This window comes from Salmo salar, chromosome ssa28 (assembly GCF_905237065.1).
Source record: "Salmo salar chromosome ssa28, Ssal_v3.1, whole genome shotgun sequence".
Taxonomy (NCBI): domain Eukaryota; kingdom Metazoa; phylum Chordata; class Actinopteri; order Salmoniformes; family Salmonidae; genus Salmo; species Salmo salar.
Window position 1 is genome coordinate 7,143,348 of NC_059469.1, and position 61,598 is coordinate 7,204,945.

General features: G+C 42.0%; 3 protein-coding genes and 1 pseudogene across 6 annotated transcripts; 1 reads left to right on the plus strand and 3 right to left on the minus strand.

The window, feature by feature from the left end:
• Positions 1–435: 435 nt before the first annotated feature.
• Positions 436–18,583, minus strand: LOC106589390 (phosphatidylinositol 3,4,5-trisphosphate 3-phosphatase and dual-specificity protein phosphatase PTEN). 4 transcript variants are annotated; one of them, XM_014179297.2, is made up of 10 exons: positions 17,641–18,582; positions 14,606–14,690; positions 10,051–10,095; positions 8,670–8,713; positions 8,301–8,539; positions 7,795–7,936; positions 6,302–6,370; positions 5,728–5,894; positions 5,272–5,496; positions 436–5,057 (listed from the first exon to the last, which is right to left on the minus strand). In XM_014179297.2, the coding sequence occupies exons 1-10, from the start codon at positions 17,717–17,719 to the stop codon at positions 4,872–4,874; spliced, it is 1,281 nt and encodes a 426-aa protein (XP_014034772.1). In that variant the 5' UTR covers positions 17,720–18,582; the 3' UTR covers positions 436–4,871. The 4 variants fall into 4 exon arrangements, with proteins under 4 accessions (XP_014034772.1, XP_014034773.1, XP_014034774.1 ...); XM_014179298.2 differs by having other exon boundaries at positions 5,281–5,496; positions 17,641–18,576; XM_014179299.2 differs by lacking the exon at positions 6,302–6,370 and having other exon boundaries at positions 17,641–18,583.
• A 905-nt stretch (positions 18,584–19,488) lies between these two features.
• LOC106589392 (outer mitochondrial transmembrane helix translocase) lies at positions 19,489–27,278 on the plus strand. The gene is made up of 10 exons (XM_014179301.2): positions 19,489–19,575; positions 23,151–23,336; positions 23,468–23,566; positions 24,158–24,278; positions 24,405–24,605; positions 24,734–24,840; positions 24,932–25,021; positions 25,148–25,198; positions 25,284–25,420; positions 25,597–27,278. The coding sequence occupies exons 2-10, from the start codon at positions 23,163–23,165 to the stop codon at positions 25,715–25,717; spliced, it is 1,101 nt and encodes a 366-aa protein (XP_014034776.1). The 5' UTR covers positions 19,489–19,575; positions 23,151–23,162; the 3' UTR covers positions 25,718–27,278.
• Positions 27,279–28,465: 1,187 nt separating this feature from the next.
• LOC106589189 (bifunctional 3'-phosphoadenosine 5'-phosphosulfate synthase 2-like) lies at positions 28,466–32,125 on the minus strand (annotated as a pseudogene).
• An 11,801-nt stretch (positions 32,126–43,926) lies between these two features.
• On the minus strand, positions 43,927–50,173 carry LOC106589393 (multiple inositol polyphosphate phosphatase 1). Its single transcript, XM_014179302.2, has 5 exons — positions 49,260–50,173; positions 46,157–46,351; positions 45,666–45,763; positions 45,414–45,544; positions 43,927–45,045 (listed from the first exon to the last, which is right to left on the minus strand). Exons 1-5 carry the CDS (start codon positions 49,849–49,851, stop codon positions 44,670–44,672), a joined length of 1,392 nt encoding a protein of 463 aa, XP_014034777.1. The 5' UTR covers positions 49,852–50,173; the 3' UTR covers positions 43,927–44,669.
• Positions 50,174–61,598: the final 11,425 nt, after the last annotated feature.

Genomic DNA, 61,598 nt, shown 5'->3' on the forward strand with positions numbered 1-61,598 from the left:
ATCTGTCCAGTCTCCGTACGGAGGGTGTGATGCAATTGCGCGGACCCTCCGTTGGCATGCAGAGACCAAATTGAGTTCTGTACCGCGTCGCCATGCACATCCCAAATTTTCCAACAATGCGGAAGGCTACGTTTAGCTCCGCATTGACATGATTGGTTGATTGTAGGTGGGGGGGGCGGGAGGTCCTGTATAAACACAAACTCTCTTCCTTGACAACTTCCTTCATAACAGCTCTGCTCAACTCCACGAAGCATAAATGTAATGTAAATGTAATGAATGCCCTGCTATCTGCTGAGGCCGTATCACCGTAAACACTGTCAACGCAGATGTCGGATTGACCATGCAGCACCTTTTAATAATGGAGATGAATAATTCTCATCTTACTGGTCAGCATAAGATAACAGTGGATCACAAATCAGGTATCTCACACAAACAGACAAGAATGAGACTTTATTGGACTTACGTGAAGTTTATAACACTAAGATAATGGGCAGTTTACACATACAATAACAAACAGACATCTGATTTGTATGAGCATAATTATAACCTGTACAAGTCTTTCCATACATTGTTGGTTGTGTATTCTCAGTGCATAGCATTACACACAGAGCAACTGTTGCACAGCACAATAGTATCCGAACAGGCTGAAATGGAATAAGGCTGTTTTTTTTTTGTTTTTTTTTAAAGACTGAAAATAGAGTGAGTTAACATACCTTTGCACAAAATTAAACCCAGGGAGAAAAAAAATCCTAAACAAAAAAAAATGGCAAGTGGCAGGAGCCAGGCGGCTAGCCCTTGCCCACTTTTGCAGGTAAAGCCTATTTTGATTTATTGCACCCCTTCCATCTGCATGCATGACATGTCCTACAACAGTATTTAACAAGCACTTTTTTTTATTTTTTATTTATTTTTCTCAATAGTAAACAAGAGGCACTTTGTGGCAACCACAGACAGGCATCATAACATATTGCACAAATCAGCTAAAAACTAGTGACATGAATCTTACACACTGGTACCTTTAAGATGATTTTAATTCTTTTTAGAGCTGAAACTAAATTTTTGATGCCGCCCGTGAACTCCACACAGGTTTTAGCCCGTGCCATATAAAAAAGGTTCCCGTAGGTTTCCCCTTTACTATATTTGTACTTTATGTTAAGGTACTGTGGCAAAATGTTTTTCAAGTGGGGCTACAGATGTCTAGGGGATGGCTTATGGCCTTAACTTGAAGTAACTGTCCAGTGTTTCCACATTTCTATGAATGATGTCCTATAATTAAATTACAATGAATGAAATACTTTTCCTTACAAAAATTGGTAATTAAGCATGTTAAAATGTAGCTTTTCTGTGTTGGAATGGTGTGGGCATGTACCGGTCATTAAAAATATCAAAACGCAAGTAGACAGCTGATTGGCCAGCTCAGCCAATAAGGCAGGATGACATTCTCTGAGGAAATGGCAAGCATTTTTTAAACAGTCCGAGACAAGTTTTAGGTGTTGAGTATTTTTTTCCCTCCAATGTATGCTTTTGCCACAAATGAGTATAAGACGAGTCAACATTTTACGGATAGGAGTTAACTTTTTTTTTTAAAGTTAGAATTTCACTGGACAGTTACTTTAAAATAAGCTCGTTAACAGGGATGCCCTTGAATAGATTCATACATTTAAGCTGCTGAACATCCAGAATAGTAGCACATGATCCAGATCTAGTAACCGGGCTAATAATAAATACTACCTGCAGACTGTCTTTAACAGAATACTGTCAGAAATAGTTTATTCATTTTTTTACTCCAGATTTTTTTTTCATTTTTTAAAAATGTTTTATATAATAAAAAGGGTCAGGACGTTTTTCATTCAAAGTAACACCTTTTGGTTTCTATGGGGGGATGCATGGATACAAGATTGAGGTACAACTAGCCATATTATTCCACCTTCTTTCACTGATTGCAAGGCATTTGTTTTACTGAGGGGAACAACGGAGGGGGGGGGTGAAATACTGTGGACCACTGACTGAAACCCTGCAAAAACCTGTAACAGTGCAAAAGTCTAGTACAATATGTTGCTCTAATAATAGTAGCTTTAAATACGTACTTGAACTATCAAGTCAGTGCTTGGGCAGAATGGTAGATTTCAAAGCAGTAGCAGAGTAAGCATTGTCAACTTCAAGTAAGGCAAAGAATACCTCCATAGGCCCCGCCTCCAAGAACAAAGAAAACGTTGAATAAAATAAGCTTACTTTTGGCAGGTTTTCAGTGAAGTAATAAAATGTAAACAAAAATATAACATCTAGATTAAGTGTTCCTGGGTTAGCTAGTGTACATTTAGCAATGAAGAAGTGTCTCTTTTCGACACCTTCGGGAAAGTATTCTTTCGAAAAACAAGTGGAGATAAAACAGAATGTGTGATGGGGTTGTGAAAAGAGGGAAGCCTTAATGTCAAAAGTACAAGAAAAGGCAGCTTACGTCACCACCCACTGAAGATTCTGGCCCGTGGCATGCCACAGGTCAGGTGTTACATTTTTTTTTTTGGCATGCTTAAAAAGAAATGATGCATAATTAAATATGCTCATACAGTTTTAGGGATTTTTTTATATATTTCTGAAGCAAGCACAAGACTTTCTGTAAAATCTGTAGCTGCGCTATTCTCATACCTCCACGAAATGAAACCTGTTTGTAAAAAGGAAAAGAACAGAACAAAAAAATAAACTGAAAAAGAACCCCAGCCAGTTAGGGACAGCAACTGCAGAAGTGTGCACGTGGGCGTGCACGTTAACAGTTCTCACACACAGAAGTAGTGTGCGCCACTGAAGTTACTTGCACCATATGATTGGAACAGATTCTTGGCTCTGTTGGTATTATTGATCTTAAGTATGCAGTTTGGCAGTTTGTAAGCACCTTTTGTTGGATATACAAGTGCAATTCCACGGTAACAGAATGATGCAGAGTCTAAGAGTTTTCACTTAGAATGTCCAACAAAAACCAATGATTGCAAAGTTAAACAGACAATACAAGTCTATGGACAAGGACAACTTAATTTCCACTGAATTTTACAAAAACATATTTACTTGAAGGAAAGGCTTGGTAACAGAATGATTTGTGATGTTGGCGCAATCATTCTGTTAACAAACTTTACACCTGCACTTCAAGTAAATGTGTTTTTGTAACATTTTCTGTGGAAATCGTTAAGTAGTCCTTGTGCATAGAGTTGTATGGTTTGTTGAACTTTGCAATCATTGGTTTTTGTATGACATATTTTAAAGTGAACAATTTGAGTCTCAGCATCCCTCGGTTTCCGTGGAATTGCCAACAAGTGATCCGGATCTCATTGGACCAAGTACGATAAGGCTGCAAACAAGTCAGTCAAGGAGCCAAAGATTTCACAAGAGAAAGATACCTAGAGAGCCTAAGTTCACATATTATCCACTCCTGGGTTGATCAAAACCTGCATTAACACCCTTGGATCGGTTCAGAGACAACGCTTTACATTCAATACCTCTGCTCCCACGGTCTCTGACCAAGCATCAGCTCTAAGCCTATGGGCCTTACAGAACTCAGAATAGGTCAACATCACCACCACTTCTGGTGTGTCCAGACACATACTAAGATGACAAAAGTGCAGATTGTCAACAACAACAAAAAAGACACTTTCTAGAGACTGGGGAGAAACCGACACAATCACTAATGCAGGTTTTGATACATGTTCTAGTACGGCATGTTAAAAAAGGTACACATTTGGAACAGCTTACCTCTCTATAAGCACATGACACACTGAAGTAGTCACCAATTCAAAACATGAACCATCAAGTCAGTCAGCACTCTATACTATTGTCTTCTGTGATGATCCCAAAACTATCTGGTTACCATTAAAATGAGGGGAAACGCCATGTACTGTATCATAAAAACAAGGCCCTTCTAAATGGCTTGCCAAAAGACTGAAATCATGCCTGCAGATACCATGAGAATAAAGTATGTCATTTTTTACCTCCTGGCTAAATACAATCAGATCTTAAATGACTTTAGAAATCTTCGTTTTTTTGTTGTTGAAAAACATTGTATACAATTTATTAAACAAGATGGACATTGATTCCAATAACATGCACACTGTTTGTCGTTTAACTATAGTGTTAACGTTATTGCAACACTGGCTTCCCTGCAGTTCTCTGTTATATTATTTATCTTAACATAAAAACATCAACAATACACGGGATACTGCTTTTCTGCATACCTTGAACAGAAATGGTAGAAGGAATGGACATTGGTTAGATGTCATGTAGCTTAATAATAATGACAATAACAATAATCAAAATTCAACTGGAGAAATTCTAACATGCAGTTTATACTGCACAAACTCATGTGAGACAGCCTGCAAAAAGCACAAGAAGCATTCACAGTAGGTAGGATGAAAGGGGTGGTAAGGGTGTGGTGGAGGACAATGGATGAAGGGGGAGAAAGTGACAGAAGCACTGGCCTTGGTTTCCACAGGAGATGGAGCAGCCAAATGTAGATTTCCAATAAGCCTCTCCCATACCAGATCTCCCATCTCCTGATCGTGGAAATCTTCTCTAGTCTTTGACAACAAAAAAGGTATATTACATTACAGCTACTGAACCTTTTTCCACTCAACAACGGTGTCAATACTTTTCGGATGAAAGAGTGGGGGCGGGGCAAAAAAGTAAAAAAATAAAATAAAATTGGTCAGCATTATTGTTCTTAAATTGGTGGCATTTTCCATGACGCAAATGTCTTGCTGCCATAGGTTGGTGAGGAAAAAAAGTACTTGCTTTTCAGTTTATATTCAAGTTCTCTTTTTTCCCCCCTCTTGAAAGCAGTATTTTTTTTCTCTCTTTTTTTCTTTTTCACTTCCCATAGAAATCTCTCACACTTTTGTTATTTGTGTGAGTTGCTCCTCGTCAAATGGTTCATTCTCTGGGTCAGAGTCTGTGGTGTCAGAGTATCGGTAATGGTCAGGCTCGTTGTCACTAACGTCTGGCGTTACCGAGGTGGAAGTGCTGGCCTCAGAGTTGAAGGGGTCCTCCACAGTCTTGGTAAAGTACAGCTTCACCTGTAATACCAGAGAAAACAATGTCATTATCCACATTCTGAAACATGGTAACAGAGCTATCCCAAGCGGAAACATTTTAATCTAATTACAATTTTTTGCTCTTATGAACTGCGGCAAAAGTTCATGAGAGCAATTATCTTGGCACAGTCAAATTCTTTCCCAATTATTAATCAAAAGGGTATTCCCCCCCCCAATGAAATTAAGTCTTAATCACCTGACTGACCTTGAAGTTGGGGGAGAAGTATCTGTTTGCTTTATCCTTGTTGGCCTTATCCAGGTCGTTCTTCGTCAGTGAGAGGATCAGGCATTCCTTGTCGTTGTCTCCCGTTCCTCCTGTGGTTTGGATTCCTTCCTGCTCCTTCGGTAACGTCCCGTTCTCCACCTTCTCGTCTGGTCCAGGGATGAAGAAGGTGTTCACCCAGAAGTGAAACATCTTGTCCTGATAGAAAAATACATGGGGGAGGGATGAATACAGGTAAGACATGACTCCAAAAAGCAGTTAGATAATCTCAACCGCAAAACAAATGTAGGCTATACTCCAAATCCAAAACCAGAACGTGTTTTTCAGTTAAACCCTGACATTCCTCATAGTGAATCGGAATAGGCTGCTAAAACACCTCGTTTAATATGCACATAGAAATCAAAATCATACAAAAATCAGGAACCACACCTTTTTCATCATTTTGTTCTGTTTGTGGAAGAACTCCACCTTGATGTCTCCACACACGGGCAGCGGCTGGGGCAACTCGAAGAACACGTACTTCTCCTCCCGCCGCGTGTTCACCGGGTTGGACGTGTGGATCTTTACCTTGAGCTGGAACACCACAAACTGAGGATCTGTGGGGGAGCACAGCAAGTTAACGCCAGTCACTCTCCTGGTGGGTGGAGAGACCACATCACAGCAGCTATAACCAGGTATCTATTATTTACATCTAGGCAAATGATGTTAAGAGGACAGCAGAGAAAGGGACAGAATTACATAGTACCACTGCCAGGAATATTAAATATAGAAAAGACTTACAGTAACATGCGATAAGGGCCCTACTCTGAGAAGAGTGGAACAAAACCAAGCTCATTTAAGGGAGCACTTCTAGTCTAGAATCAGTCCACTGAGTTGTGCGGGATGCAGAGTTGATTGTTACCATATTAAAAAGTTCCACCTAGTCCAACAAACACTGACTTCTAAATCTACAACAACCTCCTAGTGAACATGTAAACATTGGATGAAAGCTGCTTATTATTACCCCAGTGCCAATTCCCTTTTCTGAAACCATGTGGAATCTGCTCACTCTTGTTTTTAACGGAAGTGTCCCCTTAGAGAGAGAGAGAAAAAAAAATAATAAGAGATTAAACACAGAGTTCTGCTGCCCTGCCTGGGGAGGGAGTCGGTTGTTATCACCAGGGCTCTGTACCAACATACTGTATACAGGCTTACAACCACCCATAAACCGATCCTGACTCACCATTTCAACATGCGAACAGCAACTTCCTGTTGTCAAGTTATTAGGAGCTTAACCAGTAGAATAATAATTACATAATGGCCCTTAAAAACAAATCCTAATATTCAGATTAATGCATCTCCTAACATATAGGCCTAAATAAGCATCAGCTAACATTCTTCTAAGAAACGGACAGAAAACACAACTTTTACATCGCTCCTACTCACTAAGATTTTATAAAAAGGAGAGGGGCGGGTGCTTGGCCGTTGATTAAATGAAACCACTTCAATATTTTGTGTGTTGTGTCATGGGACCTGACCACGTCATGCTGTGTGTGTTCAGAATTGGGCCAGGGATTGACAAAGTCTGAAAGGCACTTGCCAATCGAGCAAAGTCAGGAGTGTGTTTTGATTTGCCCGAAAATGTCAATTCATTATTTACAGGAAGAAGTGTCATATATTGCTTGCCTATCACCTACACACAGTGGGGAGGAATCAGAAATATTATAACTGGAATTCTTTGTATTTTGGTTGTTATCAGTCAAATAAATCTCAGAGCTGGCTCAACTTGCCAGACTGATGTAAGTTGTCCGTATTTCGCTTAAACAATGGAGAGGAACCAGAATGCTCAGTTTCAGGCTACTGGAATTCTTTGTTGCTTAGTCGTTTTCTCTTTTTGAAAAAATATCACCTGCCCAAAGGTGCAACCTCAGAGCAGGCTCAACTTGAGCGACTGCTCAGTTCACTTGCCCAAGGCATTAGGTCATCCCTGTAGGGCCCGCTAAAGGGACAGGTGAAGTGTCAGAAAAATGTGGATAAAGGAAGTGAAGAGGTGAAATGCCAGACACAGCTGACAAGAGCAGCCACTGACGACAGACTCACGCAAAGGGAGTTATATCATAGGTCCTTATAGGTCTGTAGTCGTCTTCTGGCTATCCAGCAAGGTATAAAACCCCTTATCTGATGATGCATGCAGCCAAGTCAAATGACCAGTGAGCCAAGCAAATAATAGCAGTGAAAATAGACCATGCTGTTTTGACTAGCATAACCATAATTGCAAAACGATACACTCCACTGTGATTAATGTCAGTGTTGCATGGAGAAAATGGTTCAAAAATAAAAAGAGAAAAGAATATGCAACATTGAGAACCAAAGCTGTGCAGAGCAAAGGAGATAGGAGCAGGACAATCAACTGAAGATCCCATTGTGAAAGTGTGTGAAAGCCAGTAGCACACAAGCCCAAGGTAAGACAGGATACAGAAACAGGATTGAGACCAATGACAAGGGGAAAGCTCTTACTACACGTTCCACCACTGAACATGGGCACCGTCTCGAACACCATCTTGTGGAACAGCAGAGCCACTGGTTTGTACTCCAGCTGGTTCTTCAGAAGGTGGCTGTAGTAGTAGACATACCGCCTCTGACTGGGGATTGTTACTCCCTGTGGAATGGGAAAGAGAAACACTTAGTGAAACTGAAGATTTTCACTGGCAGTAAAGGGGATGACGACAAGCCTTTATGTGATCCTAAGAAATGTTTAAAGCCTGCAACTATTCATCATGTAGCCTACAATTAAAACAAAGATTAGCGATACTAGCAACACCCATGATGAACAGATCTATGGTGTTGATATTATCATCATTTTATCGGTTTAACCCTTATCTTACCAGCGAGGTAAGTTGAAAATGGCCTTGGGGACGAGTTTGAGTGTAGATGAGAGGGGTTGAATGAGCCAACTAGAAAATGGGGATGATCAGTTTCCATGACAGTAGGATGGCCAGACTGGAACAATAAAAATGTTTTACCTTCTTATCTCTGGTCCTGACTTCGCCGTAGAAGTCGAGAGCATCTTGTGCTTTGAGGAACTTGCCCCGGTGTAACAGGTAAGCACAGATCATGACACCCGTACGTCCCTTTCCAGCTTTACAGTGAATCGCCGCCACATGATTGTCGTTTTCACTTAACCACTGGTCAAGATCTTCGCAGAACGGTTTGATCAGCTCCAGCTGGGGCGGATTGTGATCCTCAAACGGATATTGTGCAACTGGAGAGAGACGGACAGAGACCGGGCTCAGTTAGTTATTGTCACACGTGGGTTTTTAGTGAAAGATTGATTCATTCACTGACTGCCTGAAAGACAGTGATAATGGTTTCACTCTGATGTAATATCTAACCTCTGCAATTGAATTTGGTTGCGTCATAATGTCGCTCAGCGCACCTATAAAAAGGGACAAACAAAATACGTTGTTATAGTACTGGAATTCAAACGGCAGCCTTCTTTCTTTTGTACAATCTGTCAGCATATTACATGTTGATGTAAGATCCCTCTGATGTATGCTAGAGTGTTACAGCAACCTCAACTTCCACACAGATTCATGGAAAACTTCAATATATATTTTGTGTCTACTGCACTTCCCCTCTGATTCTCATGACCACTAATAAGATAAATGTGTTAACCAGTAGATATGTTTCCATCCAATTGCCAACAGATTTTCAGGATTATTTTTTTTTTTTTATTATTTTTAATCTGTATAAAAACAATGACAATTTTTTCATCAGAATTTAAATTGTTGCAGATAAAATGATGATGTAGTGCACGTAAAAATAACTTGTGGTTAAATTCCCATGTACCAAACAAAAAATACAAGTTAAATGGGGTTCAAATCGTATTTTCAACGCTACTGATGGTTTTGTCCCCCCCAAAAAATTGGTCTTGGCACGTGCATTTTAGCCAACAGCTCAGTGCGAGTATAGCATACAAGATGAGATTGTTATAGACAAAAATAGCAAGATTTGTATTTGTCAAACAGCAACCCAGCATTGATAATCATGTCACCAGAATAAGACCTTCAATATTTATTGAAAAGGAGCATCAAGCTCATCAACGTTCACTTTTACCGCCCTGTGAAGTTCATCTTAACTTATCTGTAGCATAATAAGCTGCAAGCTTGTAGTGGGAGGACCACAATATATCATTGTGTGACTCCAAGTTTACTTCAATATGGTTATTTTATCAATATTTGTGCATTAAAAAAAAATCCCACCATGTCTAGCGTGTTTTGTTTTGTCGACATTTGGAAAGCTCACGATAGATTTGCTGTTTCTTTTTTATCCGGCATATACTTTACTACGGACATAAAAAAGTTGGATGGAAACCTGGTTAATGAGAAACCTGTGGTCTTTAGTATCTTTGTAGCGCGCAGTGAGTCATTCAGTTAATGCCAGTCTACTAACTAAACGACTTTATACTGAGTGAGGAAGACATTGTCGTAAATTCCCTTTCCAGGGTAAAACTATGGCAAAGGTTACCATGATATGATTGTTCTACCCCTTCATCACAATGCCTAGGCCTATCCATCAAGAACCACTGATGACTAAAGGCAAATAAGTGGCTACTGCGGTTTGCATTCTCAAAAACATGAGGACTTTTCTTCCTCCAGGCCTATACTCCACAGACATTTTCTGCATGCATCAGACATAACTTTGCAGCACAGCAACCGCCGCTGACCATACTGCATATGCACAAGCAAAATAGTCAGATACCAGGGTACTCACAGATTATATATCTTGTAATGATGTTTGTGTTTAGAGTCCAGAAACCTGAGGAGAGAAAGGGAGGAGAATTACTTTTCCATCAGGCACAACAAAAAAAAAATCACAGATTCTGGTCCGATCTAAACCTTTCAACACTAACTAACTGCCGTCTAAATCACTAACTTACACAGAATGTAATGACAGCATGTCATAGGAGCAGACTGACAGGCTCTCAGAAGAGCTAAATAATAGTGTTACAACACTGACTATCCAGGGTTCTACATTAACTTTTTCCAATGGCGACAATGGTGCTACCAACTTTTTCAGTTTGTGGCACCAGCACATGATTTGGTCTCACAAGTTTTTTTAATATACACTGCTCAAAAAAATAAAGGGAACACTAAAATAACACATCCTAGATCTGAATGAATGAAATAATCTTATTAAATACTTTTTTCTTTAAATAGTTGAATGTGCTGACAACAAAATCACAAAAATAATCAATGGAAATCCAATTTATCAACCCATGGAGGTCTGGATTTGGAGTCACACTCAAAATTAAAGTGGAAAACCACACTACAGGCTGATCCAACTTTGATGTAATGTCCTTAAAACAAGTCAAAATGAGGCTCAGTAGTGTGTGGCCGCCACATGCCTGTATGACCTCCCTACAACGCCTGGGCATGCTCCTGATGAGGTGGCGGATGGTCTCCTGAGGGATCTCCTCCCAGACCTGGACTAAAGCATCCGCCAACTCCTGGACAGTCTGTGGTGCAACGTGGCGTTGGTGGATGGAGCGAGACATGATGTCCCAGATGTGCTCAACTGGATTCAGGTATGGGGAACGGGCGGGCCAGTCCATAGCATCAATGCCTTCCTCTTGCAGGAACTGCTGACACACTCCAGCCACATGAGGTCTAGCATTGTCTTGCATTAGGAGGAACCCAGGGCCAACCGCACCAGCATATGGTCTCACAAGGGGTCTGAGGATCTCATCTCGGTACCTAATGGCAGTCAGGCTACCTCTGGCGAGCACATGGAGGGCTGTGCGGCCCCCCAAAGAAATGCCACCCCACACCATGACTGACCCACCGCCAAACCGGTCATGCTGGAGGATGTTGCAGGCATCAGAACATTCCCCACGGCGTCTCCAGACTGTCACATGTGCTCAGTGTGAACCTGCTTTCATCTGTGAAGAGCACAGGGCGCCAGTGGCGAATTTGCCAATCTTGGTGTTCTCTGGCAAATGCCAAACGTCCTACACGGTGTTGGGCTGTAAGCACAACCCCCACCTGTGGACGTCGGGCCCTCATACCACCCTCATGGAGTCTGTTTCTGACCGTTTGAGCAGACACATGCACATTTCTGGCCTGCTGGAGGTCATTTTGCAGGGCTCTGGCAGTGCTCCTCCTGCTCCTCCTTGCACAAAGGCGGAGGTAGCGGTCCTGCTGCTGGGTTGTTGCCCTCCTACGGCCTCCTCCACATCTCCTGATGTACTGGCCTGTCTCCTGGTAGCACCTCCATGCTCTGGACACTACGCTGACAGACACAGCAAACCTTCTTGCCACAGCTCGCATTGATGTGCCATCCTGGATGAGCTGCACTACCTGAGCCACTTGTGTGGGTTGTAGACTCCGTCTCATGCTACCACTAGAGTGAAAGCACCGCCAGCATTCAAAAGTGACCAAAACATCAGCCAGGAAGCATAGGAACTGAGAAGTGGCCTGTGGTTACCACCTGCAGAACCACTCCTTTATTGGGGGTGTCTTGCTAATTGCCTATAATTTCCACCTGTTGTCTATTCCATTTGCACAACAGCATGTGAAATTTATTGTCAATCAGTGTTCCTTCCTAAGTTGACAGTTTGATTTCACAGAAGTGTGATTGACTTGGAGTTACATTGTGTTGTTTAAGTGTTCCCTTTATTTTTTGGAGCAATATATATATATATATATAGATAAAAGCCTGGCCTGTCCCCCATAATGTGCCTGCATTCCTTCCAGAACCTGGCTAACAATGACTAGATCTTTTAACTTGGCATGCCCTTGTGTTCTTACATTGATTCGGATAGATTTACTGTAACAGCAAAGAAGAGACTTCAAATAAAGTGCAAAATTAATTTATAGAAGATTTCAAAGTGCCATGTGTTCTTTACTGCTAAATCCTCTAAGGGCAGAATTTGACAAAACGATACTTAACGACTGCAAAAATAAAATAAAAGCGGGGAGGACTGATTTCCCTGTTTTGGGGCGCCAGTGTTTGGCACCAGTTGAGCGCCAGTGTTTGGCTAGCAGTATTTCTTATAGCGCACTTGTGCTACATAAATGGATACTGGATTGATGCAAATAATCATGATTCTGCCAGGTAGGCATAAAGGCTATTTTGTAGTTACATTTGAATTGCCTTTTCATCTATCTGAAAACGGTTAGGCCATCATTAGCATCACTAACAGCTACACAAAGTGGTAATGTATAGGCCCAACATGCACCACACACAGCAGGGCTTGACATTCAGGTAAATTTGCCGGTGGCACACCGGGCCAGTGTCAACTTAAAGCTACTGGTCCAAATGAAAAAAGAAAACTGGCCTGGGTCAAGACCTGACAGGAAAGCGAATGATGTGTGTATAATTTCAAAAGCAGGTGATTTTCATATTTCATTTGCAGGCTGAGAAAGAAGCCTATACAGGGTTCATACAGACATTGGTAAGTCAAATTCAAGGATTTTCAAGGACTTTTCCAAGCACTTAATTGAAATCTTCAAGGACCTACATTTATTTCATTGTTGTAATAGCCTAAAGAGAAAAAAAAAGCTCCCTCCAATGTATGCAAACAAAAGTATGCATTGCCACTAAGAATAATGCATTTTTAATAGGCCTATCCCAATGGCATTATGCATTGACATTTTTACATTCTAAAATATGCCAGAATAATGTGGGCATTGCCTGACGAAATGGACAGCATGCTCCCAACACACTAATTATATCTCCATGTGGTAGCTAGTCAGTCTCGCCATTTGAAATGTTTAAGAGTTATTGAGGGGTTACTGTATCATGTTTTAAAATGAGAAGGCAACAACAACAAAAATCTGGGTATCCTTTGTAATGGAACACTTTGTATGGAAAACCAAGTTGAAGCCAACATTTGTTGTGATGCTCATAACTGCACATGGATTTACCACAACAGACTAGTGCAACACTCTTCAATTGAAACGGCGGGAAAACAAATGAAAGTGCTTACTACTCTCAGAAAAACTGATTTGTAATGAAATCACGGAATAAGTATATTGTAGCAGTAGAACTTCTAAAATCAGCTACCATAAATGACTTTTCAAGGACCAAAGAGCCTAGAGGAAATGTCTTATTTTGAAGGTGGGCTATTCTATGATGACTAAATTGCACTTGGCAAATATTCTACCAAGACTTCAAACTTTTTAAATACCTTTGTTTGCATACCCATTCTTGCCTTAGCATTTACTGGTAGATATAACTTGGAACATATTTCCTACCACTACCGCTGTTGGTCTGCTCCACGCAACAGCCAGCTGTTGGAGAGCTGCGCGCTCTCTTTGCCTGACAGATTATCTATAGGCTGTGTGTGCGCAGCAAGCGTGTGATAAATAAACAGACATAACGAACGCTTCGGGAATCCATCTGTTTTCTTAGCAATTATAGCCTAGATTAAAAATAGCATTATTACAATATTTTTCCTCACTGGCCCAAGCGGGCCTCTGACGGGGATGATCGACTGGCCCGTAGGGTTTCCAAAACCGCCCCTGTATGTTGAGCCCTGACACACATACAGACAGACAGGGGCATTCCCGTGCCGTTGTTGGTTTATTATTGGTCAATTGAACATCACTGTTTGAATAAATCATGATAAAAAAAAGCTAATCGTGAACCAAAGACTAAACGTGACCAGGTAAAAAAATAAAAATACTGGCACCCTTGCAACCAATTAAAAATGTGTGTCGCTCGGCCAAGTCAAACGGTTACAAATGCGACTGTTTTGGTCGCAGTATTGAACCCTGCTATCAGTAGGGCATGTTCGTTATGTCGGTTTATTTATTTAACAGATTGGTTAACACATCTAAAAACTACAGCGTCGGGGAAATGACGAAGGCTGCTTTTTTCTGTTCAGATTTCCAAAAGCCCACAACTTTCTGTGTCTACTACAGTCTGCGTAAATCGAAGGAAATTGTTTGGACAATACAACAAGAAGGGGCAGGTTAAGTTCACAGGTGGCTTGCAGGTCACGCTTTGGTTTTAGTTGACTAATCAGGTAAACCTCTGCAGCTGGGATGACAGAATGCATTTCAAACATCCTATTCTGACCACTGTCGCCCATATAATGATAATCCGTGAGAAACAAGATGAGACCAAAGATAGGCCTAGTTTACCAAAGGTTGTGCAAATTCTGTTATAGAATGGGTTTGGTTAAGGTAGTTAGGACATGTTAACTACCTGCTGTTTTCATTTACATGTAGCCCTTCTCATTGCTTTACATTCTAAGAAACCCCTTCATTATTTTGACTGGGACATCCACATCTTTTTTTTTTCTTTTTTTTTAAGTACTTACCGTACTACGTCATCGATGTTGTTTCTGTAGACACCCTCAAGTCTTTCAGCAGGAAAGCCCATAGCAATTATGTTTGGATAAATATCTGAACGCAGGAGTCAAAGAAACCAGGAGTTTGGCTGCTGAGGTCAGAGACTAAAGGGAAGAATCACACCTAGGCCAATATTAATCACCAACATACACATACAATTATGATTGTCTAGCAATCGTCGTTCAATTCGCATATCTCGACAACCGTCGCACACAAAATCAAATCACATTTATTTATATAGCCCTTCGTACATCAGCTGATATCTCAAAGTGCTGTACAGAAACCCAGCCTAAAACCCCAAACAGCAAGCAATGCATGTACACACAAACAACTCCTTGATTTGCCCAAACATAGATATCGTATATATCACATCTTACACCATACTGTACATGCATTGCTTATTATGCCAGACCAATCATGACAGAGCTGTATGGAGAACAGGACAGAGCATGTGTAATATGGAACAGATGGTGCTCTCTCTACGAGACCCAGTGACGGACATCTAACCTACCAGGCCCCACAAGGGCACCAAATAAATCACATTGTGCCACAGCCAACGGCCCCCGCCCTTCCCCATCATCTCTCCGAAAGAGCATTACATCACTCACATCATCACTTAGATATATGTATAATATAAAACGCTCACGTCGGTCTAATTTCCTCATGTCACTTGGGAAATATATCCATGCACAAAATAATTGAATTCTTCATACTAAAAAAAATGACCTATTTTGTCAAACAATTCATCAGAAATAGGCTACTACTATATGAAATACAAAACGTGATCTCTAAAATGATTATTCTATTAATGTTAATTTACTGAGACCCGGGCCGTCTCGTCACGCACTCAACTCCTCCGATAGCGTACTTTACATTTGAACTGGCATAACATCACAATGACATCATGCTCAAAAAGTACCCGAGACTACTGCAATGACAAATGCAACGTCAGCATGAGCCTCACATCTAACTGTTCCTATCAAATAAATAGTCAAATGGACTGAATGGGATCAATTAAATTGTTCCAGAACATAGGTCGTTTATAGGCCTACTGCCATTTTCCAGCAACACCATTTAGGAAATTAATGTTGAATTTTCATATTCTTAAATAGCATAGACGTAGGCCTATAAAAAAATATTTAAAAAAAACCTAACATATCATTACAAAAACCTCTTCGAGTCCCATGAAGACGAGGAGTTTCAAATGGCAGTTAAGGCCTAAAGGCTAATCTTTAAACCTCTGCTACTAGTGTGGTGGGAAGGCATTGCTGCTGATGCGAAATCGCATCACAATTTTAAGGCCAATCCCTAGAACTGAATTCATTACATAACCATGGCTACATTGCCTTCCCAAACACTGACCAACAATGCCTAGCACTATAGATATATCACATCAAAACAAAGTGATTTAGCTATAATACCACGTTTCACTCATAAAATATCTAACTCACACATTATCATAGTTGCTTAGTTAGGAAAATCCTAATCCCTTGGTTCCAAAATTTGGGGTCCACTTAAGAAATCTGTACTCTTATCAAACAAATTAATAACTTTCTCTTCAAAATGGGTATAGAATACAACCTTTTAGTGTCAACCAATGGCGTTTTACAATATGTTGGGATGGCCTACAGGAACAACAATTTTGTGAATATGAACACAGGGCGTTTACTAGGGAATATAATGTTTCCAAATGGGGTCCCCTGCATTTTCTTACATCAATTTGTGTTCGAGTGCAAAAAATATGGGAATCCCTGCCCTAAACCCAATTCCAGTTCTGGTTTTTGTACAGAGCTTTCTGAGACCACTGAACCAAGGGGCCACAGGCACAACAAAATGGCTTTGACCATTTCAAGTGCAAGACAAGAAGACATGACAACTGAACATGCCAATATTGCACTACAGTAGTACAAGGCACTTCCTCCAATCACGCTCATAACCTTTACCTGGCTTTTATTTGTGCATTCTACATGCACCTATACTTTCACCATTTGATTGCATACCTTGGTTAGGTGACCCATTTCAGACAAATCTAACATCTGAACACTTGTCTTTTAGAGAATGCTCTTCTCCGGTCATTCGTAACTAAACACTTTATCCCTAACACTGCTCAAATCAATACAAACAAGCTGACCTCATTAAGACGTCAAGACAAGCAAACCAACGGTCTACTGATTACGTTCATTCTAGCACCATGAAATTAGTACATCCCACTAATGAGCAAGTACTATTACCATTTCCCCTCACGCTGATAATGATTCAATGCTTTTGGTCTTTATCTGGCTAGCAGCAGCAACACTGATTGTGAATATAACGTTAATCCATTAGCTATAGTTTGCTAGATTATTTTGTAGGCCAGAGAACTGCAATAATGCGTCGCAAAGGTTGATCTCTTTGTTCCCCATCCAGGAGTTAGCTGGCTATATTAGCTAACTAACCAGTTGACCAATTTACAGTTGACAACTAAATAATTAATCAAGACTTCACATTATCAACATCAATTAACTAGACAACATTAGCTACCACGGGATTAGCTAGCCTAGCTACATTTTCCTTATGTTATGATGTTGAATCTCCCATTCAATCATGATGATGTGCAAACTACTAGCTAGCTAGCTAACGTTATGCAAGTTATGGGATATATTTAGCTATCAAGACGGCATTTAATTTAACAGGACAGACACCTTTATCAAATAGCAATTTAGCAAAGAGTAGGTTAGTGTCATTAGCTCCCTAACGTTAACTAGCTAGTTATTATTTCACATATAACGTTAGCTAGCTAACGTTTTAAATAATATATATATAAGAAGTAATGTTCACCGACTACTAGTACGTTAGCTAGCTAATCATCTTATGGATAAAGGTTAAGTTATCAATATAGGCATTCATGTGTTAGCTACAGTAGCTAGCTAACTGGATACAGTAGCTAACAATTTAATATAGACAAAGATGAAGAGACAAATTACTGTAGCTAGCTAATAATACAGACATTGAACAAAAAGGATACAAGTCAAGTCCAAGTCAAACCCATCTTCCTGGTATCTCCTTTTGTTTCGGCTGACAATTTCCTTTATGATTGCAGCCATATCTGTGGCAGGAGTCTTTAACGTTTTTAAATTAAGAGAAAGTATCGTTGCCTTTGTATGAAATGTTGCCAATATTTTTCTCCCTCTCAATCCCCTTGGTGTCAAACGTTGACAGCTAGCTAAGCTAGCCGTGCTAGCTAGCTAGAATAGTTTCTGCTGCCGATAGGTCATAAAGGAGGGCCTCACTCCGTTCCGCCACAGGCCCGGCTTCACAGGTCCCGCAATTTCACATAAAATCCCCCTGATGAATAGGTGATTAATTATCCAGCCCTCGGAACGTTGTATTTCAAGAGAATACCAAGTATCGGATTTCGCCAAAAGCGCCGTGATTATGCCAGAAAAGCGGAGAGAAATCTCCCCGATGTTCCTTGCCCAGAAAAGTGACTGACACACTCGATCTCAGCACACACGTAGCTAGATATGGCTAGCGCATAGCATGTCAATTCTTAAACCAAAAAAAAAAAGCTGTCTTCCGAAAAAAAAAAATCACAGCCTCCAGTTCAAAGACTACAAATGTGTTTGATTTTTTTTACATTTCATAACACGCCTGCCGTTGTTCCCTGAAACGTCCCTTTCCCAGTACTGACTCGTTTCTCCCAGCCCCAGGCTGCACTCGCGAGCTTCCATCATGGCTTCCGTAAATTCCGTTCCAATTGAAAAACGCTACGATTGGACAGAACGTTATGCCGCAGTGTAAAATAGTTCATCAAAGGCGTCTCTCCGACAAAACGTATAAAAGTGTAGAATACATTGACAAAGGTATCATTAAATGTCTCTTTAATATAATCATTTCATTTAGAATGAATTGTTTTAATCGGTGTTGGAAGGACATGGGCACTGAACAGCGACCCATCTTCTCTATCTCGTGTTTCTGTAATTGGGGAAGTTACCAATATTTAATTTAGGATTCATGACATTGACATTGATATGTATATAATCAAATCAGAGACTTTGCGTTGTGCAACTATATACTCGATGTGCTGGATGCATTTGATGTAGCCTTTTTAAATAAGTAAATTCCATTGTCTCATGGCATTGTATAAACTAGATGTCTATGGAACAAATTGCAGGTGTATTTGATGAGGAATAAATACATTGTCTGTTGCCTTTTCACTATGCATAGACTAGGAAACAAAAACAAACAGTACTTGTCACTCACTATGCATTGCGCTTCTCACCATTTCAATGTTTTGATACTTGACAACTTCAGAGTTGTTGCACATTATGCATATTTTCCACAATGCATTACAGACTAGGAAACAAAAATAAACACAGTTGTTGCAGTGTGAGTATCTTGACTTTCCCTAGTTCTCTACCCGGACAGGAGTTTGTAAGCCAGTGTTGATGACAAGTACTAGTTATGGTCACTGGACTTGCTGTGTTAGGGCGCCTCCTGTCAGATTTGCATGGAACATGATGTAAAGTACCTACATACACATTAAGTAACAATAAAAAAAAAAGACGTTTTATGAGACGGGAGTACCTTCATTTGCACAATATGTGTTGTAGCCACCTCATTAAATCTAGTTTAACTTGTGTTGTTATTTACCTTAAAATTGCATCGGTCTGTACTTTACTATTTATATTTTTGACACCTTTTACTTTACTACGTTCCTAAAGAAAATAATGTACTTTTTACTCCATATATTTTCCCTGGCACCCAAAATTACTCGTTACATTTTGACAGGAAAATGGTCCAATTCATACACTTATTGAGTACTTTTTTCCATCAGTCCCATGCCACAGAAATATTGAGGAAATTATTTTAGTGTCTATTCCAAAACAGTAGGGGGCACCTATCACGCCGAGCCTCATGCTGACCACCCTCGGACAAGAGTAAGAGTCGGAAGCGAGAGGTGAGTGTCACACCAGTCCACATGAGCAAACTGTGATGGTTTATTTGTTTTTCTAAACATGTTAAATGTTCGTATTAGAAATAGATGGATTAATCCAACACATTTCACAAGGTGTCCGGGCTAGCAGGATTTTTTCCCCCTACAAAGTAACGACTAATTGTGGCACGAGGCTGCATGCTAACTGGAAGGTCAAAGCTAGCTCTCGAAAACCCTTCTCCATTTGTAGGGTTTTCAGCGGTTATTTTCGCCCACATTTGGCTCCATGTGAACTACAATTCCGACGCTGTGTTTAACGTTTAGAAAAGGGGCATATCAGTAGATTGACTTATCTTTCATATCAGCAAGACAGAATCATTCAAATAAAAAATATACTTACTGCACAGAGCCACAAGCTGTGTGTGCCTCCAGTTGACGAACTAACTTGGGTATACACAAAGGTGTTCGGCTCATGGTAGATATCTAATTAGCACAGGTGGCCGCCTATGTCTTCCTTAATTAAATAAGCGATGTAACGTTAAGATATGGCCATGTGGGAATACTAATGCCGTGTTTACATGGTAGTAGGAGGTAGATGGCAAACCGGATGTCATTGTTTTCAATGAGAGCACGACTGTAAATGCCGGCGGTGAATCCCGTCAGCCGCCACGGTAGACTGGACTTGCCGCCAAAGTTCAAATATTTAACGTCTGCTGTCAGTGGTAGCATTGTTTTCTACCGATGTTGATTTGCACTGATTGTTTACTGAAATCACTATAGCAACACATGCCTTGTGTTGGCTTGGCTTTGCTGTCACCCTCTTTCTTACTTGCTTGATCCGCTATGCCAACAGGTATGATGGTTTTTGCGTCCCTCGTCTAAACGCAGCATAACCCTAACCTAGCTTTCAAACTCTGAGGCATTCTGCATTCTTCTTACAGTTTTCAGCCATTAGCTTCGCCCACTTCTACCTCTTGTGAACTACAATCCGATACTTCAATAATCATTGCTTTCAAAACACATGGCCCTTATCTTTCATCAGCGAGAAGGAATCCTTCAAATAAAAAAATATGAACTTACTGTAGCAGTTTTGCATAAATCCATACAGATTAAGCATTTCCAATCCAAAATTAAATCTAGAATCGGCTTCCTATATCGCAACAAAGCATCCTTCACTCATGCTGCCAAACATACCCTCGTAAAACTGACCATCCTACCGATCCTCGACTTTGGTGATGTCATCTATAAAATAGCCTCCAACACTCTACTCAACAAACTGGATGCAGCCTATCACAGTGCCATCCGTTTTGTCACCAAAGCCCCATACACTACCCACCATTGCGACCTGTACGCTCTCGTTGGTTGGCCCTCGCTTCATACTCGTCGCCAAACCCACTGGCTACAGGTTGTCTACAAGTCTCTGCTAGGTAAAGCCCCGCTTTATCTCAGCTCACTGGTCACCATAGCAGCACGCGCTCCAGCAGGTATATCTCTCTAGTCACCCCCAAAGCCAATTCCAATTCCTCCTTTGGTCGTCTTTCCTTCCAGTTCTCTGCTGCCAATGACTGGAACGAACTTCAAAAATCTCTGAAGCTGGAGACTCATATCTCCCTCACTAGCTTTAAGCACCAGCTGTCAGAGCAGCTCACAGATCACTGCACCTGTACATAGCCCATCTGTAAACAGCCCAACTGTAAACAGCCCATCTATCTACCTACCTCATCCCCATACTGTATTTATTTATTTATTGCTCCTTTGCACCCCAGTATCTCTACTTGCACATTCATCTTCTGCACATCTACCATTCTAGTGTTTAATTGCGAAATTGTAATTACTTCGCCACCATGGCCTATTTATTGCCTTAACTTACCTCATTTGCACTCACTGTATATAGACTTTTTGTTTTCTTTTGTTCTACTGTATTATTGACTGAATGTGTTGTTTATTCCATGTGTAACTCTGTGTTGTTGTATGTGTCGAATTGCTATGCTTTATCTTGGCCAGGTCGCAGTTGCATATGAGAACTTGTTCTCAACTAGCCTACCTGGTTAAAGGAAGGTGAAATAAAGTAAATAAACAGCTATGGGTGCCTCCATCCTACAAAACTACACTTCTGCTACACTTCCAGAGTTACGCTTATACACAGGTCTTCAGAGCATGCTAGGTAGCTAATTAGCACAGCTGGTCGCCTCTTGTCTTCTGTAAACAAGCGCTGTAACATGGAGATTTGGCCTTGAGGGAACACTAACCCGATAAATGTGTAGTAATTTAACTTTTCGTTTTTTTAAGTATTAATTGGGGACTTATTTGTTGGGGGGTGTAACTGTTTTTCTGGGTGATTTGTGATGTTTTATGTAGAGGTCGACCGATTATGCTTTTTCAACGCCGATTATTGGAGGACCAAAAACAGCCGATACCGATTAATCGGCCAAATTTGTATTTTTTTTACGTTTATTTATTTGTAATAATGACAATTACAACAATACTGAATGAACACTTATTTTAACTTAATATAATACATCAATAAAATCAATTTAGCCTCAAATAAATAATGAAACATGTTCAATTTGGTTTAAATAATGCAAAAACAAAGTGTTGGAGACGAAAGTAAAAGTGCAATATGTGCCATGTAAGAAAGCTAACGTTTAAGTTCCTTGCTCAGAACATGAGAACATATGAAAGCTGGTGGTTCCTTTTAACATGAGTCTTCAATATTCCCAGGTAAGAAGTTTTAGGTTGTAGTTATTATAGGACTATTTCTCTCTTTACAATTTGTATTTCATTTACCTTTGACTATTGGATGTTCTTATAGGCACTTTAGTATTACCAGTGTAACAGTTTAGCTTCCGTTCCTCTCCTCGCTCCTACCTGGGCTCGAACCAGGAACACATCAACAACAGCCACCCTCGAAGCAGCGTTACCCATGCAGAGCAAGGGGAACAACTACTCCAAGTCTCAGAGCGAGTGACGTTTGAAACGCTATTAGCGCGCACCCCGCTAACTAGCTAGCCATTTCACATCGGTTACAACTGCCTAATCTTGGGAGTTGATAGGCTTGAAGTCATAAACAGCGCAATGCTTAAAGCACAGCGACGAGCTGCTGGCAAAACGCACAAAGTGCTGTTTGAATGAATGCTTACGAGCCTGCTGCTGCCTACCACCGCTCAGTCACACTGCTCTATCAAATCATAGACTTAATTATAATATAATAAACACACAGAAATACGAGCCTTAATTCATTAATATGGTCGAATCCGGAAACTATCATCTCGAAAACAAAACGTTTTTCCTTTCAGTGAAATACGGAACCATTCCGTATTTTATCTAACGGGTGGCATCCCTAAGTCTAAATATTCCTGTTACATTGCACAACCTTCAATGTTATGTCATAATTACGTACAATTCTGGCAAATTAATTCGCAACGAGCCAAGCGGCCCAAACTGTTGCATATACCCTGACTCTGCGTGCAATGAACGCAAGAGTAGTGACACAATTTCACCTGGTTAATATTGCCTGCTAACCTGGATTTCTTTTAGCTAAATATGCAGGTTTAAAAATATATACTTCTGAATATATACTTTTTTCCCCCATCCTGCAGACATCTAAGAAGATGGTGTTGAAGGAGATTCCAACTGAAAGTGTTGCCCGGCCCTTGGGCCGGAATGAAGTTATTGGTTTACTCTTCCGACTGACTATATTTGGTGCAGTCACCTACTTCACCATAAAGTGGATGGTTGATGCCATTGATCCCACAAGGAAACAGAAAATGGAAGCACAGAAACAGGTGAAGTTTTCAAATATAGACAAGTTTGACCTGTTTGATTCTGAGCATCTTCTGTGGATTATGTATCATGTTTGTTGGGACTGTATGGTAATGTGCAAAGGTAGATGGCTATTTACAGTTGGGGTTTTTAGGCAGAGAAACTCATGAAGCAGATCGGTGTGCAGAATGTCAAGCTCTCAGAGTATGAGATGAGCATCGCAGCACATCTGGTGGACCCATTGACCATGCAGGTAAGAGAGCTGCATCAATACACAATTTCTTGAACCCAAAACTTCATGACAATATTCTACAGAGTATACGAAACATTAGGAACACCTTCCTAATATTGAGTACCCCCCCAATTCGTTGATGCATGAACTCTACAAGGTGTCGAAAGCGTTCCACAGGGATGCTGGCCCATGTTGACACCAATGTTTCCCACAGTTGTGTCAAGTTGGCTGAATGTCCTTTGGGTGTTGGACTATCCTTGATACACATGGGAAACTGTTGAGCGTGAAAAACCCAGCAGCGTTGCCGTTCTTGACAAAAACGGGTGCACCTGGCACCTACTGTTCAAAGGCACTTAAATCTTTTGTCTTGCCCATTCACCCTCTGAATGGCACACATACACAATCCATGTGACAAGGCATAAAAATCTTTCTTTAAGCTGTTTCCTCCCCTTCATCTACACTGATTGAAGTGGATTTAACAGGTGACATCAATAAGGGATCATAGCTTTCACCTGGTCTGTCTGTCATGGAATGAGCAGGTGTTCTTAATGTTTTGTACACTCAGTGTATGCTTATGCCTCACAACTAACCAATGTGATGCTCTCTCTACAGATCACATGGAGTGACATTGCTGGCCTAGATGAGGTCATCACTGAGCTGAAAGACACTGTCATACTTCCCATACAGAAGAGACACTTGTTTGAGGGATCCAGACTGCTTCAGCCACCAAAAGGTGAGTCTCTTGTTTCATAAAATATTAGCTTATTGAGACCGGTAATGATAGACACAATGCATAAGAAGGTTAAACAGACCACCGTCAGTCTTTAACACTCCTCGTACATATTCATTATGATAACAGGTGTGCTGCTGTATGGACCACCTGGCTGTGGAAAGACGCTGATTGCCAAAGCAACTGCCAAGGAAGCTGGCTTCCGCTTCATCAACCTGCAGCCTTCCACCCTCACAGACAAGTGGTATGGAGAGTCCCAGAAACTGGCTGCTGCCGTCTTCTCTTTAGCCATTAAGCTCCAGCCCTCAATCATCTTCATCGATGAAATTGGTAAATGCTTATTTTACCATTGCCCTTCAGTTGGTATACAGTACTTTGAAATCTTGTCTTGGTACTTCAGTTAAGCCAGTTATGTAGTGATAACCACCTCCTGTTGGTCCTGTAATTTTCTGTTCCAGACTCTTTCCTGAGAAGCCGTTCCAGCTCTGACCACGAGGCCACAGCCATGATGAAGGCTCAGTTCATGAGCTTGTGGGATGGGCTGGAAACTGACTACAACTGCCAGGTGGGTCCATCATGAATGAAATACAAGGATCACGTGACACCTGTCTGGTTGAGTTTGTTTCTCACTTGGCTCTCACCTTTTCCACATGCAGGTCATCATCATGGGGGCCACTAACCGTCCACAGGATCTCGACTCTGCCATTCTGAGGAGAATGCCCACAAGATTTCACATTAATCAGCCTGTGAGTATATTCACAAACTGTACACATGTTTATCAGTACTATGAATATGTTCTATGATTATACAGTACTATATGAGATTACCTGAAATATATTTAATTCCGGCTAAAAAGTATTGTTTTCTTGCAGAATGTCAGGCAGAGGGAAGAAATCTTGAAACTCATATTGGACAATGAAAATGTAAGTTCTACATCTAAGTCAGGCTAATTAAGTTATGCTTTTTGGCAGTGTGTGTTTTCACTAAACTTCCCCTTGCATTTCCCAGGTTGAGCCCACTGTTGACTTTGTTGAGATAGCGAAGGAGACTGATGGATTCTCAGGGAGTGACCTCAGAGAGTTGTGTAGGGACGCTGCTCTGCTCTGTGTGCGGGACTTTGTCCATAACACCCATGCCAATGACAGGTACCACGCCCCTTATTGAGCCCTTACTCGATGACCATTACCACCGTCTTACACTGGCTTTACATATGAGCATTCATAGTGATTAGAGATTTCACACAATTACAGTGCCTTCTGCAGTTACCAGCAATATACTGACCTTTTCTTTGTCTCCTGGCTCCCTCCCACCCCCCTTCCAGTCTAGAAGAGGATTGCATCCGGTCCATCCAGCAGCAAGACATGCAGAGGGCCATCCAGAAGATGAGGAAGTCCAAGTCTGCAGGGGGACAGAGTGTACTGATGCATGCTGCTATGGATTGAGTCTTGATGTGCAAAAGAGAACTATTAAGCCTCTGGATATGTTTTCCTTATGTATAAAGAGTACTGATAGAAACCATGAAGAGATACACACAATGTAATGTCTATCATAAAATCACTTTGTAACATTTTACTTCAATAATTAATTTAGAACATTTGGTTCATTGCATTTACATTAAATATTTTGGTCAAAATGCAATTTATTATCTTGAAGTTAGGTGTTACATGATACTTCTGTTGGTATTAGTTTCTTATCCATATCTGCTCAACCAAGGTCTCACCGAAGCATGCTCTCAGACTGCAAAATATGAGTACAGCTTTGGATCCGTTCAGGTTTGACAATACACATGCTTGTCCTTATTACACGCACAGCCATATTGATTTAGCCTTGGGCTTTCACCTTCCATTTTTATCTGAACATCAAATGTTTCTTTTGGTATTGTATATTTAGGGATATTCAGAATTTATTTTTATTTTTTCCAGGAAAGCTGTTAATCAAACTAGCAAGTGTAACATCTGTAATAAAATGTGCTACTTTTAGTAGGCACTCATCTTTTGACTATTAGCTAAGTGTTATACAATGAGTGGTTCTCGGATGTCTGAATTATATGAGTTAGATCATACATTTTATCATGCATGATAAAAGTTTCTATATCAGAAAGAGCAATTTTTCATCGAAAGTGAATTATCGCTGTGGATGTTGTGAAGAGATCACGATGCAAAGATGCTTGGGGTAAAGATTACAGTGTCCTGGCCTTCCATTTCTTTCTAGTAAATACATAAGAGTAGGTTAGAGCTGTAATATCGTGAGCTGCTAATGTTAAGGTATTTATTATTCATTTATTATTCAAGTTTACTTTTGTTTTTAAAACTTCAATAGATCAGGAAACCTGTGTGACAGGTTGTGTGTCTGTTGTGCTTTCAGGTCCTTTTTATGTCCCCTTGTCAGTCCAGGTTTCATTAACAGTAGAATATAGAAACTGCTTGTGAATACTTCCTGTGCTGATTGTCGTGTCTCTTACGCTGCATTCATGTGCTAGTCGGAACTAGGAAACTCGGAAATGTCAGACTTGCTAACTGGTTGTAGTTATATACGTGCCGCCTTCAACCAGTTAGCAAGTCGGAAATGTCAAGAGTTTCCTAGTTCTGACTAGCACGTGAACACAGCATTATAGTTTCTGTTTATCTCTTATGGTGACCAGAATGCTTAATTGTTGGGTGATTGATTATTTATTCATGACAAACTTCTAGTATCTCTCACAAGCAACAGCCGTTGGAACTTGTAAGTCTATTGAATGTGTGATTGCCAATTCATAGTTTACTTGAATGACATGTTCTGTGGACATAAAGTTTCGAGGATTGGTGGAAATATATATTTTTTAACTTTTGTTTAGATAAAATATGCTTGCTTTTCTTTTTTCTTTTAAATAATGGTATTGTTGATAAGTTCCTGATTGTGACTAATATGTTGAATAATGTTTTTTCAGTTAACAAATCGGCCAATGCGCTTCGTTTGTATTACCCTGCATTCTGGTGTCTGCTAAAATATATTACACAAAATACATCTTTTGATGTCATGTAATTTATTTGCTTGACATTTCCTATACTCTGAAAAGTATTCTGAAATATAAAAAGGTAAATACAGTCTAAGAACATGAGTTAATATGGCATCACTTGATATAGTTTCATTCTATTATACAAGGATAGTTAAAACCCCTTCCACTCACATACCACAAACTTCTTGGTCACTCATCTATGGAATTACATCATTTGTCTTCTCACAGCTTAAAAAACATCTATCATAAATGTTTTAAGTTACTACCTTGGTTGTTAAGATGCATAGATGGGAAACAAAAGTGATCTGTTAATAAAATATTCATTGATTTCTCCACAACTCTCAATGACTTCAACTTAGGTGCTTACAGATTCCCCTTTGACCCACTCATAAAACTAAATGATATACAGTTATTTAAAAAAAAAAAATGTTTTTAAAGCTCTCAGGCATGTATTCCATTTATGCCTAGATTTCTACAGTACTTGTTTTAAAATGGGAATATAAAATAGGAAGGAGTGATCCGTCTGTTCAAACCAGGATGTGTAGGTGTTCATTTGTCCTTCTGCAGGGAGCTGTAGTACTCTGAGGACCTTCCAGGCCTTATTGGCCACCCAGAGGGTTTTCCCCACTGTGCTTCCCCAATCCTCATCTTGGTCACAGACATTAACTCAAATTCCTGGTGTCTGGAAAGGAAGGTAAGAGAAAAAAAAGTGAAGCAGCTTGACTCTCAGGGATAGAAACGTTTTTCCTGAGCCCTAGTTATTGCTTACAACTAGATCCCAGAGATTTTCCTGGTCAGGCCACATACAGTAGTCTGGAAAAACATGGCCCAAGAAAATTGCTATGTCTATGAACCTCTCCTTATCATAGTCCACAGCTCTTTGAGTCTTGTAGGCAGCCACTCTGAAGGGGATGATCTATACAGAGGTGAGGCCAGGGGCCATGGTGAGCTCATACAGGTCCTGTTTGGTTTCTGGGTGAGGCATGAGCGCAGGGGCCCGACCCACGATGTAGAAGTTGGCACCAGCTATCATCCGTGCCCGGCAGTGTGGCTCAACTGATGTGAGCTGATTCTACTGAATAAAACAATGCTTAGAAATACTTTACAGATTAGTGTCCAGTAAGTACAAACAGTGTAAGTTAAAATATATTTAAGATGTAGTGCGGGTGGAAACCATTACTCTACCTCAGTGGGTCCAGTGTACATCACGGGGGAGGGGAATAAGGACCAGTACAGGCAGTATTACCATCCAGAAGAGTGTTGATGTGCAGAACCTGCAGGAACTCCCTCCAGAAGCCCTTGAGGGGGCTGGCCCAGCCCTAGGCCAGCACCTGCACCCACTGGAGGTCCAGCCACAGGAAATACAGAAGAAAAAAACTGCCATGAGGGTGAGGTCAAATCAGGTGTTAACTACTCAACATGTACTCAAGATTGTACGTATCAAACCCAAAAACATGCACACGAGAAGGATTTGTTACCTTGGTAATGCTGACCGTGGGCGGCGTCGCTCAGTGCCAAGTCAATCTTTTTCTCTGGCACAAAGAGCTCATTAACTTCCTCTGTTACACTAGTTGGCACAATACAAAACAAAGGGATCCATGTGTTAGTACATTAACAAGTTCACACTGTTCAAAGGAGCCTGAAAATACTCATTTGAATAATTTCGTCCAATGACTAGGACATTTTGGTCATGGTAGAGATAGGGCAGTACCAGTAATTGGAAAATACTGAATTAGCTACACCACAGACAGACGAGAGCCCAACAAGGTCTCAGGGACCATAGATAGACAGTCCTGTTACTTCAGCAGCTCGTCTACCTGCTGGATGCACTCATTCGCTGAGATCTCTCCGCTCTTCAGCACAAGCTCAGGTAACCTAGGCTTCTCCAAGGGTGAATCGTTGCCCTTAAAGCCTAAGGGGAGACGGTTAGGATACCTGTTCAGGACCTTGTCAATAATTGACACTACTTTAGTGCTGTAGCTGTACATTCTATGACCCACTCTCTTTGCTTGTTTAATAGCATAGCCATGTAAAGTAGTAGACTGAAGCCATGTGATCTATACTATTAAATGTACCTCTGTAATGTAATGTAAAAGAGAACTGGAACACTAGAGGGCAGAGTCAGTCAATCAGTCAATCACATTTATTTATAAAACCCTATTTACATGTCACAAAGTGCTGTACAGAAACCCAGCCTAAAACCCCAAACAGCAAGCAATGCAGATGTAGAAACACTGTGGCTGGGGAAAAACTCCCTAGAAAGGCAGGAATCTAGGAAGAAACCTAGAGAGGAACCAGGCTCTGAGTGGCCAGTCCTCTTCTGGCTGTGCCGGTTTGAGATTATAACAGTACATGGCCAAGATGTTCAAATGTTCATAGATGACCAGCAGGGTCAAATAATAATAATAATCACAGTGGTCGTCGAGGGTGCAACAGGTCAGCACCTCAGGAGTAAATGTCAGTTGGCTTTTCATAGCCGAGCATTCAGAGTTAGAGACAACAGGTGCGGTAGAGAGAGAGAGTTGAAAACAGAAGGTAGCACATCCGGTGAAGAAGTCAGGTTCCATAGCCGCAGGCAGAACAGTTGAACCAGGAGCAGCAGCATCAGCAGGTGGACTGGGGACAGCAAGGAGTCATCAGGCCAGGTAGTCCTGAGGTATGGTCACAGGGCTCAGGTCCTCCGGGAGGGGAGGGAATGGGAGAGAGAGAGAGAATTAGAGGGAGCATTCTTAAATTCACACAGGACCCCGGATGAGACAGGAGAAATACTCCAGACATAACAGACTGACCCTAGCCCCACGACACAAACTATTGCAGCATAAATATTGGAGGCTGAGACAGGAGGGGTCGGGAGACACTGTGGCCCTGTCCGACGATGCCCCTGGACAGGGCCAACCAGGGAGGATAACCCGCACCCACTTTGCCAAAGCACGGCCCCCACACCACTAGAGGGATATCTTCAAACCACCAACTTACTACCCTGAGACAAGGCTGAGTATAGCCCACGAATATCTCCCCCATGGCACGAACCCGAGGGGGGCGCCAAACCCGGACAGGAAGATCACGTCAGTGACTCAACCCACTCAAGTGACGCACCCCTCCTAGGGATGGGATGGAATAGCACCAGTAAGCCAGTGACTCAGCCCCCGTAATAGGGTTAGAGGCAGAGAATCCCGGTTGAGAGAGGGGAACCGGCCAGGCAGAGACAGCAAGGGTCGTTTGTTGCCCGCAGCGCCTTTCCGTTCAACTTCACACCCCCGGGCCAGACTACACTCAATCATAAGACCTACTGAAGAGGTGTGTCTTCAATAAATGTGTCTTCAATAAAGACTTAAAGGTCGAGACCGAGTCTGCGTCTCTAACATGAATAGGCAGGCCATTCCATAAAAACGGAGCTCTATAGGAGAAAGCCCTGCCTGTAGCTGTTTGCTTAGAAATTCTAGGGACAGTAAGGAGGTCTGTGTCTTGTGACCGTAGCGTACGTGTAGGTATGTATGGCAGGACCAAATAAAAGATAGGTAGGAGCAAGTCCATGTACTGCTTTGTAGGTTAACAGCGACTGCAGTTAAACGGCATAATGTTAACGTTACTACATAGCTTCGGCCTGTGGATGTCCTGTAGGACCATGTCCAGATAAAGCGTCCGATGTGAAAAAGTTGAATGAAAAAAGTAGAGCAAGGGAAAAATAAAAATATAAAACAGGTTATTAAAAATGTAGAAAGTAAAAACCGTATAGTTGGCAGGTAGCAAAGTAACGTTAGCAACAAACCGCACAGCAGCACGTAAACAATTCCACAAGTTGTGACCGGAAGATCTGCCCTACGGCACTGAGGACGCAGTCACCACCTAGAGCAACAGGGTACTAAGACACACACAGTCAGTCTGATCAGGACCTTTAATCTCTCCAGCACAGGCTTTCTTTAGAGGCCTTTGACATCCCTGCTCTCAAACACCTCCCGAGGAACGTCAATGAACACCTCGAAGAACGACAGCCCAGAGCACCCATGGATCTTCCTGGATTCATCTCGGTCCTACGCACAGGAGGAAGAGACTGGGTAGCAAAAATCAACAGGTTTGGTATCTTGATTTTACTTCTATAACAAAAACAGTTTTTCAAGACCAGATAGTAACAGAAGTGAATGCAGACACACAGTATAGCAGCTATACAAGCCAGAGCTCAGATCCATCACAATGGATGACTTAGAGATGGCCCTTTAATAAGTTTCCAACTAAGTACCTCATATCAATTCCGAATTGAACAGTGTCTGTTCATCTGTTTCCCTCACTCACCTTAGTGAATGGAGCAATGAAGTTGGTGATACAGATCAATCCTGCGTCTGCAAACAGCTTGGCCACCTCAGCAATGCGCTTGATGTTGACCTCCGTGTCCACAGAGGTGAAGCCTATGTTACTATCCAGTCCCTGTCGGATGTTATCCCCGTCCAAGGAGTAGCAGGGAATACCAAGTACTCGTCCAGGGCAAAGCCAACGGTTTTCTTTCCAGCACCTGACAAAACCTTAGTACACAGTGACATAGTCAATATTGACAATACATCCATTATCCAACAAGGCTTATGTGAAACTCTGTAGTGTAGTATTGAAGAGAGGGTTTTCTTTGCTTACCTGTGCATTAAGTCATTCCCAAGACAAGTATACCTTCACATATGTTTAATATCCAAGCAGAACAATATGTCTGTCTTTGTCTAGTTTTGTTAAGAGAAACTAGAGAACAGCAATTCATTGTTCCTTTGGAAAGGGCCCTATGCATAAATGAGAAGGTGGTGAGAGAATGCAAGTGGTGAGTGACACCCAATGAATGTCATATGATCCATCTATAACCTTATGTATGTGAAATAGCTGAAAGAAGCCATGCTACAGTGAGCTGCACTACTCTGTACTCCCCTGTACAGCTGGCTACTGTCTCATGACATTGGCCTGTTGGGGGAGGTTTATGACCCCCATGACCCCCATCTCTCTCTCTACTCTACAGAGTTGACTCTTGAAAAGCCCTTTGTTAACATAAAGATTCTGGGAACATCAAAAGGTGGGAAACGGAACCATATTTCGGTAATCCAACCAGTTGAAAATATGCGTTGGTACTTTATGAATATGATGTCAGTTCAGTTGGTGTCTGAGACATGATTACTGATGATAGGACGACATAAACTGTATCTTGGAAAATCGACACATTCTAGATATCAGATTCACACGGAATTGTTTTGCAATTGAAATGTTTAAATATGAAACTATTTGTGAAAAGATGAAATGTAATTTTAGCTTCTTAATGACAAAACGGTTTGTCATAAGAACACCATTCTGCTCACTCAGAGGCCACGCCCATGTGAACAGACATGGGTTGTAACTCTAAAACACGCCCTTCTTTCACCACTATATAAACCCGTTGACGAAAATTCAACTTCCTGTTCCAAGGACGTGCGGACTTGAGGTCCCCACATTGAAAGGACAAAGATCACCTACAGAACTAAGCCAACCTCAGCGTGAGCTCCGGTTGAACGACAAGAACCTAATGAAATTAGCATCGAATTTCAACGTGAAGATGACGGTCAACAGGCCGAAAGGATGAATTTTGACGATACCAGCCAGAATATAGCATGAGCTTAAAAGTGTGGCAACTTGGTATGAACTTTAAAATCTTATTCACTGCCCTCTCCGCCCGCTAAACATGGCCTAGGAGAGGACGGACAGCGTATCAATTTTACCACGCTCCAGTTCACCACTAGACATTCTTCAGAGGACCAGAAATCCATGCTGGACCACCCCGCCTTCTATCTATGACCAATCTACCGAAGCGCAGCTCAGAGTAAATATTTATTGCATTTTCCTTTTTCAAATGGGCGGTTATTTAGAATGCATAAGATACTGTATTTACGATAGCATAGCTGCCTACGGCCCGATAGAGACAAAACCTTTTTGCTCCTCAGTCTTCCCGCTCTTCCCGCTCTTTCACTCAAACCCAACCCCCTTTCTTTGTGTAACCAGCTGTTGTATCTGTTCCGTCCTCCAGGGACGTTTTCCTTTTTGACATCATTTGTAATCAATGTATGATACATTCTGTGTATATGTAATTCTGTGTGATTATTTAGGTATTTAATAAATAAATAAATAAACCACATTTTGTATTGCTGATTCAATTTGTTAGCCAGGGTTCGTGAAGATAACCAAGAATTTACAACTTTCAGATGAGACTGAATAAAGCGACGATTAAATATTGACTGCTACTGATGTAAAAGATGACTAGGTCTTTCACAGTTTATTTGGAAGATAACAGCTCTATAAACATTCTTACGTGGTGCCCGGACTTTCTAGTTAATTACATTTACATGATTAGCTTAATCAGGTAATATTAATTACAGAGAAATTATTTTATAGAATAGCATGTCATATCACTTAATCCGGCATAGCCAAAGACACGACACTACTATTACTCTGAATGCAATGGGAAGGATTGTAAAGAGTTTACAGCTCATCGGGTCCTTGTTAGAAGTAAAAGGGATCTGGCCACTGACCACCAGGCAGAGACTAGAATGACATAGATAACCCAAACCCAGGGAAGCTTTAATTGGATAGAATGGAAGTCTTTCAGATCTGGAAATAACAAGGTACACTAATGTCGCTCCAGCCTTTTCTAGTTATTCTGTCCAGCCTCACTAAGTGCATCTCTGTGGCTTCGCACGCTGTGTGCAGGCGGACCAGGTTGGTGGGGGCTGCAGAGGGATAGGGGAAAACAAAAAGGCCTATTCATTCATACATTCCTGCAGTGTGGCAGTCAGGCCCACTGCTCGCTGGCTGCAACCCCTCATACACAGGCCTGGCTGTGCCTCTCCCAGGTCTGCCCAGAATGAGCTTCATTCATTTGGCCCATGGGCTCAGTGACTCCCATAGTACATAGCGGCTTACTGATACTGTTAGACACAACTCCTCAATGAGCCCTTGTTAGGGACATGGATAAGCTTAATCAAAATTGGTCCAACTGGCACAACTTTGCGCACTGTTTAGCAGCCATAACCCAGATCCAGGTGTGTAGCCTAGATACCTGTCATTAAATATGCCACAACCTGTAATAGCACACATCTCAGCTATTTGAAACAGTAAAACACATCATACACTATCATATCATATAGTAAATCATAATACATTCTATACAATAACCTTCATTACGTTGATACAGAACAGTCTCAATTCGCCAGGGCATGGACTCTGCAAGGTGTCGAAAGCGTTCCACAGTGATACTGGCCCATGTTGACTCCAATGCTTCCCACAGTTGTGTCAAGTTGACTGGATGTCTTTTGGGTGGTGGACCATTCTTGATACACATGGGAAACTGTTGGGTGTGAAAAACACAGCAGCGTTGCAGTTCTTGACACAAACTGGTGCTCCTGGCACCTACTACCATACCCCATTCAAAGGCACTAAAATCTTTTGTCTTGCTTTTTCATCCTCTGAATGGCACACACACAAAAATCCATGTCTCAATTGTCTCAAGACTTAAAAATCATTCTTAAACCTGTCTCCTCCCCTTCAATCCACTGTTTGAAGTGGATTTAAGAAGGGGCAACAATATGGGATCATAGTTTTCATGTCATGGAAAGCACAGGTCTTCTTAATGTTTTGTACACAGTGTAAAACATGGGTGGCATATTATTTAATGTGGATGTTTAATATTCTTATTGTTATTCAAAAGGATTTATTTAGCCAAGAATCAGTTTTGCATTGCAGTGATTTCCAGACAGGCAAGTGTTGAGTCAATCTACAGGTCTACTGAACCCCCAACGCTGACCTGTGGCAGAAACTGGGTCACTTTCTTGTGTAGGCTCCTGTAACTAAAATCTCAGAAACTCAGGTAAGAATTCTTCTATTATATATTTTTTCAAACAGCTGTGACAAGAAGCAACGCCAGAATCGACTCCAATGTATCTCTTTCTGTGATCGACACACAAAGCCGAATGTTTTGATACAGTGTAGCAGGAGAACGTTTTCTGTCTGCCCGCCCCAACCACCACAGATCCAAATGAAATTATTAGGCTGCATATTAAAAAGTAAAACAGAATGACACACTAATAGAACTGGCATTGCGGTGGGTCCAATAGGGAAGTAAATGAAAATACATCTATTTTAGCGTCATACCCAAGACTTGAGGCTGTAGTCGCTGCCAAAGGTGCTTCAACAAAGTACTGAGTAAAGGGTCTGAATACTTATTTAAATATATTTCCGTTTTTTATTTTTAATACATTCACAAAAATGTATGAAAATCTGTTTTTGCTTTGTCATTATGGGGTATTGTGTGTAGATTTGAGGGGGAAAAAACTATTTAATACATTTTAGAATGAGGCTGTAACTTAAAATGTGGAAAAGGTCTAGGGGTCTGAATACTTTACGAAGGCACTGTGAAGTGAAGACGGGCTCAAACTGAATAACACGTTGTTCGGAGGTAAATCTCAGGTATTTTCAGAGTGCTGGCAGAATGGGGATATGGAAGTATGCGTCTTTCAGGTCCACTGTACTGACCTTTTTCTAGCTGGAAAGGTGGTGCTCGAGGAAACAGTGTTGTGCTAGCGAGTTAGTCCCATCAGGACAGAGGCTCTCTGCATGATGTGGTGCATAGGGGGCGCGGCCTGCATATGGTGCACCTCTGCCTCTTTGGGGATGCTGCGCTCCACCTCTTTGGTAGGGCCATGATTGTCTGTTCCTCCACTCCTGAGCAGGTACAGTGTGAGTCTTTAAAAAACATTTTTTTTTACCTCTTTTTCGTGGTATCAGTTACAGTTTTGTCTCATCGCTGCAACTCCCGTATGGACTCTGGAGAGGTGAAGGTCGAGAGCCTTGCGTCCTCCGAAACGCAACCAAGCCGCACTGCTTCTTCACACAATGCCCACTTAACCCGGAAGCCAGCCGCACCAATGTGTCAGAAGAAACTCTGTACACCTGGCGACCGTGTCAGCGTGCACTGCGCCCAGACTGCCACAGGAGTCACTAGTGCGCGATGGGACAAGGACGTCCCTGCTGGCCAAACCCTCCCCTAAACCGGACGACACTGGGCCAATTGTGTGCCGCCTCATGGGTCTCCTGGTCGTGGCCGGCTGCGACACAGCCCTGGTCTGTAGTGACGCTGCAGTGCCTTAGACCGCCGCGCCACTCGGGAGGCCCTTCTCTGAAATCTTTGCGATGGCGTACAGGAACCTCAACGTGGTTTAGGGGAGGGTTTGGCCGGCCGGGATGTCTTTGTCCCATCGCACTCTAGCGACTCCTGTGGTGGGCCCGGGCGCATGCACGCCAACACGGTCGCCAGTTGTACGGCGTTTTCTCCGACACATTGGTGCGGCTGGCTTCCGGGTTAAGCGAGCAATGTGTCAAGAAAGAGTGCAGCTTGGTAGGGTTGTGTTTCAGAGGACATGTGGCTTTACGACCTTCACCTCTCCATAGTCCATACGGGAGTAGCAGAGATGGGACAAGACTGTAACTACCAATTGGATATCACAAAAAAGGGGTAAAAATAAATAAATACGATTTCAGAGAATTATATTTTCTGGTTGACCGTCACTGCCAGGAAGGGACTGGACGATGCTAGAGCTGTGGTACAGAGCATCATCAGAGTGCTCATAGTCTGTGTCATAAGAGTGGGAGGCTCGTGGACATTATGTCAGTGCCATCTGATTCCACAACCACGCTCCGTTCAGAGGTAGGGGTTGGGTTTGGTACCAGCGAGGGAAGCCTGGCCAGGATGTGCTCGAGGCCAGACTCATTGGTTGCCATACGACTGTCCAGTTACAATCTCCTTGTATCTCAGTCGAGATTTGTGCCCAATTGAGAATGAGCGATGGCGTTTATTGGGCAGTGACTTGGAGCGTTTGGAATGATCATTGACCTGTGTGGCAGACTCATCTGATGAGAATCCAGAGGCACCACCCCAAAGCTCACAAGTCAAGAATTCAATGCTCTTGGTTAGAATTTCTGACAGTGAGTCCAAGAGCTGCTACCCTGTGCAGCCATTTGAGCATGTTAATTTCCCAAGCCAAGAATGCAAAATGTGTGCTCATCTGAGGCTGGGAGTTGTTTTTCACACTGTTGCTTTTCACATTGTTGACATTGGTGGAACATCAGCCTGTGTATAGCACTGAATCAGTGTGCAATGAACAGATTTTCACATGAAAGAAGTCTGTTCCAAGAAAAAGAATAATGACCCCAAAAAATATTTTTGTTCAGGTGTATGCGTTGATTGCTCTCGGTATCGGCTTCAGATCCTTTGAGAGAAAGTTATATTTACCGTTGGCTCCAACCAGTCGTGCTTGGGGGTCGAGACTCCCACCTAAATATGTATCAAGGTCCGGGTTCAAAACTCCCACTTATATGAAGCCATCTGACTGGCACAGTCAAGCGTGGACTGTCTCTGTCAAGCAAGGACCGGTAGCCTACATCACTGCTGAGCTCCTTGATCACAGCAATACTCCAAGTGAGGGAGTGGTAATGCTGGATCAACGGGCTGGTGTGGCAGTCAAGCGGGGACTGGCACGACACCGCGGGTCAACAAGCGCCAACAATAGGTACAACAAGCTAACTAGCTATGGTTGCTATGTATGGCTAACTTAGCTAGCTATGAGCGAAATTCTGAGGTAATAGGATAGACTCGATGCTAACTAGCTAGCCAACATGCAAGGATGGAAATGCTAGACAAAAAGCAAAAGCGTTAGCTAGTATGGGCAGGCACAATAATGAGAGAAGTGGGGAGATTGTAGATTAGATAACAAATAAACTACTTCAGCACCTCCGAGTCGTTGAAAAATCCGTAATTCTGTACGAAAGTGATCTAAAGACTATTAATAGCAGTCTCGTAATGTAAAACACAAATGTGAGAGTGAAGAAAAGGCTGTAGGTCACGTCACACTGCCTTTTGCAGTGACGGGTCACGTGGGTTCAGTAAGGGTGTGGCGAAACAGTAAACATATTGTGGCAAAGAAGGGGGTCGAGTGATAAATGGCAGATATGTGAGGGCAGAACTAATAAACGGGCTCTGCCCGATCACAAAATGGCCGACTGCCAAAACTACAATTCCCAGAAGCAAGGGGAACCCTCAGAAGGTGGAGCCGACCCACAGATAAAAGGTCAAGAAAAACCAGGAAGAGAGAGAGAGGGCGGGAAGGATCTATGAACCATAGAGAAAGAGACAATCTACATTGGCTGGATTTACCGTGTACGAGCTGGACTGTTTTGGACTTACCTGTTGGCGTTTAGACCTGGACCTACCGAGAACCAGATTTGTGTACCGAACCCTGCTAGCCTTTACCTTACCTGCGGCCTGGGTGGACCAGGACAGTGAAACAAACACACAGGTACTGTCATGTTCGAAATAACTTTCATTCTGGGCTGACTTTGGTGACAGTTTCCCACTTAATTTGTGACAAATGCTCCTAACTTTGAAGAGGTTTGCCACATGTGGTGGAGAATGTGGGCAGTAGATTAACCATACCGCTGGTTAGGTAGGAAAAAAGAAAAAAAAAAGTTTAGTTAGCACTCCAAAGGGGAGTCAGGTTTTTTTTGGGCTTTGTTTGGTTAGGACAGTTTTTTCAGGAAAATGAGTATGGAGGGAGCCATACAGGCCCTGTTACAAACGGCGGCCGCCCAACAAGAGGCAACTAGAGCTCAACAAATAGCTCATCAGGATGCAATGCGAATGTATCAGGACACGTTACAGGTCCAGCACCGCACCAACCAGCTGCTCAGAGAAGAGCAAGAGAGAAACACCCGGGAGTTAAGAGAAGGCCTAAAGGTGCTAGCGGACCAAATTGGGGCTCAGTTACCAGCTGTAAATACCCAAAGGTGGGCCAATCATTTTCTTCAAAAAATGACAGCGCAGGATGATGTGGAAGCATATCTTACCACCTTCGAAAGGACGGCAGAGAGGGAGAAGTGGCCGAAAGAAGAATGGGCAGGGCTTCTGGCACCATACCTGGCAGGGGACGCTCAAAAAGCATATTTCAACCTGGAGTTGAAGGATGCATAGGATTACGATAAACTAAAGGAAGAGATTCTGACTAGACTGGGAGTGACCGATACCGTGAGGGCACACCACTTCCACCAGGGGTCCTACAGACCGGGACAACCCCCCCGAACACAGATGTTCGACTTGATTCACCTGGCACGGAAATGGTTGCGACCGGAGACCCGTTCATCCGCCGAGGTCGTCGAGACCATCGTACTCAACCAGTTTCAGCGAGGTCTACCCCAAGAAGTGCGACGATGGGTTGGCCAGAACGATGTACTTTCCGCCGACCATCTCGTGGGCCTGGTTGAACGGTATTGTACGGCAGAAACAGCTGAGCAGGCGCAGGAGGAAAGATTCCCATTCCCCAGGCCTGGGCGAACCAGCGGACAGGGTAAGACTGTCCCAACAGGTAGAGGGGGAGGAGAGCAGCGTGGGGCCATGAGGAAAGAATCAGAATCGGGCCGAGACACTAAGGGAAAAAACGGAAACCGGGACTGGGGGTCGAGGAGGTCTCCCCCCCGAAACCCTATTATCTGTTACAATTGTAATTAACCAGGACATATTGCAGCCTACTGCCCTATTAAAGAAGAGCCAATGCAATGTAACCTCGGTGAAAAAGATGAGATATGGTATGCATGTCCCGTGGTAACCACTGTACTTGAAAGATCAAGAAACAAACATATGTGCAGGGTGAAGGTTGAAGGGAAAGAGGTTGAAGCACTACTGGATTCCGGCAGTATGCTAACCCTGGTCGTTGCAAACCTAGTGCCGACGCATAAACTGGATACAAGTCAGGATATCAGTGTTACGTGCATTCATGGGGATACCCGTCTGTACCCCACAGCCTTAGTGAGCATACAAACAGAGGACGGTCTGCTGGATTATGAGGTCGGCGTGGTCCCAAAGATGCCATATGATGTAATATTGGGTAGATACTTTCCTAACTTTGCGAAGTTAGGCCAAAAGAATGGCATATTTGAGAAGCCAACAACCCTGACCAAGCAGGAAGAAGCATGGGGCCTTCAACCAAGGCCAAGAAAAGAGGTCTCCCAGGAGCCAACCTCACAGGTACTAGTAGGGGAGGATGAGGATGAAGTGGCAAACCTCGTTGATAATGAACAGCCCAGTACTAGTGGGGCTGGGGTCGATCTGAATCCAGAGGATGACTATCTAGAACCAGCAGATCTGGCAGGGTCCATGACTAATTTTGGGACGGCCCAACACCAGGATCCAACCCTGCAGCAAGCCAGAGCAGACGTGCAGGTCGTAGATGGTACTCCCATAAATGACAGGATGATGCCTAATAGTTTTCCCCACTTCATCATGAAAAATGGTTTGGTGTACAGAGTCACAAAAATAGGGGTTGATGTGGTGGAACAGTTGTTGGTCCCCACCCGGTACAGGAAGACAGTACTGGATCTAGCTCATGGGCACATTCTGGGTGGACACCTTGGTATCGATAAAACACGAGACCGGATTGTAAGGAGGTTTTACTGGCCAGGAATTCAGGCTGAAGTGGCTCGGCATTGTGGAGAGTGCCCGGAGTGCCAGGTAACAGCTCCCCGACCAGCGTTTAGAAGCCCGTTAGTGCCACTCCCCATAATCGAAACGCCATTTGAGAGGATAGCGATGGATATAGTGGGCCCACTACCCAAATCTGCCAGAGGGCACCAATACATTCTGGTCATTCTAGATTATGCCACTCGCTACCCAGAAGCCATTCCCCTTCGGACAATGGCTTCCAAAAATATCGCCAAGGAACTACTGCTATTGTTCACCAGGGTCGGGGTCCCAAAGGAGATCCTTACTGACCAGGGGACCCCCTTTATGTCCCGCCTTATGGCGGACCTTTGTAAATTGTGGCAGGTGAAACAGTTGAGGACATCGGTTTACCATCCACAGACGGACGGGCTGGTTGAGAGATTCAACCGGACCCTGAAGTCAATGCTCAGGAAGGTAATCGACAAGGATGGGAAAAACTGGGATTGCATGTTGCCATATCTGATGTTTGCCATTAGAGAGGTTCCTCAAGGCTCGCTGGGGTTTTCTCCCTTCGAGCTGGTATATGGGAGGCACCCCCGGGGAATCTTAGACATCGCCCGGGAAACCTGGGAACACCAATCCACCCCGTATACTAGTGTCATAGAGCACGTCACGGCAATGCAAAACAGGATAGCCACAGTCATGCACATCGTCAGAGAGCACATGAGACAAGCACAAGAGCACCAGCGGCACACTTATAACCGGCAGGCTACCTTGAGGGAATTTCAACCGGGAGATAAGGTGTTAGTGCTGATCCCCACGGTAGAGTGCAAACTACTAGCCACATGGAAAGGACCATATGAAGTACTGGAGAGAATAGGAGAAGTTAATTATCGGATCCGACAGCCTGGTCGACGGCCCCAGGAACAGATATATCACATAAACCTGTTAAAAGCATGGAGAGAGAGAGAAACACTAATGGTCACGTACCCCACACACACTCAGGAGACAGCCGAAGTAAATATTTCACCTACTTTGTCCCCAGCACAAATACAGGAAGTAAAGACCCTGATCCAGAAAAACAGAGATGTGTTTTCAGAGGTACCCGGCCGAACTGAGGTTACAGCTCATGATATCGTTTCCCTACCAGGGAGAAAAGTGAGCATGAGGCCATATCGGGTACCTGAGGCTCGACAGGCAGTGATTAGAGCAGAGACGGAGAAAATGTTGACAGCTGGAGTGATCGAAGAGTCACATAGTGAGTGGTCTAGCCCAATTGTGATGGTCTCCAAGCCCGATGGGTCTTTGCGGTTCTGTAACAACTTTCGGAAGGTAAATGAAATCTCCAAGTTTGATGCCTACCCCATGCCCAGAGTAGACAAACTACTGGAGAAAATTGGTAAAGCTTGGTACATTACGACCCTGGACCTGACAAAAGGGTACTGGCAAATTCCTCTGACCCCCAGGGCCAAAGAAAAGACAGCCTTTGCAACCCCTGATGGTTTGTTTCAATACACCGTCATGCCATTCGGCCTACACGGGGCCCCAGCCACCTTTCAACGGCTCATGGACAAGGTCCTAAAACCGCACCAAGCATACGCCGCAGCTTATTTAGATGACGTGGGGATCTACAGCCCAGATTGGGAATCCCACTTACCCCGGGTACAGGCAGTGTTAGACGCCCTTAGAAAGGCAGGGCTCACAGCGAACCCTGCCAAGTGTTATGTGGGGTTAGAGGAAACTGAGTATCTGGGATACACAGTGGGAAGAGGATTAATCAAACCCCTACGTAAGAAGGTGGAGGCAATTAGAGAATGGCCGAAACCAGTAAATAAGAAGCAGGTTCGAGCCTTCCTAGGGCTGACCGGGTACTACCGGAAGTTCATCCCAAGTTATGCCACAGTGGCCGCCCCACTCACCGACATGACTAGAGCCAGAGGGCCAAACATGGTCAAGTGGGATGAAAGGGCCACCAAAGCATTTAGGACATTACAGGAGGCCCTCTGCTGTAATCCAGTGCTGGTGGTACCAGACTTTGAGAGAGAGTTTGTGGTTCAGACGGATGCTTCAGAGGTCGGCTTGGGAGCAGTGCTGTCCCAAGAGGTAGAAGGGGTGGAACACCCCATCCTGTTTTTAAGCAGGAAGCTGGAACCACGGGAAACCAACTACTCAGTTGTTGCGAAAGAGGCGCTGGCAGTAAAGTGGGCTCTGGAAAGCCTGAAATACTACCTGCTGGGGCGTCACTTCACCCTCATCAGTGACCATGCACCACTCACCTGGATGCATAGGGCTAAAGAGAAGAACGCTCGGGTGATGCGGTGGTTTTTGAGTCTCCAACCGTTTCACTTTGACTTGAAACACAGAGCAGGAAAGGAAATGGGAAATGTGGATGGGTTATCCCGCATGCACGCATATTTTGCTGCGGTAGCCCGACCTAGGGGGTCGGATCTAGGGGGGAGATGTGTGGCAAAGAAGGGGGTCGAGTGATAAATGGCAGATATGTGAGGGCAGAACTAATAAACGGGCTCTGCCCGATCACAAAATGGCCGACTGCCAAAACTACAATTCCCAGAAGCAAGGGGAACCCTCAGAAGGTGGAGCCGACCCACAGATAAAAGGTCAAGAAAAACCAGGAAGCGAGAGAGAGGGTGGGAAGGATCTATGAACCATAGAGAAAGAGACAATCTACATTGGCTGGATTTACCGTGTACGAGCTGGACTGTTTTGGACTTACCTGTTGGCGTTTAGACCTGGACCTACCGAGAACCAGATTTGTGTACCGAACCCTGCTAGCCTTGACCTTACCTGCGGCCTGGGTGGACCAGGACAGTGAAACAAACACACAGGTACTGTCATGTTCGAAATAACTTTCATTCTGGGCTGACTTTGGTGACAGTTTCCCACTTAATTTGTGACAAACGCTCCTAACTTTGAAGAGGTTTGCCACAATATTTAATATTAATCTCAATCGCATCGCGTGAAGGGGAAGGAGTTCCCATAGGTAATTTGCTGATCCGTTGCAAAATCAAAAGAAAACCATGTAATCAGAGAACCCATGAATGGCATTTGATGCCATTTACAAATAACCACTGTCGTGGAACATTTGAACCATATGACATAATTTACTGATTTTGAAATGGGTTGCTAAATTTGCATTTGATACAAAAGCAAATATGTCAATCAAGGCATTTACTTTAATCTGAAATATTTCACAAACAAATCAAATGACAATGTAGAAAATAATTAAATAAAGTAACTCAGGTAAGGTAACCCCAAATTAAAAGCTTATTGTTCAAAATGTATATTTTGTTCACAATGCAGTCCAATAATGTTTGAGTCCATATTTAAAAAAGGCAAACTTTGGAGTAAATGTTTATGAAAATGAGTGCAACTATAAAATCAGCCCACACAAAATGACTCATATAGAGCAAACATTTTTTACAAACACAAACAATTACAAAGAGTTTTCCAGCAAGGAAACCCAACCAACTGCATCTATCCAGTGGCAGACATTATATTCTACTCATTGTTTCTTTCTGCTTTTGGAAAATGCATACTGTATGAAAACACAAAAAGGCACCTGAAAAATCTGCAATATAATATAAATCAATATGAAACCGTGAAACAGCATAAATATAAAGCTCTCCCTCCTCTAAAAAGAGTGAATTCAATTAAGACCCTGGATGACCCTAGAAAACAAAGCAAGCATCATGATAACTTGTGCTAAAGTGACACCTGAAAGAAAAGGAGCCCAGTAAAAGCTATCTGTAAAACTTGTTACTTCTAAAAAGATTCCATAAAGAAAAAAATTAAAAAAGGAACTGGTTCAGACAAAACCATTAAAACCCCCTCTCTTGCATGACACAGAAGTTTGAGTCTTCAAACCCTTGTATAGAGAGAGCCCTCCACTTTCACATGCTCACAGCTCACAGTTTCTGTTGGGTCTGGACGGCTCGCACTCCTTCTCGAAATTGCAGCCGTGCAGCAGCTCTCTGTAGGTCTCTCTGACCGTACTGTACAGTGGAGCCTGGTGGTTTATATCGGGGAATTTCAGAGGTGTCTCGTTGAGTAGGAACTGCAGCCGGAGGCCTTCGCTGCAGTCATACAGCACAAAGACCAAGTTGGCTGCGTAAGGCACGATGCGGCTGGTGCGGAAGGTGCGGCCATGTTGCAGGTCAAAGTTGTCAGCGGTCAGGGGCGTCTCGTCTCTGAAAAAGCCCATGAGGGCCAACAGGGGCAGCAGGGTCTCGGCATGGCCCACCTGGATGGTCACAGCCTCAGATACATGCCCAAACCTGAACAGGAAAAAAAAGGGGACATAATCCACAATTCAAAAATCATGATAATAACCAGCCACACTTACTTTGTTATTACAGTGTTATAACTACTAAGGGAAGTGCTGTGAAATGCATCAGAGGGAAAAACAAAGGATAAACGATCAATTGCCATGTAGCAGTTTACTTCAATGACTTTCCCCATTGTAGAGAGCCCATTTTTAAAACGGGTACAAAAACAGGAAGTGGTGGATATACCCTCAGGGACCCAATAGTTTTTCAATAACAAGCAAGGAGAGTGACTTGATAACAATGATTGGCCTATTTAAGCACTTGTGTATGATCATGGTAGTCAAAATGACTGTGGACTAACTTTACAACCAACTCACCTGATCTCATGAGCAACCTTATCAAGGCGATTGAACAGGTCATGAAAAAGAGTGCAACTGGACTTGCGGTTGATGTCATGACCATAACCCCTCTTCCAGTACTGTTTCAGGTCATTTTTGTACTCCAGCACCTGAAAAAGCACAGGTGATTGTGTTAATGAAAATGTGAAAGATCGGTTTGAACTGTATGACTGAACTGGGTTCTTCATTGTTTATGAGGCAGAGGCAATAGCTCCCCCGCTGTGAACATACTTGGGCGTCAGTCTCATGAAACAGGTTGCACCAGGGGGAGTTCAAAGATTTGATGGCAAACTCGTATGAGCACAGGAAGAATGCAGCCTCCACCAGATCTGGTGAGAAAAAAGGGAGAATTATTGAATGAATTCAACTGGCATAAGAGGATTGCAAGTTTCAATCGTAATATTATGAACTCCCTCAACTACACAATGTGGCTACGATTTGGAACCAAGCAACAAGTCCAGTTGCACATCTATCACTCCACTGTTAATTTGCTAAATTGTAATTACTTCGCTACTATGGCCTATTTATTGCCTTACCTCCTTATGCCAGTTGCACACACTGTATATAGACTTTCTATTGTGTTATTGACTGTACATTTGTTTATTCCTTGTGTAACTCTGCTGTTGTTTGTGTCGCTTTGCTTTATCTTGGCCAGGTCGCAGTTGTAAATGAGAACTTGTTCTCAACTGGCCGACCTGGTGAAATAAAAAAAATAAAAAAACCTGGTGTGATGTGATTGTATGGAACTTGCAGTTGGTCAGCCATCTTCATCTGCACTATTTTCATCTCTGCTGAGGCCTTGAAGAGGTGGACCTCTTCGAGGGCCGTTTTGTTGTTCTCCACATCGTCAACAAATTTTTTGCACTGGTCAAAGAATCTCATCAACTCATCATTGATTTCGTGGCTGGGTCCAACTTCTGTAACAAGACAAAAAGAGAATACAATAAGTCCAAACATTGTATATTAGTGTTGCTGATCTCACCCCCACCAGACTGTACTAATGGTGATCAGCAGTGCTTAATTTGTAAATCGGGAGGTCCCGGAACACATAGTGAGTGTGAGAGAGGGGGGAGTTATGCGGGGGACTCTGAGGTACCGGATTACATTGAGAGAATGTTTCAAACCCAATGTAGCAGCGCAGCAGACAGAGCAAACATATAGCAGGCTACTGTTATATGGTGGTGAATGGACAGCACTCGCCAAGGTGCTGATTCATTCAAAGCATTTTATGGCCACATACTTGAGTATAGCTGCAGGGCTTCCCCAAGTCCGAATTTCTTATAGCCTAATTTTGGAGACATCAATGTACAGCAACATTTTTTGACGTCACTGTAGAACACCCGCCATATGCATACGCACACATACTCAACTGTGGGGCTTACACGACCCGAATTTCATATAATTTTCAAGACATCAATGTAGCAGTAGAACAAATATCACAATATCAGAATATAACTTCATATAAAATAAATCAATGTATGCTACAGCAGAACACATGAGAATATATAGGCCTCCTGCCTTTGTGATAAAATTAAGCACATACTCATATTAACTTCACAGTACAGAACAAGTTTGTAAAGGAATAATTTTTTTCCTACCTTAGTTTTCAAAACCTCCCACAATGATTCTCCCTATGTCAAGTCCATTTAACTACTGACAATCAACTTCTTGCTCAAAGCCATGAGCTGTGACGTTTAGACTCCTCTGGCTGTAGTGTTGATTTTTTATCTTTTTGAGTGTTAACTATCACCTGGGTGTCCTCTTTAGCCTTGTCTACAAGGCTTGCTGCCACCAAATAATGCCCCATGGGTCGGGCATGTTCAAAAACCTTTTTCTGAGGCAGAGGATCTTACGGTACATTCCACCCACTCTTTTGCTAGTTTAATCCCTCTAGTCATTTCTAGGACCAAGCTCCCACAACCTTTTTGCATGTTGTACAGCCCAACTTTGAATTCCGCATGACAAGCAAGGGGTTATACTTTTGCGTGTTCTTGAACTACAAATTGCACCTGCTCCGAGCACTTTGTCAGTGGATGCACTGCAGGATTAGCAGCGCTGCTAGCTAAGGCATTGCCATCAGGAACAGTTTGCCCCTCACACCTCTCCTCCGGCACTGACAGTCCTCTGGCTGGTTCTGGGTTCGAGTCACCATCTTTCTCTAGATTTTTGGGCTTGAAAAATGTCCTCAAACTCGATTTGCCTTTTCTTATCCATTTTTAAAAAATGTGCCTTTCCCACGTTTCAAATTCAGACTAGCCTAGGCTACGTGACGTGATTACGTAGGGAACTCTTCACTAGCTGACCACCACTACCAAGACCTGTGTGAAGACCAGTTACTTACCCTACCGGCCCTCCCCATAACCTCTATGTACAAATAAGAGAGCAGAGCTGTGTTTGAATACCCATACTAACATAATATGTAGTATATACTCATTAAGTATGTAGTATACAGTATAAGTAAATTTGAGTATACTGTAAACGAACGGTATCCTTTCAGTTAAGTGTACTTACGCTCCGCCTGTCTACTGGAAGTTGATGCTGTTGCAATGCAACTTCTTGCCAGCATGTTAGCATAACAAATTACTAGCTAGACATCTTACGACTTCATTAACAATGTCCATTGAGAACGAACAACGACTATACCACTTAGCTAAGCATGACGTGAATAATCAAGTCCATAAACGTTGGGTAGTTAAATAGCATATAGTTAATAAACTGTCAATAAACTGTTGATTTATTAGTAGCCAAGTAACGTTAGGTAGCTAGCTAACATACCGATACATACAAGCAACTGCTGTAATGATATGCTATGCGGTTCGTAAGGCTAGCGTAGCAAAACAAATTGTCAGCCAACATCACGTGTAACGTAACTTATTTGAAAAGTAATTACTTTTTTTTATTACATTGCTCAACATTTATCATTATTAGTTAACTAATGAACTTTTTGTACTTATATTTGTATCCGCTCTCGTCAGACTTCGGCTGCATATTTTCCACCATTTTCTTAAAATCTGAAATTGTTGTTAAGCTATGCTCATTTCTGAAGAATTGCATTATGGGCCCTAAAAGCACAGAAAGTGTCCACTGTTGTATACTTCAAATTTTGGCGACTGTAGTAAGACATCCAGGAACTTTTGGCATACTAACTTTATACAATGGGTGGGTCTAATTCTGAATGCTGATTGGTTATAACCGCATTCCAGATAGTGTCTATTCCACAAGTTACCACCTGCTATGACATAAATGCCTATTTACTCTGTTCCATCTGCCTCATCAGCCCAGCCAGGCAATTTATAAACATAACTATAAAAAGCATCTAGATATTCTCACATTTCTTTTAGACTAACATTTACAGGGGCCTAACAACACCTTTGCCAATATATCCACCAAACACCAGCTTCTCGGGCATTATTACTTAATGACCAATAAGCATACTACATACTAAAAGTACGTCACAAATAGTAGTTTTCGAACACAGCTCAGGTCTATGGCGCCGACAGACAGGGCAGCTCTGCTTCTAGCTCCTAAGCAACTTTTAAGTATTTGTTTTTTTGTGTGTGTATTATTTCTCACAAGCATCCGCAATTACGTCTGCTACATATGCGTATGTGACCAATACAATTAGATTTAGTATGGATCAGTGTGGCAGGACAGGATGAATACGCTGAAGGATCACCGCGCTTTTACATTACCGTCTTTCTGGGAGCGGGAGGAGAAAAAAAAGCACTGGTGATCAGTGTGAGTGACTGAGTGTGATACCCCCAAGCCTATTGATAATTCACAGAATAAGAAAACGACTAAACTAGCTTTACTCTACAAACTCACCTGTTACTTTCCAAAGGTTGAGTAGGCCTTCTTGGAAAGCGACAATGCTGTCCACGCATCTGTGTTTGGAGCTAGTGATGAAACGGATACGATGGCTCCTGAGGTTTTCCTCTGACATCAAAGATGGAAAGAATGTTGCCAACCTGACAGCCAGATGCCTATGGTCATCTCGCCCCTTTTCCACAAGCTTGCCATCCATGTCTTCAGTGTACCACATTTCCCACTTGGTTTTTATTTCAGTCAGCCATTTATCGGTGTTCATTGCGTCGTTTAGAACAAGGTCGTAAAGCCGTTGCATCCTTTTGATATTTTTGGTCGTTGGATATCGTGTTCCATGCCGAATTATTGCGGTCACATGAATAGCAGTGCAATCGGTACATCCCGGTTTTAAAAGGGATTTGTTTACCGAGAGGATGTCATTAATGAGATAAGGGTTTACTTCCTCATATCTGCCTTTAGTTCCGAAATAATTTGCAATCGCAGGTATGCTTGAATTAACGTTAGCGTTTGCAACTGAGCAGTATGAAAACCGGGTCAAAGCTAGACTAAATGTCGTGAAGAACAACGTTTGTTTAGATAACGCAGATGTCATTTCGTCAAATTAGTTGAGGTAGAAGCAATTGATACTTACAAATTACTAAACTAAGTTAGCTAGTACATTGCCGTCTGCTTTGTTTGTTTCGCTGCGAACTTTGAACTTGGCAACAACAACAAAAATGGAGCTCCACCAGCCGGCCAACCGTATTATATCTCTGCGTTTTCGTGTAGCAAGGGACCCACACTAAACTGCATGACTTAGTTATAATCGGTGTAGAAATTGGACAGAATAAAACAAACCGTGTTCAGGGCTGTGGGATATCAAAATCAATCAAATATCCCAAACGCAGATAGAAACCAAATGATGTTAAATCCACTGAGTCTCAGAAAAATACCACTTCTCCCCACCAGAGGGCGACTGACACAATAAAATGTTTATCACAGTGCTTTTTATGTGCCTGAGCATGAGACACATTTTCTCTTATATCCCAAGATTTGCGAAATTCCAGGATTGTATAGTTCCTTAGCTATTCATCAGCGGAGCAGTAAGAAAATGACAAAAGTAAAATTAGTAAAATTGCTGAAGGGATTTCAGGTGCCTTGCACATTCCATCTTTCGGAGGCAAGGACTTTCCTATTGGACGCCATACACGCGATTTCTTGGTCTGTTTGACTGCTCAGTTGCAAGCTAAATTCCAAATGTTTCCAAATCTGTATTGCGTGCAGATGGCTTCGTTAATAGATGGTATAATGTTTAAGTACATTTACTGTCTATTTGAATATGCTAGCATTATGCAGGAGCCTGTTGCTATCCATAGCTCATTAGAAATATCGCAGGTGTACTTGATAGAGAGGACACCTTTCATCAATCACTCCTTACCTTCATTTTCTAGGCAAAAAAATCCCCGGTGCAGGTGTGTGCATTTCCAGAGATAAATTGCACAGGGTGCAGTGAAAATTTCTAATGGAAAAATACACTTCTTTATTGTTCTTGTTTATAAAGAATGAATCATGCAATGATATGCATATCACATGAGATATATATTATTTAATAGTAAATGTGTATAGTGTAGCCCTAGATATACATGACTTGCATTGACTTCACATTTTTTTTAATTCAAAACTTGTTTTTAAGAAAAACCTTTTAACTGCCTAGAGTGGAAATATTTATGGCCTATTCTACGGCGTATGGGAATTGGTGAACAATTAATATCCATGATTTAAGTCCTTTTATGTAATTTTACATCTTAAAGTTAGTGTGGAAGAGGTGAATTTTTTGTTGTTGTTGTCTATCAACAATGACAAGCCACCAGGGTCTGACAATTTGGATGGAAAATTTTACCTTGGACCTTGTTCAAATGGACACAGCATCGGTAGGTCAGGTAGGCTGTTGTTCTGTACTTGGTAGGTTTAGGCCTAACCATATAGATTTTTTTCTTTCTCTTGGTGGTTAATCCCAGTTTGAATGGGCAAATGATACCTGCATATGTAAACGGCCTATTGTATTTCTATTGTGCCAATAACACTTACCATTGGGTCTCTTAGGCTTGACTGATGGATAAACACAAGACCTGCATGACAGTGAAGGTTGAACTCGATGTCCCTGGTTGGGTACAGACTAACTGTAAATAGAGGTGGTGTCTGTGTCTGGCAGAAGTTCCCGTTGTGTTCCTGCGTTATTCACGGGCCTCATTAGGAAAACCTCAGTGCCACTTTGAGAGAGAAGTTATAAGTTGTGGTAATTTATCCCTGTGTTGGATTGAGTAGACTGCACTCATGGGCGAAGGAGTTTCTCATTACCTGTGGCTGTTATGCAATTAGTTTTTCTCAATGATAATGCCTTCTTAGAGACTGGCTGAAAGGCAATGCCTTTGTTTGGTAGGTAGGCTACTATGCTTTGAAATGTATACATCCACCACAGGCTGGTTTGTCTTTCAGATGGAGATAGAGATTCATGCATTCATTGAATTTAATTTCACGGTCAGTCAAAGGCCAAAGCACACACTGCTGTGTTGTAGGCATCTAGATTGTTTGTCATGACCAAATGAGCACTGATTAATTAGCTTGGCTGTTTAAGATAGAGGTCACACTTTTGGGCTTTAGATTTTGCAATCGTTAAGTTTTGCCCTGGCTCATCTAGCTGATATTTAACTGCTTTTGTTGCTGATGAAGCACTGGTTAGTGCAAATAGGGGGAATGGACTGAGAGAATTCCTGAAACACACATTTTGTGTCTGTTGGTAGTTATCCCTATGAATCACACTACCAGGAGCTGTCCTGGTTGACCCACAAAACAAATGTATTTGTAAAGTGGATGGAAATAAGTTGATCTTGGTCCAGTTGAGTCATTGTTTTCATTTCCATCTGTGCAACAGTAGTGCCTAAAGCACCACGGTTTGTCGAAGAAATTAAGGGAAGTTTGAATTCACCCATTTGTATTGCAATAATGTCATGACTCATTTGTGGCCTGAAACCAGGGGTCAAGATTGAGACAAGTGTGGACCGAAGTCGAGACAAGTTTGAACTAATCTCTATAATATATAAACAACTTTTGGAAAGCTCATATGCTAAGCTAGCCATTAAAAAGGTGTGGTCCACAGATCGAATTGAATCTGAACAACCCTTTAACTAGAACAGAGTATGGAAAAATATGACCTTGGCATCCTGAAATCCAATCCATCAATTTATACATTTGAAGTTTGTTCACAGACTATATTTTATAGTCTGTGAACAAGGAAACATTTTACGATGAAATTGGCCCTAACTCCCAACTGTTCACTGTGACCCCTAAATCAGATAGGCGCATTCCTCCATATGATGTGTGAGTGACCTTCAGTTAAATGCTTCTGGGGAAAAATTATGAAATTTCATGTATGTGCATGTATGCAAATATTCAATGCTTTGCATCTATTACGTTAACTATGATAGCTCTTGAATCCTTGAATCTCTCAATCAGAGACTATTACTGGCAGGCAGCACTGCCGCAAAAAAAACGATGTTGTCTCTTAGATAGCAATCATCTCACTCTCCCAATTCGCCAGTGGATACAGTTACTATTAGAAGTTTTAACATTAGAATTTTCGAACAATTGAGGCATGGACAAATATACTTAACTCTGTAAAGCATATCAGTTAAGCCCAACACATACAAATAAACAATTCATAAAGCCCAACACATATATACAAACAATATACAGTATATGTACTTTACAGTGCCTTCAGAAAGTATTCACACCCCTTTTTCCACATTTTATTGTGTTACCGACTGAATTTAAAATGGATGAAGTTTAGATTTTTGTCACTGGCCTACACACAATACCCCATAATGTCAGTGGAATTATGTTTTTTTAAATGTTTAGATATTAATTAAAAATTAAAAGCTGAAGTGTCTTGAGTAAATAAGTATTCAACCCCTTTGTTGTGGCAAGGCAAAATAAGTTCAGGAGTAAAAATGTGCTTAACAAGTCACATAGTAAGTTGCATGGACTCACTCTGTGTGCAATAATAGTGTTTAACATGTTTTTTTAATGACTACCTCATCTCTGTACCCCACGCATACAATTATCTCTAAGGTCCCTCAGTCGAGCAGTGAATTTCAAACATAGATTCAACCACAACCTCCCTGGTCTTTTTCTGGATAAAGACATTTTGGCTGGGTTGGGGGAATGGGATGGGAGGTTGGGGGTGCAGGCCCATTTATTTTTTATATATTGAATTTACTACCAATTAACCTGTATTTCTTACTGTTTTTCATTTATTTTGAGTGGCAGCCTACTGGTACATGTTTTATAAACGTATAATGTGAAATGGATAATGCCCCCCCCAACAAAAAAAATAACAAAACAAACAAAAATGTTGTAAAAAAAAAAGTGTGTCCCGAAGTCAAGCTTTGTTGTTCGCTTACAAAGAAATGTCTGTGTGAAGTGCACGGGCAGCTTTCCATACTGTCTGAAAAGTATGCAATGGTCCTCCACCGTTCAACTGGAAAGACCACTGCAGAGATAGGCAACTTTTTTTTTTTTATCTCACAGCATACTTCATTCCCAATCCCAACGTTAGTAATGTACTGTATCAGAGAGCAGATCATTTGTAGACCTTGTGTAGTTGCATAATGATTTTTACGGTTGCTCCATTTCTCTCCTTTAATATCTTCTCTGCGAAGAACATTGTCAATAATTATTTCTAGGTATTAGCCTATCTGTTCCGAAGTGTTAATGGGTTTAGATCCTCTACATCTGTCTCATACTTTTAAGGGGATGTGTCATATTCAAGTTCTTTAAAAGCCAGTGTTTTGGTGCATCAGCGCCACTGCTGAATGGTCCAAACCAGTCAACAACCTTTTGGCCTGAGCTATGGTTCTTCTCGCTCCAGCGTGGTTGCGGTGGTGTTATCAGATCAGTGGGGAATGAAGTTATCATCAAGCGATAAATGATGCCAGCTGATCACCAGACCTAGACCGTACAACCCCATGTCCCCTGTTCTAATCCTTTCCTGCCGCCTCTCCTTCGACGTGGCTTTACTAAAGCCGGGTCGTGTGGCTGTCTGACAGCAATGAGGTGATGCTGTGGCCAAATTTAGAGGAATGGCCCCACGTTGTCTTTCGTGAGTAAAAGAGGTCACAGGTCAGGTATGAGGGTAATTGAAGAGGGGCAGTTTCTTGATGAAAAGCTGAGTTTTTCAATTGCCGCAAAAGGGTCTATTGCTCCTGTCTCAATGATCTTAGTATGTCTAATGGCTATTAGATTGAGTTGAGTCACCAGAAGCTGCAGTGAAATAAAATAATAGACACCACAGTGGAAACTTCTCATCACATTTCGAGGAGGAAATGACTCATTCTCTAAAGTAACGTGCTGTCTCTTTGTGGACTCTGTAGTCTGACTTTTTCCTCCAAAAATGATTTGGGCCAAGTGAGTAAATGTCACCTGTTTAGGTGGCTAGAGGCAAATGCTTTGAATGCACATAGGCCTATTTCCATTGAATGTGAATAGAGAGGAGGGTTGAAATGTACATCTAAAGCTACGTGTCATATCGCTTTGTTTCTTGGTCTTCTGATTGTTTTCCTACTTCATTCTTACAAAGCAGATGCTTATTACACATTCAGAAAGTATTCACATCCACTGACCTTTTCCACATTTTTTTTGTGTTATAGCCTGAAGGAAAAAGGAAACCGCACACTGCTCTTGATATTATCACTGATATTTAATAAGCTTTACGTATCGGCCTCACCGCCTTCGTCAGAGCTTTTGTGAATTTTCTGAAAACAGCACCTCTATGTAGACCTAGCCCCAATAAGTGCTACCAAACATAACAATATGCATTTCACAAACACTACAAAAGTGTATAAATAAGACGCATTAAACACGTCCATAAAACCACAATGAGGACATAGCAAGTTATCATTGGGTACATCGTACGAAAAACAGAGTAATCTTAAATAAGCACGTAATTCATGTTCAAATTCACAACATAACATACATAGGCATTTCATCATTAAGTCCTTTAGGAAATAATGTCTGGAGGGTGAAAATCCAAAAACACTCTCTTTTGCTCAGAGTATTATTAATATCACCTCCCCTGTCTGATATCTTGACTTTCTTTATGCCACGAAATCTAAAGGTAGAAATCTCATGTTTTAGGTCATTAAAATGGACTGCGACTGGATAATCCCTGTCGTTTCGCCTGATTGAGCTTTTATGTTCACTAATTCTCTGTTTGAGAGAGCGGGAGGTCTTACCGACATAGCAGAGCCCACATGGGCATTTAATAATGTAAATAACATGGGTGGTGGAACACGTAATGGTATCATTTATTTGAAACCGTTTTCCTGTGTGGGGGTGGCAGGAATATTCACACTTCATCATATTGTTGCACTGTGCGCATCCTCTGCATTTATAGCTACCATTTGGTAGAGGGCGTAAAAGAGCCTGGCTGATTTTCTTTTGTGGCTGGCAGTTGGCATGAACCAATTTATCGCGTAAATTGCGACCTCTCCTATACACAATAAGTGATGGATTTTTAAATTCAGCCGGCAAAGCTGGGTGCGATGATAAAATATGCCGGTGTTTCTTGACCGCATCTCCCACTTTTCGCGAATTCAAACTATATGTGGTTGTGAACATTACGGAGTGTTCTTTTGCTTTAGCGGGTCTTTTTTTGTAACAATTCATCTCGTGTTTTTCCCAATGCCAAATTAAGAGCTTCATCCACACATTGTGGCGAATAGCCGCTTCTTAGAAACCTAATGCGCATCTCCGCTGCTTTTGCTAGATAATGCTCTGTGGAGTGGCATATATGGCGCAGTCTGAAAAACTGGCTTCTTGGAAGTCCTCGTTTTAATGGCTCAGGATGAAAGCTGTCCCCCTGTAATAGACTGGTTCTGTCCGTTTCTTTTCTATACAGAGTTGTAAACAGGGTTCCATTTGATTTCTCAATCCACATATCGAGGTAATGACCGCGTTGAGTGTCACATTCAATGGTGAATTTGAGATTGGGGTCAATGTCATTGAGTAGTGCCATACAATCTGACAGCTCTTGTTCAATTCCTTCCCATATGCAAAAAAAATTCGTCAATATATCGATACCACTTCAGGATTTTATTCAAAAATGGGTTTTCGTTTTCATTATTGACAAAACGTTCTTCAAATAGACCCACATAAAGGTTAGCGTAGCTCGGAGCGAATGTGGAGCCCATCGATGTTCCATTCGTTTGGAGGTAGTATTCATCATCAAACCTAAAATAGTTATACGTCAAAACATATTCTGCCAGCTCTAGAATAAAGTTTGTTGGTGTATATTCATTAGTATCTCTGTCTCCCAAATAGTGAGCTAGTGCTGCCAGCCCCTCCACATGGGGAATGCTGGTATATAGACTCTCCACATCTAATGTGACCAAAATACAGTCTTCTGTTAAACCCGTTATTGGTGAGATCTTGTTTATGAAGTCTAGAGTCTTTTACATATGATGGCAATGCTTGCACATGAGTTTTAATAACACAGTCTACAAAGTACTACAACGGCTCTAGCATTGAGCCTATTCCTGCAACCACTGGTCTGCCTGGATAATTGCCTTTGTTTTTCAACAGGACAATAACCCAACACACCTCCAGGCTGTGTAAGGGCTATTTGACCAAGAAGGAGAGTGATGGAGTGCTGCATCAGATGACCTGGCCTCCACAATCACCTGACCTCAACCCAATTGAGATGGTTTGGGATGAGTTGGACCGCAGAGTGAAGGAAAAGCAGCCAGCAAGTGCTCAGCATATGTAGGAACTCCTTCAACACTGTTGGAAAAGTATTCTAGGTGAAGCTGGTTGAGAGAATGCCAAGAGTGTGCAAAGCTGTCAACAAGGCAAAGGGTGGCTACTTAGAAAAATCTCAAATTAAAATTATTTTGAGTTGTTTAACACTTTTTTGGTTGTGTCCATTATCTTATCTACATACTTTATATCTGGTTTTAGTTGTTAAAAGTTTACACTGAACTGTTTTTTTTGTTTGGACATAGGTAACTTGAGAAAAAAACTACAACACTTAGGATGGTGACTGTTCAGCAAAAACACCCTAGTCCGCAGTGGATGGGCAGGACTCGCTGAAGTGCTCTGCTTAGCCTTGCAGGCCATCACAGCCAGGGGAAATTCAGGGGAGTGAGGGATTAACATTTTCTGGCTGGTGAGGACAGAGCTTTTTCTCAGAGCTGTTTTTGCAGCGCCTCAGATAGAGATGGTGTGTGGGGGGAAAAAAGACCATGGCAGGCAGAGCAAACCCTGGATATCACAAGTAGTGTTTTTATTACACACACACATACACACACCTGTTTTAGTACGAAGGATGGATTCTCCACTGATTTTCCACTCTGTCATCAATAGTTGTCTGGCCATGTGAGGTTACTGAGAATACTCTGTATGCAATACACATGTTCAGTGTTTTTATTATGGTTTGAAGAGACCTGAATAGGAAATAAACTGACGTTTGTAGGGGGTAGTACTTTAACTTTGTTCTGAGGCTAGTTTTTAGTTTTATGGGTCAGACGCACTGAGAAATCTGACTGCCGATAGGTAGGCTACTTTGCACCTCTGCCCAGTGCCGGCAGTAAACGTTTTGTTGTTCACACAGAACAGTTTAACCTCTGATTCATTTAAATACTCCAGGCCACAAGGTGGCAGTAGATTTTCTTTTGGCTTGTGCCTACTGTAGCTAATGTAAGCTAACTAGGAAGCTGTGCTAAGGTTGTTGCTAGCTAGCTAGATACTAACCAGATGGCCACAACTAGATAACTAGCAACATAATTACATCACAATGGATTTGTTTTTGAATGAAGCAACTGCATGTCACCTGTCAAGAGTCGTGGAGTAGCTAGCTACCCACTGGGCACACACTGGTTGAATCAATGTTGTTTCTACGTCATTTTAATGAAATGACGTTGAACCAACGTGCAATTGATGTTGAATTGACTTCTGTGCCCAGTGGGTAGCTATGTTGTCCTAAATGGCGACGCTAACCGTTTTGCTAACGATAGCTAGCAAGCAAACTGAACCTAACTCTGATTGTCTCAAAAGTTCTCGGCCACTGATGAGCATTGCGATTCTACAAGTAGAAACTACAGGTTTGTCGGTACCAGGTCGGTTCACAGCAGGGCGTATTTTGTTCTAGCAAGAGAAGGAACGGCCTCTTACTGTGCTAAGTACCTATCGGCAGTCAGATTTCTCAGTGTGTCTGTACCATTAGGCTTAGGCTTCCTGTAACGACTGATTCATCATATGACGCAATCAGTGCTCCTCATGTGATTTTTGACTGTTATCTTGAATGATGTTGTGAAACTACTTGACCGTGTTAAATCTTTTAGATGTTCAATATAGACTGTGGCTCAGATTGATACTGTAATCACTAAATTGCAAGAATTAGCCTCCTAGATATCCCAAATCAATCACTCTTGCCTCACATAACTATTCAACAAGGGGTGTGACTTCGTTCTTTGATATCCTCATTTGTTGTACGGTCAAATGCACTGGCCTATGAGACCTACAGGGTTGAAGACTTAAAATCTGTCAATGGATGACAGAACACTTGGGCCACCCCTAATGTCTTCCCTGTGGCTCAGTTGGTAGAGCATGGTGTTTGCAATGCCAGCATGGTGTCCAATTCCAGGGTTGTGAGTTCGATTCCCATGGTGGGCCAGTACAAAATAAATAAAAAATGCACGAAATTGAAATGTATGCATTCACTACTGTAAGTCGCTCTGGATAAGAGTGTCTGCTAAATGACTAAAATGTATTAAAAAGTAAAATGTTTAGAAAGATAACTACTTTCCCTGTTGTAGGCCTATATGTTATTACTGATTTCAATGGTGGTGGACATCGCTAAGTCGGACTCTTTTGGCATTCCGGTTTCTTTCCCACGGTTCCTCTCTGTGGCTCTGTCATTCACACTGATTTGAGAGCACTTCTACGTTGTGGCACGTACAATTTTGAATAGGCCACGTCATGGTCACAATAGGCCCACAATTTATATTCTGCTTTATAATGACGTTCTAAATTAGACTCATTTTGTTGATTCATGCTCTTGACTACTCTTCTTCCCGGGGGACTTAAGAGCTCCGATGTTCGGTCTGAACGTGAACACTCATTGCTTGTGGTACGCCTTTGGAAACATGAGTAAGGTATCTATCATATCAGCGAGGGGGGGGGGGGGTCTCTGTTTAAAAGTTGACAGTGTTTTTATATACTTTTATTTCATTTTGGATCCTGCGTCTCTGTTTGGCTTAATTGCTGTGAGCACTGCTATCTGTCCCGGGATCCTGCCAGATTCCGCATAGGGGGAGAGACACTAAAGCCCATCTTTACTAATGCTGCAGAAATGTGCTTTAAAGCAGTATCCAAATCCATAGGATGTAGTGATCACAATATAATAGCCATATCTAGGAAAACCAAAGTTCCAAAGACTTGGCCTAATATAGTGTATAAGAGGTCATACAATACTTGTTGTAGTGATTCATATGTTGATGTAAAGAATATTTGCTGGTGTGTAATGAGGAGCAACCATACGCTGCACTTGGCACATTTATGAAATTGCTTATTCCAGTTATTAGTAAGCATGCACCCATTAATGAAATGACTGTAAAAACTGAAATCCCCGTGGATTGATGAGGAATTGAAAAATGGTATGGTTGAGAGGAATGAGGCAAAAGGTATGGCAAGTAAGTCTGGCAGCCCAAGTGATTGGCAAACGTACTGCAAATTAAGAAATCATGTGACTAAACTAAATAAAAATAAAAACCAGCTATACTATGAAACAAAGATGAATGATAGTAAAAAGCTTCGGGGCATCTTAAATGTCATTTTTGGGAAAAAAGCCAACTCGGCTCCATCAATCATTGAATCAGATGGCTCATTCATCACAAAGCCCACTGATATTGCCAACTAGTTCAATGACTTTTTCATTGGCAAGATGAGCAAACTTAGGGATGACATTCAAGCAACAAACGCTGACACTACACATCCAAGTATTTCGGACCAAATTATGAAAGACGAGCATTGTAATTTGGAATTCCATAAAGTCAGTGTGGAAGAGATAAAAAAAATGGTGTTGTCTATCAACAATGACAATCTGGATGGAAAATTACTGAGGATAATAGCAGACGATATTGCCACTCCTATTTGCCACATCTTCAATTTAAGCCTACTAGAAAGTGTAGGCCTGGAGGGAAGCAAAAGTAATTCCGCTACCTAACAATAGTAAAGTCCCCTTTACTGACTCAAATAGCTGACCAATCAGCCTGTTACCAACCCTAAGTAAACTTCTGGAATAAATTGTGTTTGACCAGATACAATGCTATTTCACAGTAAACAAATTGACAACAGACTTTCAGCACACTTATAGGGAAGGACACTCAACAAGGACAGCCTTACACAAATTATTGGCTGAGAGAAATTGATGATATAATGATTGTGGGGGCTATCTTGTTAGACTTCAGTGCAGCTTTTGACATTATTGATCATAGTCTGCTGCTGGAAAAACGTATGTGTTATGGCTTTACACCCCCTGCTATAATGTGTATAAAGAGTTACTTGTGTAACAGAACACAGAGGGTGTTCTTTAATGGAAGCCTCTCAAACATAATCCAGGTAGAATCAGGAATTCCCCAGGGTAGCTGTTTAGGCCCCTTGCTTTTTTCAATCTTTACTAACGACATGCCACTGGCTTTGAGTAAAGCCAGAGTGTCTATGTATGCGGATGACTTGACACTATACAGCTACTACAGCGACTGAAATGACTGCAACACTTAACAAAGAGTTGCAGATATTTTCAAGTTGGGTGGCAAGGAATAAGTTAGCCCTAAATATTTCTAAAACTATAAGCATTGTATTTGGGACAAATCATTCACTAAACCCTAAACCTCAACTAAATATTGTAATAAATAATGTGGAAATTGAGCATGTTGAAATGACTAAACTGCTTGGAGTAGCCCTGGATTGTAAACTCTCATGGCAAAACATATTGAAACAACAGTAGCTAAGATGGGGAGAAGTATGTCCATAATAAAGCGCTGCTCTGCCTTCTTAACAACACTATCAACAAGGCAGGTCCTACATGCAAGAAATGTTTTATCATACCTGTGGTATACAGTCTGATATACCACAGCTGTCAGCCAATCAGCATTTAGGGCTCGAACCACCCAGTTTATAATAAAGTATATATTAGGCTATCAATGAGTATGGCTAAGCTATTCTTCATAGTGCCAGTGAATTGACGTTGAAAATTGCCAAATGCATCAGTTTAATTAGGACTAAATGTGCAATAAAAAAGTATTG

Coding starts and splice junctions, on each gene's coding strand:
- LOC106589393 (XM_014179302.2), bottom strand. CDS start 49,851: ATGACATCTGCGTTATCTAAACAAACGTTGTTCTTCACGACATTTAGT. Junction 46,352..49,259: donor CAACCTTTGGAAAGTAACAG/GTGAGTTTGTAG, acceptor GTCTTGTTACAG/AAGTTGGACCCAGCCACGAA. Junction 45,046..45,413: donor AAGGTTGCTCATGAGATCAG/GTGAGTTGGTTG, acceptor TTTCCTGTTCAG/GTTTGGGCATGTATCTGAGG.
- LOC106589390 (XM_014179297.2), bottom strand. CDS start 17,719: ATGGCTGCAATCATAAAGGAAATTGTCAGCCGAAACAAAAGGAGATAC. Junction 8,540..8,669: donor AACCAAATTCAATTGCAGAG/GTTAGATATTAC, acceptor GTCTCTCTCCAG/TTGCACAATATCCGTTTGAG. Junction 5,058..5,271: donor CCAACTTCAAGGTCAGTCAG/GTGATTAAGACT, acceptor CTGGTATTACAG/GTGAAGCTGTACTTTACCAA.
- LOC106589392 (XM_014179301.2), top strand. CDS start 23,163: ATGGTGTTGAAGGAGATTCCAACTGAAAGTGTTGCCCGGCCCTTGGGC. Junction 23,567..24,157: donor TGGACCCATTGACCATGCAG/GTAAGAGAGCTG, acceptor CTCTCTCTACAG/ATCACATGGAGTGACATTGC. Junction 24,606..24,733: donor CATCTTCATCGATGAAATTG/GTAAATGCTTAT, acceptor TTTCTGTTCCAG/ACTCTTTCCTGAGAAGCCGT.